This window comes from Vulpes vulpes, chromosome 1, assembly GCF_048418805.1.
Source record: "Vulpes vulpes isolate BD-2025 chromosome 1, VulVul3, whole genome shotgun sequence".
NCBI classification, from domain to species: Eukaryota; Metazoa; Chordata; class Mammalia; order Carnivora; family Canidae; genus Vulpes; species Vulpes vulpes.
Window position 1 is genome coordinate 114,405,718 of NC_132780.1, and position 63,027 is coordinate 114,468,744.

General features: G+C 37.8%; 1 protein-coding gene across 3 annotated transcripts; it reads right to left on the reverse strand.

The window, feature by feature from the left end:
- Positions 1-20,800: 20,800 nt before the first annotated feature.
- BTLA (B and T lymphocyte associated) lies at positions 20,801-52,447 on the reverse strand. 3 transcript variants are annotated; one of them, XM_072723000.1, is made up of 6 exons: positions 49,036-52,447; positions 33,634-33,948; positions 27,626-27,661; positions 26,313-26,453; positions 25,585-25,631; positions 20,801-23,181 (listed from the first exon to the last, which is right to left on the reverse strand). In XM_072723000.1, exons 1-6 carry the CDS (start codon positions 49,121-49,123, stop codon positions 22,906-22,908), a joined length of 903 nt encoding a protein of 300 aa, XP_072579101.1. In that variant the 5' UTR covers positions 49,124-52,447; the 3' UTR covers positions 20,801-22,905. The 3 variants fall into 3 exon arrangements, with proteins under 3 accessions (XP_072579101.1, XP_072579106.1, XP_072579110.1); XM_072723005.1 differs by having other exon boundaries at positions 25,585-25,628; positions 49,036-49,360; XM_072723009.1 differs by lacking the exon at positions 26,313-26,453 and having other exon boundaries at positions 49,036-49,360.
- Between the last annotated feature and the right edge of the window lie 10,580 nt (positions 52,448-63,027).

A 63,027-nucleotide genomic window follows, 5' to 3' on the forward strand; every position in this document is an offset into this window, starting at 1 on the left:
GCCTTTAATTTTTTTTTCTAAATTTCTACAGGAAATTCTAAATCTGAGTTCCTCATAGAGGGATAATATTCCTTATGTTCAGTCATTTGGCCTCATTTGCCTGACCGTATAGCAAGGCCACTGGCTGCAACCACAGAGTTCCTAAGTATCTAAACCATTACGAGAGGACAGAAGCTTTATTCCACTTTCAGTGTTGACAACCCTCAACTCTGCCCATTGTGCAGATCTGTGTTGCCTTCTTCCCTTAAGGTTAACCTTCTTTAGAGAGCTGCTGATTTCAATACAGCAACATGGTCCTCAACCCAAGAACTCCAGTCAGTGAACTGTGAACAAGGCCAGCAAACTTGGCCTTCCTTCAGCTGGGATAAAAATCACAAGATTCAGAAAGCAATGGGGCCAGGGAGTCCTTGGAGGCCTCTATCATTGTCCCTACCGGTAATAAATCAGTTTGCTCCTATATGTGCTGGACACCCCTGAACATCCCCCTTTGGCATGCTCTTGAGTGTACCACCTCCATTTTATGAAAGAATCTTCTGTGCTTATTTTTCCTTACCAGACAGTCTCTTTGGCATCACCCAAGACATGGTGTGTATCACTGACCTCAAATTATTTGATGCTTTTCTGTGGAAAGGGAAGTTTTGACCTAAGCCAAGTAACAAGCTGGCAATTATTCTTTTAAATGGGCAGTTTTTGACTATAAAACTTGAGAGGTATCCATTAAGTAACATATTTTATTTCTGCCAAAAGTTTCAATCCTGCATATATCGTGGTTGTAGTTATTTCCAGTATCATCTGAACAACTGGTTCCTGAGAACAGAATAAGACTATCTGTGCCACTGCTTTTTGTAATTTTTTAGAACATTTGTTTCTGTTCAAAAACTCATTGAAATTCAAATTTCTTTCGGTGAATTATGTCCAACAAGATTTCTAAGAAAAGAATATTACTTTTCTCCAAATCCTAGTAGCCAGTCCTGCTTACCTGTGATATACTTGTTTATTGGCTGGGTGTCCGAGAGATGACTCACTTCTAACAGTTTGAGGAATGTTGCTAGTTGCTCCAGACAACATAATTCCCAGATTGGGCTGGGCCTTTGATTTTCACAGCAGTTATCAGCCATGATTTCCTTATCATAAGGGTTCTTGTAGCCCAAAAGTTTCTTGAGAATCCTCTAAGGGGGTGATTCTCATGATGTCAGGAGTGTGGTGCTTTCACCTTGCTCTTAATAGTGATCAGATCTAATATCATCTCATTAAACTATGACAGTATGTCAGAAAATTCAAATATTTTAGTGTCAAAATAGTAAATGCATATGGTTTCATTCTGTGGGAATGCCAATGTGCTTAGCTGGACCCAGAGATGGAGATTGAAAAGAAGTCAAGACCTAAAATGGCATACTAAACCCCATTAGCCTTTCTACATAGTCTTTACCATATCAGATATTGCTAAAACTATCAGTAAAACCAGTTTCTTTTCATCCTCACAGTCTACTATTAATCTCCAGGGTCCATCTGTCTTACATACCAGAGCCAAATAGGACTATTAAGGGAGCTAGTAGGAATCAAATCTCCCACTTCAATTATTTTCATCACAGAAGTGATCTCTTGAGCTTTCTGGAATTCTGCATTTCTTAATGTTTATTAGAAAAGAGGGCTAAGATGATTCCAAAAGTTTCCATGTGGCCTGACCAATTAAAATTGGGCAAAGGTTGAGGGCACCAGGTTCCATTCATGTATGAGATTATTCCAGATATATAATCAGGTTAAGGTAATGACCACCAAATAACTTTCCAAAGTGCAACATTCCCCCTGTCTTTGTTCCATTCATCTCTGGTGTCTTCCTGACCTCCCAGTTTTACTTTCAGGCCTTTTGGTGTACTTTTTTTGTCTCCTGTGTTTATCAGGGGATTTGTCCTACCAATCTTCTTTCTTGGGAGTTCACTGCTTAATCATTTCCTTACCAAGCAGCAATCATTAGCTGCTCTGTCTTCTCAGCTTGCATCTTTATAAGACAAACAAAATACATAACCACTATTTTATGAAGTTAACTGGATTGGGGTAGATGTTCTTAGAACAGAGCCTAAGAACGGGATTTGTATAAACAAGTTTTGCTGAGAGAGTGATCCTCAAAATGAACCTCTTAAGAGACAGTGTAAGCAAAAGAGGGAAGTGGAGAGAGATAATCAGGGTGTGACCTCAGGTATAAAATAGCCTGGACTGGATTCCCCAGGGGTGGGGGTGCACTGGAGCATGAACTACACTACAGAGTTGTTTCCCTTTGAGATAAGGGGTTGGTCTAGTATATCTAGTATCAACTAGTCATTCATTGTCTGTAGACTGTGGTGCAGGAGTTGGTAATCTCCCAGAGAGGTGACTACCATCATCCAAGGGCAATTTTCCAAGGAAAATTTGGTATGGGGCTGTTAATCCACACTTACAACAGCTTGGGGGATGTGTGTAACTGCTGGTATAGCAGGTGGGAAGAGGTTGCAATGCCATCAATATACATGCCCTATTCTATCGATTTCTCAAACACATAATTGACTTGAGAACTCTCCTTTTTTTTTTTTTTAAAGATTCTATTTATTTATTCATGAGAGACACACAGAGAGAGGCAGAGACATAGGCAGAGGGAGAAGCAGACTCCCTCATCAGGGAACCTGATGTGGGACTCAATCCCAGGACCCCAGGATCATGACCTGAGCCAAAGGCAGATGCTCAACCACTGAGCCACCCAGGTGCCCCATGACTTGAGTACTCTAAAAATGTATTAGAGAAGAAACAGAAAATAATTTAGAAATGATGTTGATGAAACCACACATGCACACATAATATGAAGGAAGTTGATGGTATATTTTGTGAAATGAAGTAGACTACACTCGGGGTCCCCTCAGACTGGTGGATGCACACAGATTTAATAAGCACAAGCATATTGATAAGTATGGGAGCTCACCAGTTAGAGTAGAACTTTCAAAATTCTGGTGGCAGAAAAGTTATCAAACATACACAATTTGAGCTTTTTTAGCACCCATTCCTTTTGAAAAATCATTACCTGTGCCCAATCAGGTGATTTTTATAAATCTTTTTTGAGTATGGTTGTCTCACAATGTTACATTAGTTTCAAACATACAACATAGTGCTTCAACTTCTTTATACATTATGCTATGCTCACCACAAGAGGTGATTTTGGAAAAAAAATCCGGAGCCAGCGTTTCTTTATTTCTATATAAAGATGAGAAAATTGATCTCCAATGTATACATTTGTCATCTATTTTTTAAAATATTTTATTTATTTATTCAGGAGAGACACATAGAGAGAGAGGCAGAGAAACAGGCCAAGGAAGAAGCAGGCTCCCCGCAAGGAGCCTGATGTGGAACTCGATTCCAGGACCCAGGGATCACACCCTGGGCCAAAGGCAGACACCCAACCACTGACTACCCAGGCATCCCTACATTTGTTATCTATTACAAGCTCCCCATCACTATACCTCTAGTACTCTTGCACTAATTTTTCTCCACCCTGCTCTTCCTCTCTTGGACTCTAAGTTCCTTACAAGAGCATGTGTCTTACCTATTTTTGTACTTAATCCCCAGTGGAAAGTCACTATACTTTTGCCACATAAATGAAGAGATAAATGGAGTACTGAGCTTCTGTGGGTCCACAATTCCATTGGAATAAGTCATTATTACCGTGGGGATGTGTGTAGGATTCTAAGGTACTTTTAGGTTTTCAGGGAATGATTGCTTCTCTTCCAGTAACTATCAATCAGAATTTAGGGAGGCAGTTTCACTTTTCAAGTTTGTTTGGTTCACCCTGTTTTCACTTAGGATAAGCAGGCCAAAGTTGAATTCTCATTATGGCTTGATTCTCAGACACAAAGGGTAAAGGGTACAGCTAGGAAATAAGTGGTCAATGAGATTTTCCAGTGTAAGCAAATTCTTTGGAAAAATAATATCTAATTTCCTCTTTGAAGAAGTGAGAAGTGAAAGTACATCTACATATGGGACTTTGACAGAATAGTTTTTAGAGTTATTGACACTGCATTATAGTTGGACAGAACCTGAAAAAAATCAGGAATTTAAATCTTTTAGTTTCAGAAATTAAGCAGCAATACTGAGTGTTTTCCTTATTAGCAAGAAACCAAGTTTTTTCCTGGGGTGCAGCAGAACTTTATTAAAATGCCAAGGGATTTCTTTCTGGAAATTTACCTGAATTAGGGCTTTTCACAGAAACAGCACCAATAGGAGATATAGATATGTGTGCATATATATTTCTCTTATTGGTTCTATTATTTATATCTATCTATCTATATCTGTATATGTATATACACATTTATGTGTGTATATATATGTGTGTGTATATATATATATATATATATAGAGAGAGAGAGAGAGAGAGAGAGAGAGAGAGGGAGGGAGAGGGAGAGAGATTGATTTTAAGGAATGAACTTACATGTAAAGGCTGGCAAGTCCAAAATCTACAGGATGAGCTGACAGGCTGAAGACCTAGGGAAGAGTTGATGTTTGTAGCTCTTGTCCAAAGGCCATCTGGTAGTGGAATCCTTCTTTAGGAAAGGTCAGTCTTTTTCTGTCAAGGCCTTCAACTCATTGGATGAGGTCCACCCTCAGATTATGAAGAGCAGTGTTTTAGCTCAAAGTCTACTGATTTAAATATGGATCTAATCTAGAAAATACCCTCACAGAAACTTCTAAAACAATATTTGACAATGGCCTAGACAAATTGTCACATTAAATTAATCATCATATTGTCCCAGTCCTTTATAAACCTGTCAAGTGTTCTGCTCCTTTTCTTCTCTCATGTTTCATAGTAAATTTCTCCTATTCTGAGCCTTGTGCATTTATCCACCAGGTCACCATTTAATTCCTATTCTTAAGTTTTTCTGGTTTAGTGTATTTCACACATCAATCACATCTTCCCCTGAATTAGTTGGAAAGTAAAATGCTCTGTGCTTTTGCTGGCTCTATCACTAAAGTATAACTATTTGGGGAATTATATTTTTAAAAAGCTGAGGTTAATGTCATAGTAATGAAAAGCAACAATGAACAAATAGTCATCAACTCATCTGACATTGCAAATGTATGATTCGTAGGATAAAGCTCACAGCACAGGTTACTGCACACCATTAATCAAGAGAACTAGTCAGAAAAAAATTTCACATAAAATTTCAATGTTTTTCCCATCCCAAGAGTTTATTTTGAGCAGACAGCTTTGGCTCAGAGATTTGGAGTTATTTTAAAGGATATAAAGAAAATAAATGACTTAGGAAAATGAATGTTTCTATTTACAGTAAATAGTCCACCCAAACCAGACAAATAATGAACTGCGAACATGCTCAGAGAGTTCTCTTGCTTCACAACTTTGGTTATTCTTCCCTTTGACCTGAACTTCCACCTGCCAAATTCCAACTCCCTCCGTCAAGGCATAAAAAAAAAAAAAAAGAAGAAAGAAGGAAAGAAGGAAAGGAAAGGAAAGGAAAGGAAAGGAAAGGAAAGGAAAGGAAAGGAAAAAAAAAGAAAGAAAAAGAAAGAAAGAAAGAAAGAAAGAAAGAAAGAAAGAAAGAAAGAAGAAAGAAAAAGAAAGAAAAAGAAAGAAAGAAAGAAAGAAAGAAAGAAAGAAAAAGAAAGAAAGAAGAAAGAAAGAAAAGAAAGAAGAAAGAAGAAAGAAAGAAAGAAAGAAAGAAAGAAAGAAAGAAAGAAAGAGAAAGAAAGGAAGAAGAAAAAGTATATATTACATTTTCTTTATCCCTTCATCTTTTATGGACACACAGATTGTTTTCAATTCTTGGCTACCTGAATAATACTGTAGGAATGCAGATATCTCTTCCAGACACTGATTCTGTTGGAATGAGATCACTAGCAAGGAAGTGGTGTCACTACCAAATCTACATGCTGATGATCACTGTGAGCCTCCTCCATGTCTCTACTTCTAGACCCCAGGGTGTCTATCCCTGCCAATTCCTCCAGTGCTCCCCATGAGGCAAGACGGAAGTGGATCTGCCAGTGGGCCCTCCGGGACCCAGGGGAAGTTGGCTACCTGCCTTGGGCTCTCTTCTCCACGTTGAAGAAGAGGGACGCCTCTGGGTGTGGCACTGTGCCTGCCTTGTGAAGAGGCAGTGGGTGAAACGTGCTCCATTTGACCCTTTTGATATGGCTTTTTAGGTTCTTATTCCTCAAGAGGAGGCTCGGAATCACCTCCAGGTTCTGAGATTTTCACAAAAGTATTCTTGTCTGTGGATAGTTGCTATTTGCTTGTGTGTGTGTGTGTGTGTGTGTGTAGGGGAACAGCGCCAAGAACCTCCCATTCTGCCGTCTTTGCTGATATCACTCAGAATCTCATTACTGTTTTCTAAGAACATTACCTAGGCCGAATCCTGTAAGATGTATTATATTAAGTCCATCCCTGGAAGAGAATCCATGTTTCATCAGGCTAAAATTTTACATGGACCATGCGAGTCAATTAAGGAGAGGTTAGCAATCTAGAATAGGGACAACTTAAGATTTTGGTCACTGTTTCCTCTTAAATTACTATTTTAGTCACTATTCACTCTGGAAAAATGACCATAGTTTCTGATATTTTTGGCTATGATCAAAGTCGAGGAACTATCTCGTATTTTTATTAAATGTTATTTTTGGTTTTAGGGTTATCTTCAAACCTCTGCTTATGGTATCCTGTGTTAATTAGGAATGATAAACCTGGATGAGATATGATAATACGTTTGGGGAATTTGCTTCATGTTAAGAGCTATGTGTGTGTGTACATGTGTGACATCTGTACTGTTTAGGTAGGTTCCTTTTGTGGCCACTGAAGAGTTTCTGAAAGATTCATGGTTAAAGCATAGCTAATTTGGAGAACTCTGTGTTTTAAGTTCAATTTTAGAAATTTCTTATTTGAATAATTCAATCATTATGAGAGGTTAAAACTGTATTGTAGCATGATTTAGAGAATTTAGAAAATTGGATAGTTCTCCACAGTAAAGAAAACTTCCTTTGGTGATTATGCTATTTGGCCTTTATTATGTGTATGATTGTTAATTATCAGTATTTTCAGGGCAAGTGGTTTGTCAGCATTTGGTAGTTTTGAATTACTATAAATATTAAATAACTATTGAGAATCCAAGAGATCAGAATTGAGAAAAGACAGGAAGTACTACATTTATAATTACATAAACTGGATGAAACAATTTCTCATGATCAATTTTTACCTATTTTGAGATGCACAAATATGAAAATTAGTGTATAATCATTGAAAGATATCCAAGTAGGTAAGAGAATCTATGGGACTCTGAATGTAAAACAAAGAATGTTCATAGTGAGGGGCATTTAAGTAATCTCACATGCGTGTGGACTGGCCAATGTTAGAATAATATTGTGAATAAGAACACTGAAAAAATGCTTCTGTTATGTGACTGAATTTATAATGTAATGAGTGATTCTCATAAAAGTAGCATTGGAAATTGTGAATGACCATAGAAAATAAAGAAAATATTTTGAGTGCTATAAATAGATATGGCAATTAAAGCGAGTAATTTTGTACAGTTTAATTTGTGTTTGTGGCTTCCAGATTAGATATTTGGAATAGAAGTGTGCAAGGAATAGTGTTCTTATTAACATTAAATTTCCAATTAATAATGATGACGTGGTAAGTAACTCATCTGAAAGCCTTATTTTTTATGGGATAACTTGTTCATAATTTAGGTTTTGAATAATGAATCCTGAATATATGAATAGCTTACCCATGAAGAATGCTTTAATGCAGTTATGTAGAAATGCTAGATGTGAGCGGTTCTTATTGTACCATCACTAATCCTAAATGCCTGGAAGTTGAGAAAGTCACAATTTTTATACCAATTTGTGATAAAGCAATACAGCAGGAAAATGTATTGCTATGGGAGTAAGCATGAAGAAGAATTTAATATTAAAAGGTTTATGGCTATGTTGGTTATAATTAGAAATATCTGTAATATAAATAGAATTGAGATAAAAGTATTTTATTTTAAAAATTCTAATAGACTAACTGGGTTATCAATATTGACAAGGGTTGAAGATAAAGCTGTCATAATCTATGGGAAGTGTAGACTTATTTCAAATTATTTTTATTTTTTTAAAATTTATTTATTTATTTATTTATTCATTCATTCATTCATTCATTCATTCTTGAGAGACACACACACACACACAGAGAGAGAGAGAGAGAGAGAGAGAGGCAGAGACACAGGCAGAGGGAGAAGCAGGCTCCATGCAGGGAGCCCTATGTGGGGCTCCATCCCAGACCCTGGGATCATACCCCGAGCTGAAGACAGACGTTTAACCACTGAGCCACACAGGCATCCCAATGGCAAGAATTAATTAATGTCTTTTCATTATTCATAAATTGTAAATATATTGGTTGATATTCTTAGTATTAGTAAACTTGACCTATTAATTAAACTTTATCATATGATTCTGTTGGCTGGCCCAGAATTTACCACCATAGTTTCCCATGGGAATGTGGTTGAGCAAGGTGTAATAAACCACTTCAAAGAGGGCATGAGGCCCCGACCATCTGACCTTCTGTAAACCCAAGGGTATTTTTAAAGGTTGATGGGCATTGAAAACTCGTAATACTAATAAAAGAACCAAGACCAAGTTTCTATGTTTATGGGTATAAAATAATATTTTCAGCACTTAGATTCAGATAAAACTATATGACTCATTTTTTTAAATTATGGAAAACCCTTCTTATGAGGGCTGTCAGGAGTTTAAGTGCTATGGCAACACCTACAGAATGAAAAACAGTCTATATACATTTTTAAATGCTTCTGAAAAAAAGATCCAAACTACTGAAATAGAAAAAAAAATTAATGATGAAATTTAAATACTTGTCATAGTATTTATATTACTTATTATATAGTATTTATAGTACTCATAGTATTTATATTACTTATTGCATAGTATTATATTACTTTTTTCTCGTTCTTCTTCCCCAGTATTATATTACTTATATAACTCCCTAAGATAATCAAGTGTTAGCAAGTAATTATCATATTTGGGATGTAAATTTTAATATTGAAGTATCAGTTTTATTATGCCTTTTGTTTTTAGTTTGTGAAATTTACAAACATAAATTTATATTTAAGGTATATTAGTATTTCAATTTGTAGTTATCTACATGCTTATTATACATATATGAGCATGTGTATATTTATGAGGGTGTATGTGTATTACATGTGTATTTGAGTGGATATGTGTGTTACATGTGTACATGTAGGTGTAACATTCAGCGAACTTACATCCAAGATTATCACTACGTGTGTATTTGCTGGTATATGTGTATTGTGTATGAACATGAATAATAGTATGTGTGCGTATGTATTATCAGATAATATTTGTATGTAAAATTCTTGTGTCCATTAGGCATTAATTAATTAAGTAACATCTTACGGAAAATACTGCTGATAACAAATATTTGAAGTCTCACTACAGATGTTTACCTATTGACAGCCCTTGCCCACCCTAATTTTAAACATATGGGGTGAAAGCCACTACAGTTAAGGGTGTGGGCTGACTGTCATTAGTTCCTGATTATGTCATAGTTAAGAGAAAATGGGAGATTTTAAATAGGAAGTTTCTGAAGAAAAAACCAGATGCCGCTTTCCATTATAGAACTGTGGAGAAGGGTCTTATGTAAATGAGTTGCTGGTTTCTTAATGCTTGGTTAGTAAAGAATTACATTGGAGATCGTACGCATAATGATAAGGACTTCATAATGGTATATGATATGTACAATTAAAGGTTTAATCTTATGTAGTTAAAAAATTTAACTACTAGAATTTAGAAACTGTTTTTATTTTATTCTATTTTTAAAGATTTTATTTATTTATTTACTTACTTATTTATTTATTTTAGAGCAAGAAGGAGAGAGAGCATGTGTACTCAAGGGATTGAGGGGCAGAGGACAGGTAGAGGGGAAAAATATCCCAAGCAGACTCCTGGCTCAGCACAGAGCCTGTCATGGGGCTTGATCTCACAACCCTGAGATCATGATCTGAGCCGATCCAAAATCAAGGGTCTGATGCTTAACCAACTGAGCCACCCAGGTGCCTCGAGAAACCATTTTAAATAGCAAAGAAAAGCAGAAACAAAATTATAGATGAAATCAAAATTACAAAATAAGAAATGATTGTTGTAAAATGTCAACTCTCCTAATCTCTGAATGTAATTTAATAAACTAATAAAAATAATAGTAGGTTTGGGGGTAGTGGTGATATTTTTGTTTTTTTAATTTTTTGTGTGTTATTTTTAGAGTCAATCAAAATTTGTTGAAGTACATACTAAGTTACTTTTACGGATTTCTTATGACTCATAGCCTAGATGAATGGTCTTTATTATTTCAAATACCTTCATGTCATATTTTAATTATGGTTTAAGTATCAGTGGACTCATTAATTCAATCAACATATAACACATATTATTTAATTCTAGCAGAGCCAATGAAAAGGAAACATTCACAAGAATTATATTTAAATTATCTACATTCAAAAACACTATTTTAGGAAATATAATTCTATCAGAATTCAATAAGAGCAGCTGTAGAATCAATCAAGTAACTGCAGTTATATTTTAAAAAAGATAAATCAAACTTTTAAAAAGAGACAACTTGCAAATGTCCTGCTGTGATTTGGGGTGCTTGGGGTTGGCTGCTTTGAAAGCTGAATCAGATCCACCTGTGACTCCAGATCCCTGAGGCCTCACAGCCTAATCCTCCTATTCCTCTAGGTCCCAAATACCCAGGGCACCTTCTGATGCTCTAGGACCTGTGGCTCAGGATTGTAAAACAGCAGAGCCAAAACAGCCACGTGGGAAAAGGTAGACTTTAAATCACTTCTGTTATTTTTATTTTCACTAAGACCATTTTCTTAGTCTGTTGAGCTTTTCATCAATCAATAGAGCTGTCAAAGAGAAACTTTCTTTTTTTTATTTCAATATTTTATTTATTTATTCATGAGAGGCAGAGAGAGAGAGAGAGAAGCAGAGACACAGGCAGAGGGAGAAGCAGGCTCCATGCAGGGAGCCCGATGTGGGACTCGATCCCAGGATTCCAGGATCACACCCTGGGCCAAAGGCAGGTGGTAAACCGCTGAGCCACCCAGGTATCCCAAAGAAAAACTTTCTAAAGCTCTTTCTCTCATGGGAGATAATCTAGTTTTGATTTAAAAAGAAGTGGACTTTTCTAATTCTTTCTCAGGGATATATGTTTAGCAAACAGCCTTGGAAGAGAGATCATGTCTGCCCCCAGAGCAAAGGGATCAGGTTACTCAAGTTTGGAGTTCCCGCTGATTGCACAGGCATCCATCTGGGCACATCCTCATCATCTTTTGGGCTTGGGGGGGCTAGGGGAACTCACACAAATATGCTGATGCTTGTGTTGTTGCTGTGCCATGAATGAGAACACCTTTTTCTCTGGTCCAGGTATCTCCTGTCTTCCCACAGCACCCATGAAACTATAGCAGATTTAACCTGTCAGCTTGCAAGTAAGGTAAAATCTTAGACCTTTTACAGTTCTTGACATTAAACTAAAATGTATATATACTGTGTGATTCTATTTGTATCAAGTTTAAAAGCATTAAAACTGGCTACCCCCTCTCCATATATGAACAACTGGTATATGGTGTAAGAGGTAGGGATGGTTCCCTTGGGGAGCAGGGGTATTGCTTGGAGGAAACATTAGGGGAGCTTCTGATGTGCTGGCCATGTTCTGTCTCTCAGTCTGAAAGGGTACTGATTACAAAACTTATTCATTCAAACTCAACAATCTTTGTACTTACTTATTTTTGCCTTTTCCCCTCTTCTATGAATGTTTTACTTCTATAAAGGTTTAACTTAAAATTTAAAAAAAGAGCAGAGGTAGTGACCAGGATTGCCACACCAATGAATTAAAAAACATGTAGAACTAATTATCCACAACTCAAAGAAAAGGGAAAACACACCAAATATTATTAGCCAAAAGATAAGGAAAACAGAGGAGAGATCCAAGAAGAAAAACATGCTTTTAGTTGAGATTTCAGAAGTAGAGGAGAGTCAAAGATACACACTTGGATATATGGCTATTTGAATTTCAGAATTTCAAGGATAGAGAAAAATTTCTGCAATTTTCTAGTCAGGAAAAAGAAAAAAAAAACAAACAAGTTACCTGAAAGGGAAAAAGAATTGTATTTTCAACAGACTGTTCCCATAATACTCAATGTCAGAAGCAAATGAGACAGTAGCTGGACCATTTTGAAAAAAAAAAAAAAATTACCCAAGAAGGCCAAGTTACCATCCATCCATGTGACAAGAGAAATAGACTCTCAGATGTGGGAGGATTCAAAAACTGTATCACTAACTTACCTTCCCAATATATATATATATATATATATATATATGAATATTCCAGCTGCCCAAGAAATGAATCTAAATTGATGTCCAAGAACCAGGAAGACGTAGTGCAGAGGTGAAAACAACCACTGAAAGAACACTGAAGAGTTCTAACAAGTTTCTAAATTGCTCGGAGATGGTTACATGGCACACAGGCCCTGCAGATGGCCCACCAGCGGCATGCCCCTGCTGTGGTTCTGCCCCCTGTGAGTGAGAAATCTCTGGAGATTGGGAAGCAATCTTTGCAGTTGTTGGAGTTGTGAGCCAGGAATAGACTACAGAGCCCCTTGGCCCTCCCCCTGCCTCACTCCTTCTAGCTTACCTGCCTACCCCCTCATCATGTGTAGACAACTGGTATAAAGCAACCCCAAGACGTTTCCATCAGGCGAAACCAAGACCAATTTCTGAAGCTCGTCCTTTAAGTTCAGGTATTAGGTTTGTCTGAGGTCCCGTCCTTCACATAATCCCTCTGCCATATTTAGCCAGGAGATCTAGGCGAAGCCGTTCCCTTCCCCGCATGTGTCCCAGCAGGTACAATAAAGGTACAGATGGCTGGCAGTTTATATCCACGAAGCCACCCGCTTTGACCATCCCCAGCTGAACATTCCAATGGGTATTGATGGGAAGAGGCCCAGGAGAAGGCTCTGGCCAGGCTCCTAGAGCAGCCTGCATCAAACACGTCCATCAGGTGGATTTGACTTCCTATCCACGCTTACAAAGCCTCACTCTTTGAACTGATAATTTCACTTCTCCATTGAAATGGTTTACCAAAAGAGAGAAGCATCTGTCACTTCCTGTTGTTGAATCTGTACATTTAAATGGGGATAAGAGTTTTATCTTTTATGAAACATCCTTGTTTGTTTTAGTGTAGTCAAGCTGCTATAACAAAATGCCATTAACTGGCTTGTAAACAATGAACATTGATTTCTCCCAGCTCTGAAGGCCGGAGGTCCAAGATCAGGGTCACAGCATGGTTGGGGCAGGGCTGTCTTCAGGTTGCAGACTGCACATTGTATCCTCATATGGTGGAAGGGAGGTAGGTCTCTCCGAGGTCTCTCTTATAAGGCACTGCTCTCATTCAGGAGGGCTCCCTCCTCACCCTAGTCATCGTCCAAAAGCCCCAGGGATTGATATCATTAGCTTTGCGGTTCAAGGTTTTATTTTTTTATTTTTTAAAAATATTTTATTTATTCATGAGAGACACACAAAGAGAGACAGAGACACAGGCAGAGGGAGAAGCAGGCTCCCTGTGGGGACACCGACATGGGACTCATCCCAGGATCATGCCCTGAGCCTAAGGTAGGCGCTCAAACTGAGCCACCCAGATGCCCCTAAACTGAGATTTAAATTGCAGATCTGTCTACTGCTGCCCTAAATCTCTCAGTTTTTGTTTCATGTATTTTGAAGCTCTACTATGAAATTCATACACATTTAGAATTGTCCTTCTTACTTGAGACTCTTCCATTACTCTGAAGCGTCCTTTATCTCTGACAAACTCCTTGTCTTGAGTTGTACATTCTTTTTTTTTCTATTTCTGAACATCTGCTTTATTTTTTTAATAATAAATTTATTTTTTATTGGTGTTCAATTTGCCAACATACAGAGTAACACCCAGTGCTCGTACGTTCAGTGATAACGCAGCCTTTACAGCTTTATTGGGATGGATGTTTGTGTGATATCTCTCTCTACCCTTTTACTTTTAACCTATGTAGTTTTACTTAAAGTGCATTTCATAGAAACTCACGACCTGAGCTGAAGGCAAATGCTCAACCACTGAGCCACCTCTGTGTTCCCCTGCTTTTATTTTTTTTCAATTTGAAAGTTTCTAACTAATTGGAATTGGGTTTAAGTTTACTATCTTAATGCTTGTATTTACTTAAGTTTATTTAGTTTTTATTTATTTATTTATTTATTTATTTATTTATTTATTTTTTATTTATTTATTAAGTTTCTTTATTAAGTTTACTATCTTAATGCTTATATTTACTTGTCCTATATGTTTTCTGTCCATTTTTCCTTCTTTCTTGACTTCTATTAAGTATTTAATATTCTATTTTTATCTCCTTTGTTGGCTCCTTAGCTTGAGTTATTTATTAAAAATGTAGAGATTGGGACGCCTGGGTGGCTCAGGGTGTGAGCCCGGAGTCCTGGAATTGAGTCCCACGTCAGGCTCCCTGCATGGAGCCTGCTTCTCTCTGCCTGTGTCTCTGCCTCTCTCTCTCTCTTTCTCTCTCTCTGTCTCTTATGAATAAACAAATAAAATCTTTAGAAAAAAATAAAAAATAAATGTAGTGATTGCTCTAGAGATTTTAATTTGCATCACTAACTTATCACCCTGTATTTTAATACTTCCATTTACCACTTACTCATTCTTTGGACTATTACTGGCCTATATTTTACTTCTACATATTCTATAAAATTCACATTACATTATTATTTTTCTTTAAACAGTCAACTATCTTTTAAAGAAATTAGAAATAGGATTTCAAATGTGTCCTATGTTTCTTCACATGTTTCTCATGTTGCTTTGTTTCAGTAGTCAGATTTGAAATAGTTTTTAATAGAAAAAAATCGATTTTATGCTTATATTTCTAGCTCAAAACTTAGATTTCAGGATTCTGAACATCTTTAATTTAAATGTTGTTGTACAGCAAAACTTTTTCTTCTAAATATACTAACATAATTATATATTTGCTTTATTCTGTGTTTTCCACATATTTAATTTTTTAACATTTATGTATGTATGTATGTATGTGTGTGTGTGTATTTGAAGTAGGCTCCCTGCCCAATGTGGAGCCCAATACAGGACTTGAACTCACGATCTTGAGATTAGGATCTGAGCTGAGATCAAGTGTCAGATGCCTAACCAACTGAGCCATCAGGGTGCCCCCACATATTTATTTTTAAAACAAGAAAATCAGTGTAGCTGTGAATAATACCAAATGCAGATTAAAATATCTATATGGTTCTTTTTGTTCTTATAATCTCTGCAGGGACGTATAGTTGAAATACTGATCAAGTCACGTATCATAATTATTTTATATGCAAGGTTATCAATCTGATGCATAAGCTTGATTCAGTCTGTTTTCAATTTGGGGGCATTTTTTTCTTTATGTATTGTTATTAACTATGCAACTAATTTTCATGATCCAGAGTTAAAATCAAAACCCTGTATCAACCTACATTCACTGAAAGTCTCATTTCTATTCTTGACTATTCCACACTATTCTTTTCCCCCACCAAGCAGTACCCATAAAAATTAAATTAACAAATGATAAATTAATTAATTTTTGTTTTCATTTTCAAACTAACATGTATATATATTTATATGTATATGTCTGTGTATATATATATATATATATATGCATGTGTATGTGTGTAGATATGTTACATCTTCTGCTAATAGCATTTTTGAGGTTTCTGAAGTGATGTAAGACCCTGGAGATACTTGCAATGCAGAATAGGGCAGTACCTTTTTTACGACAAAACCTAACAGTTTGAATCCAGAGGTTGTTCTAGCCTCCTGGAGAATCATAAACCACACGGTTAGCATATTTTTAAAAGAGTTGCCAGCTAAAAGTGATGAAAACTAAGATATTTTGTGATACGTGGGTTTTAGCAAATGGGACACCTTCTGATTTTCCCAAGGCCACCAAGGTGCTTTTATAACTCAGGAGTAATGAGACTTACCTTAACCGAAATTTTGGTCCAATGATTTTCTCCTGAGCGTCTGGGCCCTTTTTTTCTTGGTTTCATCACCGTTGTCTACTTGTTTTTTTCAACACATTGATGCTTCTCAAGGGGAGGGGAGATGGAGCCGTGATGAGAAATGTCAGGTCTGCCCAAGCCCCATATCTGTCCCCATCACTGTTGCCGGCAACCTCCAGATTCTCTAATTCCTCAGTTTCACACAAATCTGTATACTTGTTTTTTTTATCTTCAGTTTTGAGCCCACCCCAGGGACCAGGCCTGAGTAAGACCAAAGTTCGAGACTCCTACATTCAAATGCAATTGGCACAGATCCAACTCCATTCTGGCTGCTGGGCCCTGTGCTGGTCTTCTACCCCAGGCCTAATCTCTGGTCACTGTTATTTGGATTACTGACATCCTCATTATGGCCTGTCCATTTTTGTATCTTCCTTTACATTCTTACTCTGGTGACCATTTTATGATTTGTCCTTGACATCAGCATCTGTGCAATACTCTCCAATGTAGTTTGAAATCCTTGCCTGATACAATTCCTTTCTTCTCTCAATAGCCCAGAATTGCTAACTGGCATCACCAGGTTACACAATGTTATGCAGTGATTACAGGGTTTAATCCAACAGTTCTGGGTCAGCTTCAGCAGATAGATCTAAGGCATCATAGAATGAGTCTAGAACACCGCAAATCCTTCTTTAAGCTCAAGTTGATGCTGCAGTAAGAAAACATAGGTTCTGGAATTAGATTGCTAGGTTGCAATCCAGATTGTACCACTTATTGGCCCTATAAACATGGACAAGTTATTTGACCACTAGGTGCCTGTTTCCTGATCAGAGGAATGAGTATGACAACTACCTACTCCATAAGGTGATCATGTCAATTGAGCAAGTCATACATTTAAAAGGCTTAGAACATTGCTTGACACATAGACAAGCACTCAATAAATAGTAAATAGATATCTGTTAGGATAAATAGTATTATTGTCAAAAGATCATCAAGAATCAAAAGAGGTGAAATATTGTCTAGCGATTACTAATGCTTGGTTATGGACCATAGAAAGCCCTGGAGCACAAGACTCAATTTAATATAGCAGTTGACCTATAGGCTATAGCTCCACTATGGATCCAACTCTCCTAGGATTACTTCCTTGGAAGAGATTCATGGTAATATTATTTAATTTGCACTTATTACCTTGAGATATACACTACATATTAATATCACTCAAATAAAACTTGAGATCCTGCCTTGTCCAATCTCTACATAGAGTATCACTCAAAGAAAACACAAACTCCCAGCAGTTTGAAAAACAATTCAACCTGTGGTTGTCCAGTTTGGAGTTATTATCACTTTTAGACATTTTAAGGGTAGCTTGAGAAGGCTGGAGGTTTCTAACCTGATAAAATTCTGGCCCATCCCGACCCTCCTTTTTTTAACCTCAAATAAAATTATTTCTCAATTGTCAAACTTTGATTAAGACTTGAGTAAGTTTATAATGATACTGTCTAAAATAAAAGTGAAGTGTATGACCATATCAGCATGTTAGTTACATACATTTTGGACAACCAAGAAGTATAGAGAAAATAGTTGCAAGTGAGCTCTCACAGTACATAAAATGTTTTGTATAATATAGAGGAAAGCACTTGTAACTACATATATATTATTTAGATGACAATTACAGCTAAAATTTGGCTCATATCCTGTCACTTCTTCTAGTAACTTAATACCCAGCAGGCACTTATCAAAATTAGGGAAAAAAAAAGAATCATTCTTTTGTTTGCCTCATATTTTACTTTAACTTGTGAAATAGGGTCTTCCACTGATCTACTCCCTTGCAGACTTCTTCTTATGGAAAGAGGAGAGATGAATAGAACCTCTCACTCTTCTTACCAAGTTAACTTTGGGAGGGAACCCTTGCATTAAAGGCTAAGGAGGCTGTCATCACAACCCTGGCTCTCATTCATTTACAACTCGGAAGGCTTGAGACAGACACATCTCCCACATGGCTGTTTGGGTGTTTCTTTTTAAATCTAACTCTTCCTATATATATATAAGTCCAAAGCCAAGCAAGATTTGAGTGGAGGAACTGGTATGAAACTTATGCTGTCATTGGACCCAAGCCATGCTCACCAATGTACCATTATCATTAATACTAACCTTTCTCTCAATCTGACTTCTGTATGTTTCAATTGGTCAAAGACCGGTAGTGACAGGGGACTGAGAACACCTCAACTATCAGATTACTTTTTGTTGTTGTTCAGTTTCTACTTCTTCGTCTATAGAAGCGTGCTATAAGCAGTGATGAGCAGTAATGGAATCTTTCTCAACTATGTCACTTCAGAACCTAACAAACTAGTAGGTGCTTAGTATGTGGTCATAGATTGTTTGCAGATAAAGCGATTCCCATGGAACGTTTACCCCGACTAACTTCAGAATGGGGCCTGATTTTTAAAGATTAATCCCCAGAACTTGCTTTTGAACCTGTCACTTGATTTCTAACACAGGATTTTCAGTTCCTGTGTTCTCAAATTCAGGGCAAATATTCTATAAAGTAGTAATGTTTTCTTTCTCACCTGCCATTTTTACTTTCTGGGCTGGGTGGTGAGGCTCTTCCTGTTCCTGCCTAAAATAGAACTTTCCAAATGAGTCTGTCATGAACATAACTTGGCTTCCTGCCACACCTGACTCCTGATGGGGAAATAACACCAATCATAACACAAATCATCTGAGCATTCTTGTGAAAAAAATACAATTTATTATTTAGTAGATAAAAACTGAAATTCTGCATTTCTTTCTTTTTAAAAAAATTTTATTTATTTATTTATTTATTTATTCATTCATGAGAGACCCAGAGACACAGGCAGAGGGAGAAGGAAGCTCCCTGCAGGGAGCCTGATGTGGGACTCATCCCCAGATGGGGGATCACACCCTGAGCTGAAGGCAGATGCTCGACCGCTGTGCCACCCAGGCATCCCTGAAATTCTGCATTTCTGACAGCTCCCAGGGGGTTCCCGTACTGCCAATTTGAAGGCCATCCTTTGAGTAGCAAGGGATTAGATGACCCACTCCACAAATAATATCATCCACCCTTTAAACATTATTTAATTCTACTTTGTGCCAAGGACTGGGATAAGAAACTAAAAAGAAATATAACCTAATCTTGACTTGTGAGAAGCCCAGAGTCTAACATGGCAGCAAACATAACAAATAACTGCTATACATGATATGTTTTTTAGGAGAATGTAAAGACAAGCCACAAACGTGGGACAAAATAGTTGCAAAAACCGTATTTGATAAAAGATTGCTATCCAAATTAGACAACTCTTAAAACTCAACAGTAAGCAGACAAGCAACTCAATTTTAAAAATGGGTGAAAGCTCTGAATAGATACCTCACCAAGAAGATACATGGATGGCAAGTAAGAATATAAAAAGATGATCAACTTCATATGTTAATAGGAAATTACAAACTAAGACAAAGAGATATTTCTCCACACCTATTTAAATGAACAAAATCTGGTACACTGACGATAACAAATGCTGACGAGGATGCAGAGCAACAGGAACTCTCACTCTTTGCTAATGGGACTGCAGTATGTTGCAGCCACTTTGGAAAGCATTTTGACAGTTTCTCACTAAAGGAAACATACTCTTACCATATGATCCAGCAATCATGTTCCTTAGTATTTGCTCAAATGAGTTGAAAACTGATGTTTATGCAAAAACCTGAACAGGGACGACTAGAGCAGCTTTATTCATAATCGCCAACTTTTAGAAACAACCAAGATGTCCTTCAGTAGATGATTGGGCAAATAAACTGTGTTACATCGAGACAATGAGATGTTATTCAGTGCTAAAAAGAAATGAGCTAGCAAGACATAAATAGACATGGACGAACCTTCAATGCATAGTATTAAATGAGAGAAGTCAAAGGCTACATAGGATTCCAAATATATGACATTCTGGAAAAGGCAAAACATTGGACACAGTGAAAAGGTGAGAGGATTCCAGGAGTTTGGGGGGAGGGAAGGATGGATGGATAGAGCACAGAAGAGTTTTAGGGAGGTGAAACTATTCTGTACATTATTATAATAAGGGACACATGTCACCATACATTTGTCAAAACCCATAGAATTAAAATAGCAAGAGTAAGCCCTAATGTAAACTATGGGCTTCAGTTGATAATGATGTGTCAACGTTGATTCCTTGATTGTAACAGATACACCATGTCCCACTCTGGTACAGGATGTTGGTGGTGGAGGAGGCTGTGCATGCATAGGGGCAGGGAACGCATGGGGATTCTTTGTACTTTCCACTCACCTTTACTGAGCCTAAAACTGCTAAAATACACACACATAGAGAGACAGACAGACAGGATCCAGCCAGAGAATTAATTCTGGAGCCTAGAAAGTCTTGATTGGTAGGCAAAAGTAATCAAATCAACCACATATGCCAAACTAGCCTCTATACTGGGAAACCTGCATTAAATGACTAGGGTGTCTTCCCGGGGTGAAGATTGTAGAGCCATATTCTGGATATGGAAAAGAATATGGGGATTCAGAGTCAGAATTTCTTAGCGCTCGGAGTTGGTCATCTGCAGTTCATCAAGTTCTTGAGGCTGTTTTTAAGCACCATAAGGCTTGACAATCACTTTTCCACATGCATTTTTTAGTACAAAAACCAACACTAAATTGATTCCAAATAAGTTTTAATAACTATTGTTAATGAAATAAGCTATGTGAATAATACCGAAATATATTTATTTGAGAAGTACAGATATAATTCTGACACCTTTTATTAAGAAGCAATAGAAACATAAAAGATTTGGAATTGTGGCAGCATGGTACAAATGTAAGAATAAATCATTTGTAGAGATGAAATCGTTACCAACATTATCTTTACTATAAGACATGCTAAGAATATCCTAAAAAATAGACAGAAATATTTTGTTGCTTAAATTTAAGAAAATTATGAAAGAACTCTTTAGCTGTGTGTTTATCTGATCAGGGCAGCTAAATGTATCCTCCCATACTTCCTGTTTCTATATTTAAGAATACCACAAACAGTTATTCTAATATATCTTTTTATGTAGCTGCCTATAAAATGCAGCTTGGCTGAAAGAGCCCCCCTAGAGCAAGTTGCTCAAAATTCCAGGGACAGCACTATCATACTGGATAGATAACAGTGACTCTAAACCAATGCCCATAATCCCAATCTAAGGGGCAAAATCTTAATGCCACTATTGTTACGGAAGAGAAGCCCCACCACAAAAATCTCAGTTTTATCTTTACGGCATGAGAAATTTTATGAGGTATCATACTCTTATCCCCATCATTTCAAACATTATTTTCATATATTTTCTTTAATGACCCATTTGCTCTAGTATCTTGAACTTTTTAGGAAACCAATATGGAAAAATGTCCATTTTGTCAGTTTCTCTTCTTACCATTTCTGTAAGTCACCTAGTCTTCTTTCTAATACACGCACACACGCACACACACACACACACACACAAACCACATTCATTTGTGCAGAAGTTCACATATTTGTTACAATGGATCCCAACCTTTGCTGCCCACTTTGTACGAGGTCTACTGCCTTATGTAGTAGCAGCACCTGAGAATCCTAATAGCCTCAAGTTGTTGAATAAAGTTGTAGGCTATTTATGAAATAATTAGACTCAAGTACTCTGGAAATTCAGAAAATTTAAAACCACCTCTTCTTGCTGTACTCAAGTGGCTGCAACTACAATATTTTAAAACGAATTGTTTGAAGCTATACCACTTCGCTATGTATGATTTTCCCTGACTCTTTAGTAAGAAGAGCAGCAAGATACAGATGTGCTTAATGAAAGTTTGGTGACCTGTACTGGCCAACTAAATATTCCAGACTTTTCTCTATTCCATTAATTGTGCTATCAGGTCAACCATGAAGCTGTCTAAGCTATCTATCTGCACTTGCCTGACGATACTTACTTTAACTGATTTTTATGTTTATTTAGACACCCACAAGTATATTAACTCAGCAGCATTACATCACATTTATATACATTAGTCCAAGTGACCCAAACACTGAGTCACAACCTTGTTTATAAATGCACCACACATTAATTACTCCATTAATACCTATGTTTGCTTAGCAGTGTAACAGGGTAGATAAAACCATTTGTCTGTCAGGGAAGGGGAACATCTACTCTACATTAGTTGGTGTATTTCACATCTTTATTGCACAATTTGCTCTTTCCATTCTTTTCTTATATCAAGTCTGAAGTGATTTCTTCTTTACATTTAAGAAACCCCAGTATGAGATTGACAGGAATTTTCTCATGATGGAAGAAGGACCAGAAACATACTATTATTACTTTGTTGATGGTTAGTTAGTCAAATTGGGACATTCTTTGTCAAGAGAGTGTAGTGAGCTGATCCAGATGACACAAATCTCTCTTGCCTACATGTGTCTCTTATCCTCAAAAAAATATATTAACTTTGTACATTGGGTAAGATGTAGCTAAGTTTAAATGTTCTACTACCCTGCTACTCATAATATCACTCAGTTTTGGAGGGAAGGGTTTTTGTGTTGTTGTTCAAGGCTGTAATATAAAAAAGTTCCCTCAGAACTTCCGAGAGAAACTTTGGTCATTTGTCCTATGGACCCTTAAGACCTAAGCACCAACATGAGCCTTCTTAAAGTGAAACTTCTCAGGTCGAAGAATATTATTTGACATTCTGTTGGGCTCAGATAATGGTGTCGAAATGCTGATCGTTCAGTGATCACTGGTTGGAGATCAGGGTTGAATTTAACTCCTCACACATATGGCTGCATATTCTGTAGGTGCTTCTTTCACATTCCTTGCTTCTCTTGCGTTTATTCCAATGACAGAATGGTTGAGAGAGGCATAAACAACGCTCTGTTTGTTTTCCTCCAGACATGGGTTAGAATAAACTTCAGTCTCTTGCTGGACCCTAAGCCAAGGGTCATTATCATAAGTACTAGTCCCTGATGGCAGTGTTTGGGGATTTTGCGTGGTTCCCGCTTCAGTTTGCTCATTTCTAAAGAGCTGGGGAACATCAACCTATAAGAGAAAAAAAGATTGTTTTAACTACCACCTAAGGATGCAATAGTGCATACAATCAACAAACTATGAGTACATGCTAAATTGAACCAATGCATCAGCAGAAATAATTTACTCTTCCTCATATTCACTGCTGACACGAACTAGCAGATTCTTGCTTGCTAAAAGATGAAAGGTTTAAGGCCACTATGTTCCTCCCGAGTAGTTATTTTATGCTTTATTATTAGTCACTTTTGAAGTCACAGAACAGTTCCAGCTATTCAAGAACCCTGCCTGATAAAAATGAAGAAACCCATTTTATTTATTTATTTATTTATTTATTTATTTATTTATCTATTGAAGAGACCCATTTTAATGCTAAAAGTTGTTACTTCAATTTTTAAATCCCAGTTCTGTCAGTCAATTTATGTTCTTGAAGTTTGGCCTAACTCCTTGGAGGCATCGAGTTCACAGTCTTTGACAGTCTACATGCCTTGTCAGGCAACTTTGTTGTCCTTCTTTTATATGTGAAGTAGTACCTCTCCTGCCGCTCCTTGGCAAAATTCCTCCATATATGCATGTATGGTCCTATCCTGAGAAGCTGAGCATTAGCTGCTGAGTATCCTGCTTCCTTCACTTTCTGGGCAGTAAGGTAGCTGCCCAGAAAATAACACTAAGGCTGGATGATTGGACAAAGTTTTACCGTATCCAGTCTCTTGACTCAGCTGAAAAATGCCCAAATCTTTAGTCTCAGAGACCTACATGACATCACCTTATTTTCTTTAATGCTGACCAACTCAAATGGGACCAGAGCTCTGAATTCCTGTGAAAGACACGGACTTCTTAAAATAAGATTCCTGAATAATTACACACACAGAGAATACCTCTTGAATTCAACTTCAGATCATAAATAATTTGTTCAGCCTACACAGGAAGAAATATGACTACATTTTAACCAACCTGGGCTTAACTTCAACAAGAAACTATTTAGATTATCATTTAAAATGGTTTCATGGATCTCAGTTCTGACTGCAACAGAATGTAATTCATTGTTTCTCACTACAGGAAGAAAAAAAACAACATTTAAGAAAATTTTCCTGCTTGGGGCACCTGGGTGGCTCAGTGGCTGAGCATTTGCTTTTGGCTCAGGTCATGATTCTGGGGTCCTGGGATCAAGTCCTGCATCGGGCTCCCCGCAGGGAGCCTGCTTCTCCCTCTGTCCCTGTCTCTGCCTCTCTCTGTGTCTCTCATGAATAAACAAATTTTTTAAAGAAAATTTTCCTACTTGAAGAAACAGAACTGTAGCCCCCAACAAAATGTTGCCTACTGCTTCTTACTAAAAACTTAATAGGAGTTTACAAAGTTGAATGTATTTGGTTTGATTTAAAAGTGGGCAACCTGATGGGGAAGTCTGTCATTTAATATAGTATGTATAATTATTGGCTATATCTGCCTTTGACATTTCTGGAACTTTTGAGAAATTTACTACATCTTCATCTCTACCCTTACACTCTGAAACATGCACACACACACACACACACACACACACACACACAGGTTCCTTTGCAGTGCCTAATATATGATTATTTGTTTTCAACTGAAGACATTCCATAAAATGTTTTCAGAAATATATTGCCTCATTTTGTTTGTTTTGAGTTCCAATACTTACACAACATTGAACCCAAAAGAAAAAGCCTAAGTTTATATTCCAAGAACTTGTGGGAAAACTTGATCCTGCCTCCAAAATGCCCTTTGCTTTGTCTGGGAAGTCTCCTCCTTGATGAGCCCACATTCATTACAAGAGAGTTTTGCATAATAACTATACATATGGTCATGCTTCTTTATCTGCTTGTGATCTATGAAGAAATCACACATCACTTTATGAGATAATATACAGTTCATTCTTTCATTAACTCTCAACTCTCTCCCAGAAAGACTTTAAGGTATTTTTTCAAGAATATACGAGCAGTCTGAAGTTACGTAACAGCTCAAGAAGAGAGGCAAAGTTTTATATCCAGTCTCTGACTTTTCTCCTTCAGTTCTACACTGCCACTCATGTTCTTCCCAAAGACCACTTATTATGAGTTTTGTTAATCCTGAAGAATCTTTACAATACAAAGAATTTTAACAATCCAAGCTCCACTAAAAAGAAAATTCAACAGGGCCCTGTTCAGCCTTCCTCTGATTACACCAGCTAAGATGTTGAAACATTTTAAACATGAACTGTTTAAAGGTGGCCATGATGGAGGTAAATGTAAAATAAACACATTTTATAAAGTTAAGTCAATATATAGAGAGCATTTGGACAGCTATGCTGGGTGCAGGGTAAAGTGTTCCACAGCCTTATTAAATTTGAAATAATATATTAAGGTTAACATGGTATAACCTAGATTGCATTTGTTTTAGTAGACATATAGAACATACCACATTAATTTCCCTTCCTGCTGTATCAGAAGGCTTCTTTTGTTCTGCTGGAATTCAAAAACAAAAAATAAGAAACCAAGAAGAGTAAAGAACAACACAAAATTCTTCCCCAATTGCCTGTAAGTTAAGGTTGTGGTAAGAATATAGGTTCTAGAATCAGACTGCTAGGTTGGAGTTCAGTGTCTAGAGCATAGGTGGGATGCTTCCCCACCCATGTCCCCCCTTTTGCATGCCAGTGGCGGTATCTTTTGGGGACATTTGGTCTTCATTGAGACAAGGCATGATGGCATGATGTGGTGTGGCTATGAAAAAGGGGATGAGACTAACTCAAATCAGACAAATTGACCTGAGATATTAGGTCTTTTTCAATACCCTTAAAGTTTAGAATAGTTTCTTGTTTCATAAATTTAAGATTCACCTAAGTAAAAAAAAAAAAAAAAAAAAAAAAAAAGATTCACCTAAGTAGAATGGGTAAGTCCGCCCTCCTAATCACAACCCCTGCCTGGAGCACTGTGCTGTGATGATGATGCTTCACCGTGACTGGGAGCGACCTGAATTAACCCATCTGTCTTTTTGGTAGAAGGATGAGTTGTCCCCGAGGATATTATCCATGGTTCCTCACAGGATATCAGGAAAGAAAACAACAGGAGCCAACTAAAAATTAATCAACCCTAATAAGTGAACCCCAAATGTTTGGCACATAGCAGCAGGTAGAAAATAAAACCCACCTTGGTGCCTTCTAAGGCAGCAGAATAGGTAGAAACAGGTAATGAGAAGAGGCAATGCCCCCAAAGGAAGCAAACTATAAAGCATCCAATGTTTGTTCCCCATCACTTCTGTGGAAGGTGGTCCTGAGGCACTGGTTGTATCTGAAATGTGAGTCAATGCTAAAGACAGTTAAGAAATTGGAGATATAATAGGATCAGTAATCCCTTCTGCATCATCACAACTTAAATGAAGGAGATATTTCCAGCTTCTCTTTCTCTTCTGGAAGCTTTCCCCAAGAACCCTGGGCCTCACTGTCATCACTCACATCTTGCCTTATTGATGAGCATATATATGTGGGTGGCTGTGGGTTATAATTCATCTTTTGTAAGAATTTTTTATTCTACGAGGGTTAATCCCCTCTAAAAATACCCATAAACTGCTCTCAGAAAGCACTTCACAAGCTCTTTCATTGACATTGTCTTATTTAACTGTCATATTCACCACTAAAGGAAAGTAAGGAAGACTTTATTTTTATCCAGTTTCATGCCTTGATAAAAGTATTATTGTTCCAAGATCGCCCAAGGTCAGAGAGTTAGTGAGTTGCAGTTGGGACTCAAGCCAACATGTTTCTGATACTAAATTCTAGTTGCCTTCACACAATGGCTTTTTGTGGTCTCATAACTCTTTGGGATCTCCAAATTCTAAGTACTTTTCTTATCCCAAGATATCTTTGTTATTGCCAAATGTGCTTTGCTGGACATAGAGCTGGTGCTCATTGCTATGATCAATGTTAACCTCCACCAAGGTTCTGTTTGTCCGTGGTAGGTTGCAATTCATTGATGAGTCATGAAACAACTTAATAGGTCACAAAAAAAAAAAATTAGAAACATGAATCACAGCAGAATAGAAAAAATATAATACATTACACATCATTAATTTTGTATATATGCTGACTTTTTACACAGGATATTTTTATTTCTCATTATATTAACATCATTTTCTATTTACTTCCACATGTGTTTGGTTTGAGGTAAAGGTGGTCAGGAGCTACTGAGGGTAGGAAAACAGTGGTTAGATAATTCAGAGTGGTAACAAATGCTGTATTGTTCATGCTGCAGCTGCTGCTTGGATTTGGACAGCAGCCAAGTCATTACCGAGATGACCAACACAGCTGTCTGGGGGAAGGGTATAGATAGAAATAAGGAGGAAGGTTCCCACATAGATAACCTAATGCAAACAAATACACTCAATTACGAAAATGCAACTTCTATTATTTCTCTGACCACCAAATAATCTAGTGTTCTTAATTTTGTTGGACTATTTTGCTACTTACTTAGTAGAGGGTGTTCTGAATTATTTCGAGTCCATTCTGAAATAGAAAATCCAGATAAAGAATTGAAATTGTTATGAAAATAATACTTGGGATCCCTGGGTGGCACTTTATGGACACAAAGTAAATCTCTGGGTTTATTTTGAAGCCTGATGAAAGACTAAATACAACACAATCTTTGTCTGTCTGCTTTGATTCCTGCTTCCCAATTATTTAAGTATAAGGATAGGATACAGCCTCTATGACACATTCTGACACTTGAAAAAAAAAAACAAGATGTTCATTCAACAAGTGCTTAATGGGGCATAGAAGGCCACAAGGAAAGGGTGTGTCTGATGACATGCTGAGTATCATTCTGAAACAGATTGTGCCTCCCACTTCCTGCCCACTCAGACCATCCCCACTTTTCTGCTGGGAGGATGACCATCTGCCCTTGTGAAGGTCCTAATCAGGGACTGACCAAGGGCATATTGGAGAGGATGGAGTTGCAGGCCAATGTGCATTCCCAGGACTGCTTCCCAGCTCTGTCAACTTTTTTCCTGGAGCTTTGCTCTGCAAAGCATTTTTCTTCATTCTGGGAGAATATTGCTTTCCCGGTAGCATCAAGTCTCGACTCTGCCAAAGCCCTGTTCTTAACTTATTCTCTTCTTTTCTTTTTTAAAACATGGACCAGTTCTTAACTTGAATATAAAAAGAAAAAGAGAGTCAGATACAAAAGCAGGAAAATTTCCAATAGCCCCTAAGAAAGATATTTCAAGAGGAGAAAATGGAAATTTTTTAAAGTCATATCTCCACATTGTTTTTATGAAAAGCATCATCCTTGACAAGCTCTTAATCATAGGGAACAAACTGAATGTTGCTGGAGGGGACAGGTTGGAGGGATGGGGTAATTGGGTGGTGGACATAAAGGAAGGCACGCCATGGGATGAGCACTGTGTGTTATATAAGACTGACGAATCACTGACCTCTCCCTCTGAAGCTAATGATACATTATATGTTAAGTAATTGAATTTTTTTTACTTATTTTTTTAAAGATTTTATTTATTTATTTCACAGAGAGAAAAAGAGAGGAAGCACAAGCAAGGGGAGCAGTGGAGGAAGAAGAAGCAGGCTCCCCACTGAGCAGGGACACAACACGGGGCTCAATCCCAGGACTCTGAGATCATGACCTGAGCTGAAGGCAGACATTTAACTGACTGAGCCACCCAGGTGCCCCAAGTAATTGAATTTAAATAATAAAAAAAAAACACAGTTTCTGCCTCCCAGGACACTATAATTCTTCATGGTATAAAGAACATTTCCAACGGAAAAAAAAAAAAACATTTCCATACATTACTATAGTACAAGAAAATGTCTGATAAATGAAAGGCACAGACCTTAAATGGCATGAAATTTGCCAGAAAAGAAAGATCACTTCTCCTAAGATGAACTCTGGAAGGCTTCATTAAGAACTTGGGAAATGAGCTGGGCTCGACAGAAAAGTAGAATTGGGGGAGGTGGAGGCAGATGAGTGGTGATAGCAGCATAGGAAGGAACATGGCGAAGACATGTGATGGCAGGGAGAGCTATTGGGCTGGAGCAAAGGCTCGAAGTGGAGTCCAGAAACACTCCAGAAAGGCAGGTGGCAATGGACTGTGGAAGGCCTTGAGTGCTCATTAAGTGTGAGCCCAACATTAGAAGCCCTGAGGATGCTCTGCCAAAGACTCAATAGAGGAGTGGCATCATGGAAGCCATTCATTAGGCAAATTAAGTATATTAGGAAGATATTTGGCTGAGTTGAACCAACAGAGAAAACACTAAAGACACAGAGTCTATATGGCTGATTGGAATATTTGGAAGGAAGATAATGAAGGGTTGAGACACTCATGAAGCTGTAGGAAGGAGGCAATCCCAGACTGCAGGTTGCTGACAGATAAGATTCGAAGGCCAAAGCAAGTCTTTGGGAATCTCCTCAGGTCAGGAGCATTCATTCACAAAGTGATAGGAAATTTAGGAGAGTACAAAGTCAGGAGAATAGAAATCTCCAAAGGGAAACTTCAAAGGCCCTTCAGGTCTCACCATTCTCTCTTTCTCTCTCATCTCCAGCGTGATCCTAACAAGTGTATCCCCGCCAAGGAACCGAGTTCCAGGGAGAAGCTGCCTCTCTTCCCTTTGGCCCCCATCTCCCCAAGAGGGACAGATTGTTGATCCTAATTTCAGCCCCAACTTGATTCCTAGAACAGGCACCTTCATGTGCCACTATCTGTAGTGACTGGAATGACCCCACTATGGGACAGAGGAGACACAGTAATACCCCTGAGACAGTTCCATGTCAGAAGCCATTATTGGCTTGCCCCTGACACTGGCTAAATTCCTCCCTCTTGTACAGAAGGGGATTGGTTCCCATGAAGGAAAACAGAATTACACAAGAAGGCTGTTTTACCAAGGAATGTGAACTCAATGCCACTGCATTTAATTTAATTAATTAATTATTTTTTAAAATTAAGGATTTTATCCATTTATTTGAGAGAAAGAGACAGAGATAGCAACCGAGATACCATAAGCACGGGGAGCACCAGAGAGAATGGGAGAAGCAGGCTCCCTGCTGAGCAGGAAGCTTGATGTGGGACTTGATCCCAGAACTCTGATATCATGACCTGGGCCAAAGGCAGATGCTCAACCAGCTTAGCCACCCAGGGAACCTCCATTTAATTTTATTATACATTATATAAATAATCTAATAGTGTTCAATTGCTGTATATTTCATAATATAATTAATATCTTAGGAGTAATGTTTTGCAAGTTTTGCTTTGTTTTCATCATTTATTTTTCCAGTTAAAAAAGTAATATTTCTTTAAAAATTCAATACCTCAGTATGTAAATTGCTCTATCAAGAGCAATTTTCTCCAGAAAGCATTCTGGAGGAAGAAGCAGGCTGTCTGCAGGGCGCCCAATGTGAGACTTGATCCCAGGATCCTGGGAGCATGTCCTGAGCCAAAGGCTCAACCAATGAGCCACCCAGGCATCCTAACGGTTTTAAATTTTTATGAAGTACAATTTACTTATTTATGTATCTATGCTTTTGATGTTGTATGAAAAAAATGACAAATCCAAGATCATGAAGATCTACTTCCATGTTTTCCTTAAGGAAACATAGTATTAAAATTTTATACAGCTTTTATTGTTTTAGTTCTTATTAAATATCTGATCCATTTTTACTTATTTTTGTATATTATATGAAGTAGAGTTCCAAATTCATTCTTTTGTATATGGGTATCCAATTGTCTCAACACCATTTATGGAAGAAACTATCCTTTTCCCATTGAATGGGTCCAGTAGCTAAAACTATAACTCATATGATGAGTTAATGGGATGAGTAAGTTTAGGATCATCTTTTTCATCTATGCAAAATTTAAAAAAAAAAAGGTTGTTGGGATTTTGATGGGAATTGTATTGTTAAAAGTCAATTGGCCATTTCATTGTGGTTTTAATTTGTATTTCCCTGATGATGAGTAATATTGAGCATTTTTTCATGTGTCTGTTAGCCATTTGCATGACTTTTTTGGAGAATGTCTATTCATGTCTTCTGCCCATTTCTTAACTGGATTATTTATTTTGTAGGTGTTGAGTTTGATAAGTTCTTTATAGATTTTGGATATTAGCCCTTCATTGGATATGTCATTTGCAAATATCTTCTCCTATTCCATAGATTGCCTTTTAGTGTCATTGGTTGTTTCCTTTGCTGTGCAGAAGATTTTTATCTTGATCAATCACCTCACACCTGTCAGAATGGCTAAAATTAAAAACTCAGGAAACAACAGATATTGGCAAGGATGCAGAGAAAGGGGACCTTTTCTTGCTGTGTTGGTGGGAATGCAAACTGGTGCAGCCACTCTGAAAGACAGTATGGAGGTTCCTCAAAAAATAAAAAACAGAACTACTCTACATCCCAGCAATGACACTACTATGTATTTTTCCAAAAGATACAAAAATACTGATTCAAAGTGTTTCATGCACCGCAATGTTTATAACACTGCTATCAACAATAGCCAAATTATGGAAAGAGCCCAAATGTCCACCAACTGATGAATGGATAAAGAAGATGGGGTGTGTATATAGAATATTCCATTCATATATATAATATTCTAGTATATATAATGGAATATTACTCAGCCATCAAAAAGAACGAAACCTTGGCATTTGCAACAAACATGGATAGAACTAGAGAGTATTATGCTAAGTGAAATAAGTCAGCCAGAGAAAGACAAATACCATATTATTTCACTCATGTGGAATTTAAGAAACAAAACAGATGAACATAGGGGAAAGGAGGAAAAATAGATAAAAATAGAGAAGGAGGCAAACCATTAGAGACTCTTAACTGTAGAGATTGAGATGAGGGTTGTTGGAGGGGAGATAGGTGGGGGGATAGGTTAAACGGGTGATGGGCATTAAGGAAGGCACTTATTATGATGAGAACTAGGTATTACATGTAAGTGATAAATCACTAAATTCTACTCCTGAAACTAATAGTATACTGTATGGTAACTAAATTGAATTTAAATAAAATCTTGGAAGAAAAAAAATGTAAATTGGCTAAAGATGTATGGATTTATTCTGGACTCTTAATTCTATTCTATTGATCTGTATACCTATACTTATGGCAGTACCATGCTCTTTTGATTATTGTAGTTGAGTAGTAAATTTTTAAACAAACAAGCGCAAGTCCTCCAACTTTGTTCTTCTTTTCCAAGATTTTTTTTTTTTTTTTTTTTTTTTTTTTTTTTGCTATTTAGGTCATTGCAACTGTATGTAAAGTTTAGGATCATCTTTTTCATCTATGCAAAATTAAAAAAAAAAGGTTGTTGGGATTTTGATGGGAATTGTATTGAACCTGTAGATCGCTTTGGAAGATATTGCCATCTTAACAATTTTAAGTCTTTCAAAGTGAACATGGCGTGTTTTTCCATTTATTTACATCTTTAATTTCTTTCAGGCATGTTTTGTTCAGTATACAAATCTTAAGCCTCCCAGGTAAATTTATTTGTAAGTATTTTATTCTTTTGGATGCTACTATAAACAGAATTGTTTTTTTTTTAATTTCCTTTTCAGATTGTTCATTGCTAGTGTTTAGAAATACCACTGATTTTTTTAGCTGCTCATACAACCTTGATGAGTTAATCTATTAACTCTAGTAGCTATGTGGATTTTAAAGGATTTTCTATATATAAAATCAGGACATTTGTGAATAGAGATAGTTTCACTCCTTCCTTTCCAATTCGGATGCCTTTTATTTCTTTTTTTCTTGCCTAAGTCTTCTGGCTAGAATTTCTAATTCAATGTTGAATAGAAGTGGCAAAAGCAGACATCTTCATTGGTATGATGTGGGATTTTCATATCAAACGTGTTCATTTATTTTCCTCTACTCTGTTTCCTGTCCATGTTTTATTCAGTTTGGTTTTGCTCAACTTAACCTCAACCTGATGTTTGAGCCTATTGAGGGCCTCTGGGAGGCACTGGGGAGGCAGCTAAAACTATAAACATCCTCAAAACTCATCAGGGAGTCAGGCTTATTTGTGCACAGTTTGTTCTCTATGCAACCTATGAATCACTAACAAATGTATAATTGAACACCACAGATATGACTTCAAGGATTTATTATCAATAAAAGTGAAGGACTGGTAAGTGGAAGAAAAAAGAAAAGAGGACAAAGAATAGAGAACTGTCTACTACTATTGGTATTTACTTGGTAATTTTTTCTATTTTTCGGTGATCTACTTTTGGATTTATAGAATAAGTGTTATACTCCCTAAAAGCATAATAGCGTTTATTATATTTTTTCTCTATTTTCTTCTACCTCACCCACCCCAAAATTGCACACACACTTGCTCACAAAGATCACAATCTGAGGAGTGTGGCAGCCCCCTGATTTACATGACTTCAGTATCTAACATAATTGTTTGAGAATCTGGGTGCTCCTTTTTCTTAAAACAGGCAAAAAAAAAAAAATGAGATAATCTTGTAGAACTCACCTGTCACATTAATGGTTACTGAATTGCTTTCCACATGTCCAGATGGAAAATCTGCAGAACAGCGGTATGACCCAGTGTCGCTAGGCAGCAGGGGATTAAAATGCAGAATAAACACTGAAATATTCCCCTTTTCATTCCAATTCTGACGTTTATAGTCAAGAGGATGACAGGATTTTTCTTCAAGCTTGCACCAGCTCACGTTAGGTCTGTTAGTACAGTATTCCACAGGGCAATTCAGAGCAAATGAATTCCCTGCTGAGACAGTGTATACGGAATATCTCTTTACATACAGTTGTTCATTACATGCTTTTTCCCCTGAAAGATAAAAACAAAATTAAAATCAAATAGGCTCTAGAAAGACCAGATATTTGCCACCAAACAGTTTCTGCCAAAGACTTCTCAAATACGATTTTATAATTTTCCTGGATAACATTTTTCAGTGTATTAACCCTTACTAGCAGAGTGTCTGGTACATAGTAGGCACACAATGAGTATTTGTTGAAAAAAAAATTTGTCAATTTCCAAAATATTACTGATCGTTTTTGTTGCTATGAAATGTTTTATTATTTTGTGGCTATTCCAATAGTAGCAAAAAATAAAAGCAATTTTCAGTCAATAATTTATTATATTCCAACATTAGGGAACCCCGGGTGGCTCAGCAGTTTAACGCCACCTTCAGCCCAGGGCGTGATCCTGGAGACCTGGAATCGAGTCCCATGTCAGGCTTCCTGCATGGAGCCTGCTTCTCCCTCTGCCTATGTCTCTGCCTCTCCTTCTGTGTGCGTGTGTGTGTGTGTCTCTCATGAATAAATAAATAAAATCTTTAAAAAATAATGATAATAATTTATTATATTCCAGGGGCTGTTAAACCATACTAAGTATTTGAACTCATTTAATCTGCACAACAAAATATATATATTATTATTATTATGAAACCTATATTACAGATGTAGGAAAACATTTGCCTAAAGTTATATGCTAATAGCTTAATAGCATTCAAACTAATACTAGAATCCATTACTCTGTAATTCACTAACCATTACTCTGTTACTGTTTCTTGAGTAGTAATCACATTTTCTATTACTAGTTCTGATATATTCCAAAAAGTGGGAGAGAGGAACTTTTGTAGACAATTATTTCCTTATTATACTTGAAATTAGAAATTTTCTTTACTTGTTTCTCAAAGGCCTTAGCGCTGTCTTGCAATTTTTTCCATGACTTTTTCTATGTAGAACACATGCAACTCAAGATAATTGTTGGATGATAGGATGTTCTGACATAACCCGAATGTTTTGTCTTCTGAAAGGGCAGGAGGAACAGTGATGCACCTCTTTTGGAAGTTCTGCCTTTTGGCCTAACATAATGGAAGTTGTCTCCCTCTGTTTTGGTGGAGAGAGCTTTTTCCTGGAAATGAATTTTCTGTTATCTTCTATGAACCTTCTGTTAGTAATTGTCAATTGCATAAAAAATCTGCAGCCAAGAAAAAAGAATTTTTAAAACTATATTTTTGAATAAGTTCTGTTTCTTTTAACTTACCATGAAAGTATTTACTTGGAACCTCAATATTTAGGATGTAACTGGGAACCAAGATACATGAAGAAGTGTTCACTAAACAGCAAAATAGGTACTGCAGGAATCCAAACTCATCTCACTCTATACATAATCCTTACAATTCCATTATCACTGCCTAATTAGCTTAAGAGCATAATTGTTATATGATACAGAGTCACAATTATACTGAGAAGATTGAATCAACAACAAATTTTGAATTAGGCTTAATATATCCCTTTTTTTTTTTTTTTGAAACCGAGAAGAGTTCAATCTATTTTACAAAGAATTTCATCAGAAACGGTCACTTCAAAAAACATTTTGGCCTCCAAAGGGTCAAACCTCAATTACTTTAAATGTAAATGTATGTGGAAGTATTCATTCTCTGTTAATTGTTGGATTATATTGTCCCTTTGGAGACAAATGCACGTGAGCAAGAGAAATAGCACCAATTTATGACAACTGTTTAATTTTTTTTTTTGCATCAGTTGCATCATGAGTGTATATAAATCATAGAATATTCTACTACTGAACGGACTCCCAGTGCTGGTAAAACAAAATAACTACAATAAGCCAGATTCCTTTATGAATGTTATAGTGGCTCATACCTTTTTATTTTTCCATTAAAGTTAAGGTCTTGAGAGTGTTTTCTCTTTAAGTTCCTTTTCCTACATCCTCATGTTTCTTTTTTTCTTGGCTTTGTCTTTCCCTGTTCTGAACTACTTTCTCAGCAATATATCCAATACATCCCCTTCATAAATTTCTTACACTCACCTTCAATGGTTCCTCTAAACAAATGTACCATCTCATGTAAGCATAATTGAGATGATAGCCTAAATTCTCTTTTAAGGACAAAGCAGGCTAAGGATGAATTAGGTGGAGGGAAGCTTTTGGCCCTGCCTTTCACATGCTGCTTTACTTAGTTTAATGTTCCACTTTATTTCTACACCCTTACCCTCATAAATAGTCTCATTTTTAGCTATTTCTTAACCTCCAAAAAAGCCTCTCACTATATGATTTCTGCTCACATCTCATCAACTTCTGTTCAGAAACTTCACTGAGTTTCCAGGAACCAGATAGAGAACTGCAAAGAACTTTCAGAAACTTGTGAGTATTTCTATATTTATAAATGCATTGAAACTTCAAACAAGTTTACTTTAAGACTTATGTTTCTGTCACTTCCAAAAATTCAAAATAAAAATGAAAGCAAGCTAAAAGCCAAGTTATAAGGATGAAGTTTTCAAAAACTTGAAGAGAAAGGGTGATTTACCAAAAGGAAGTGCCTAACAATATAACACCTGGATGTGGTTAGACTTACAACAAGAAAGTGAAGAGACCAGAAACAGAAAAGCCAAGTGAAATTCAAATTTCCAGAACTCCATTCCTCCCCCTAAAGTTAATAGACTACCTCAGCCTCCTAACTTCCCTTTTCATGTACTTGGATAAGTCAGTCAGAGTTTATGGGGCCTAGAAATTGGTGCCAACATGGTGGAAAACAATGAGATAGTTATAGGCAAAGACCTTCCCGCCCTCAAGGAGCTCAGCATTTAAATGAGACAAGAATTAACTAACATAGTCACTTTCCCAGAATAAACTTACTATTTACCACTCTTTTTCTCTTCAAATTTATCTGAGCTGAAAGCAGGGTTCAGAGGGACCCTGTATGTCAGTTGTTAGGGGGTATAGAAATAAGTAAGACATGACGTCTTCCTTCAAAAGGCTTGCCTTCTAATGGGAGATAAAGACGCTTGACAGATGGGAGAATGAAATGACACTATAACGTGGTGCAAACTGCTTGGGTGGGTAGAGGGCTAACCTCAGCTGGGACTATTGGGACAAGGCTTAATGGAAAAGCTCTACTTGAGCTGAACCTAAGTGAATGCATAACACTTTGATAGAGTAGTGAATGGGACAGGGGACGTATTTTCAGACTAAGGACATGGAAGGGCAAAGGCAGAGAAGCCAGGAATCTCATGGCAGATTCAGGGAATTGACACACACTTGGATCATGGGTTGCTCATGTAGTGACATAGAGACCAGAGATTGTTTCAGAATAAATGCAGTAAGCATTAGGTGGGCCATGTTTAAATTTCACTTATTCACCATGAGAAAATACAGAGCCTGATTCTTTTGGGAAATTTATAAAAGTCATATAAATAGCTAAAAACTAGAATATTCATTCGAACATGGTTGCTCAAATACTAACACGTCATGTGATGTTGAGATAGCCACCCAGTCTCACTGGTCTTCAATCTCTGTAAAACAGGATGAAAATAGAAAAATTCTTACCCACCTTCCCCCCCTATATAAACACACCCACAACTTCACCTCTAGCAGTGTGTGACTGACATGATAAAACCAGCTCTAAGTCTGTGTCGCCTTTCCATTTAGCCATCAGTCTGTCACCCAGTGCTAGTAGCACGAGTGAACATTCCTTCTAGTCCCAGCCCATGTGGCTATGTGCATGGGGGAGCACACAGAACTGGGGTGGAGAGGAGAGTCAGCTGATGGTCCTGACCACATCACCAACTCCCAATGGCATTATGGAAACATCGCTGTGGTTCCTGCATATTCTTATCAGCAGGGTGAGGATCACTGGCTGTCTCATTGTCTGGCACAGAGATTTTTCTTGAATGGAGGAATGACTAGATGAATGAAGGCTTGCCAACAGGCATTAAAACTCATCAAGAGTACTCGCTCTTTGTACAAAGAGGGTATTAACATTTCGCATCCCCCTGAGACTCGAACGGATATTTGTAGTGCAGGAATGCTACACAGAGCTAAATGGCACAATTCTACTTCCTCGTGGGGCAGGAATGTTGACACCTGGCTGCTTGTCCTGAATTATGTATGGCTATTTTATGGCATTCAAGAAATCAAAAGCTGCCTTGAGGGGTTTGTCTTGTTAAAGGAACATGTTCTAAAGAGAGGTGAGGATCACAGTTGCTTTTGGATGGATGTATCAGCCAACATTAGTTGTTCGTGCTGTTGTTCTCAAACATTCATAGCTTATGGTGGGGAATTTTCAATGTTAAAAGTAATTCAAATAAACATACACAGTAGAAGGATGAAACCTCTACTATCCTCAGGCTTTCCTCTGATGAAGTACCCTATCCCTTTTTAAGTCACTCGAAGTTTTGGAAGACTCACATTTTAAAGTTCCTTATGAAAATCATGACTGTTTATTACAGCACGCATATTCCATGACAAGGGCCTATCTAGCATATTTGAGGCTCCGAGTGCACCATTTCTAGCAATCGCCTCCTCTCTATGGAAAAATGTTTTCAGAGATTATTAGTTGTAACAATAAAATGGCCAGAAAAGAAACATAGACAGTGAATATTTCCTTTCATGGAACTTCATATATAAAACCATGCATGTTAAAAAATATTTTTAAAACTTTAGAATCAAAAAAGGGAAAAGGCACACAATTATTTAATTGATAGTTTTGTAACTACTTAAACAGTGTGAACTTTGATCCTTTAGTTAGTCATATATTGTAGTCTATATAAATAATTTTCCAGTAACTAGTAAATGAATTTATGAAAACTGAAATTCTACAAAAGATACAATTTAGGCAATTACTGAATTGTACCATGAATGTGAAGTTTTATTTTGATTCATTTAATTTTATTTTTTTATTTTTATTTTTTTAATTTTTTTTAAATTTTTTTAATTATTTATTTATGATAGTCATACAGAGAGAGAGACAGAGACATAGGCCGAGAGAGAAGCAGGCTCCATGCACCAGGAGCCTGACGTGGGATTCGATCCCGGGTCTCCAGGATCGCGCCCTGGGCCAAAGGCAGGCGCCAAACCGCTGGGCCACCCAGGGATCCCGATTCATTTAATTTTAAAATAACACTTTAAATAGTAGAAAACATTTCAGTCATATGGAACTTATTCAATAAAACATGAAGTTTTAAAACTTCAAAACTGAAGTTCATACCTGAAAACAAATTACACCGCACAGTCTGTACTGCTTCACTTTTAGATTTTAAACAAATAAATATTCAAAGTGGTTGCATAGAATGAAAGCGATGAAACAGTTCCCATTCTGTTTCTTTGGCTGCATAGTCACTGCGGTGTTATTTATTTAAAATCTATGTTGAAATGAAAGAATATGTAGAGGCACAGGTATCAGAGACCCAAACCGCTTGGAGCAAGCTCAGGTGATTTAATTTATTTATATTATAAACATTATAAATTTACCCATGAAACAAATACATGAATCTGTGTGTCCAGAGCCAACTCTGTAACTGGGAAGTTCTCTGAGTTAGCTTTCATGTAGAATGCAATGTTTATCAAAAGGGAAGTACTAAAATGTGTTAATTTGGAACTTAACATACGTATCATTAAAATCTAGCAGTAACTATAGCAATTATTTAGAATTTAGACCAAAGATATTTTTAGGAGGAGGAGTATTTTATTGCTGCTATTGCTCAGAATTGCTGGTACGAGGTGATAATTAAAAGTAGCTTTATTTGTTTTTAAATTCTGTACAGATAATGTCCCAGGGATGGGGCCTTCACTGTATGTCTACTTAGTAAGGTGACAGTTTCTAATGCAAAGGGAATGCAAAAAGAGACCTCTATCGCTCTTTAATTTTCCCTTCAGACTTTTTTTTTTTAAACAAGATACAATCCCTCAGAGCTTTCCAATTTCTTTTTTTTTTTTTTTAATTTTTTATTTATTTATGATAGTCACAGAGAGAGAGAGAGAGAGAGAGAGGCAGAGACACAGGCGGAGGGAGAAGCAGGCTCCATGCACCGGGAGCCCGATGTGGGATTCGATCCCGGGTCTCCAGGATCGCGCCCCGGGCCAAAGGCAGGCGCCAAACCGCTGCGCCACCCAGGGATCCCGAGCTTTCCAATTTCTTAGAGGGAAAGAGCCCTCTGGCTAGGTCAATCTGGAAAGGCTTCAAGAAAGAGGATGAATCCCCTCCAGTCCCAAACCCACCCTGGGGCAAATCTGCTCCACCTTCTATTATCACAATACCATCACCTACCTATGACAGGGCCAGAACACCGGAGCCCTCTTGGTTTCTCCCTTCATTCCTTTCCCTTTCCATCAGTCATCAAGTTGAACTGATTCAGTATCCAAGATATCTTTCAAATTTGTTCCCATGACACTGGCTTAATTTGGGTCTTATTTTGATTCATGTGGATTATTGTCACAGTCCACCAACTAGTCTCCTACATTCCAAGCTTGGCCTTGTCCCGCCCCCCTCCCGCAACCCCAGTTATTTGCCACATCACTGGCACAGTTTGCATTCTCAAAATGGAAATCCAGTCTCAGGATTTTGTGCCTAAAACCCTTCAGAGATTCTTCAAAGCCTGCAGGAAATGTCCAGAATTCATCAAATGAAATTTAGCCCCTGCTTCCTTTGGCAAACTCACCCCTCCCCACCCTCCAGTAACCCAAGTCCGCTGGACATCCCCCCCACTCCATGAATGTCCCACGCTGTTCTGCATGACGTGTGGCATTCTTTTATAATTAAATATGTGCTTATGCATCTGTCTTCCTATCATATTCACAGCTTTCTTGATGGGATAGGATAGTACTTGTCTCTGCAGGAACTTAGTATGAAAGGAAGAAGGCCTGATGTAGCCTGAGACTTCAAAGAGAGCTCAGGACGAAAATAATTTCCTATTCACAACTCTGACTAATAATGTTCTCTATGCACTAAGGGAGCAGAGTACACACCTCTGAGCTCTCACCAAGGTGGTCTACAGGGCACTGAAGTGAAGAATGTACGCATCTCAACATACCCCAGAGTGGTTAAGTTATAACCACTAAAGAAAAACCAGACCTTATAAGTATATAGTGTGGGAAGGCCTGATTTATGTCCACTCAGGTGTGATATTCAAAATATTTAACAAATGCTACTCTGTGATCATCCAGATGCCTGGATCAGCCAATCAGAAAGGTATGCCAGCCGCAAACAACTCCAATGGCCCATATCTTCCAGTTGAGCAAGTGTGCCTGCAGGTGTAAATACCATCAGGAGTCAGGGAGGGTAGATAATTTTTAAAACCTATTAGCTCTTAAAAAAAAAAAAAGCTTCATGAATATGAATCATATGTGAAGTACAATTATTTCTTATTTTTAAAGACCAGGCACCTGAGGAAAATCTCAACTGAGATTCACTCTTGCTCCATTGAAAAATTCTTACACGTGAATGGAAAGTTCACAATGGTTACATTTACTGAAAGAAATGAATGACTGTAATGAATGCAGACTGCCTTAATTTGAAGTAAGACAGAGTTAAACATAAAAGTGTCAATAAATAATTTTTGAAAACTACAGTGATCATGAAAGATATTAATACATAAATAATTTTCTGTGGCACGAAGTAGGATTTTTTAGATTCTGTCAGAGGAGAATGTGAGAGACCAATACGCAAAGAACCCAAAAACTTCAGATACATGGTGAGGAGGCTACAGAAGGAGAGGAGTCTTCAGACTAAGAAGGAAAACAAGCCCTCAGAGGATGCCAGTGGTACAATCTGTCTTACTGTGGAGGGCCAGGATGGTGGACAGCAGGGGAGATCTGATGACCACGAGGGAAGGAAAGCAAATATCTATTGCCTTGAAAATTGGTTTTGGTTCAAGGGCCCCCTGATGCAATGGATTGCACAAAGTCAAAGCCGATTCACACACAGCGATAGCAGCCATGTAATCACACATCCAAGATTCTGGAAGGACATCTACCTGGACACATTAAGGAATCACATGCACAGCATCAGGAAGCCCATGTGGCACACTGCTCATCATAAGCTAGCTGGCGTAGACTCAGAAAATCAGAAATGTGGTGACATGAGATGAAGGTGGTGGACATACAGACGCCACTAATCTAATGTATGATGTAATGTGGATTAAACTTACTACTTTAACTCTCTGGTAAACAAACCTATTACGTAAGTTAGATATCCCCAGAAGTGCTAGGAATACCTGGGAAACTTGATATATGTATGCAATGTTACAACAGAGCTTCTATTGTAAAGACTGACGGTTGGTAATCTAAGCCCAATCCTGTGTCACAGTCTCAGGGGTACAATGAAAACTGACCGAGTCTCAGTCCCCACCATGAGATGAAAGATACGTATGTCTACCTGACAAACAACATGCCGTGTAATATAGATCAAAGACATAGAATTAATATGAAATAATAGTTCAGGTTTTTCATCTTCTCTGTGGTTATTGTCTGATAATTGGTCTTTAGACAGGGTTAGGCATCTCTTCCTTGTCTAAACACACATGTGCAAGCCTGCACATATACAGAGAGAAAGAGAAAGATGCTCATGCACATAAAGTTCCTTTAGCAGAAATGGAACTGGAAAAGATTAAAGAATTAACTTCACAACAGGAATGAGCATACTATAAATCTGAATTCATTCCATTTGCTTAAAATACAAAGGACAAGAAATGGGAAATTTGAGAGGATTTTCACAATCATCTCTACTACCATTTCCTCCTTAAAAATCTCGTTATGCTCGTATGTGAAAACGTCCTTTAAGTTTGCTTTCATGTGGTATTTATTTAGCACACTTTGAGGCAATTTCTTCTAGGGCTAGAATTTCTCATTCTGTGATATGACTATCTGGGGGAAAATTTCTAGACTATCTTTTCAATCTAGTTTAATTGAGCAATGTAAGACTTTAAGCCATGTATCTCTTGGTTTTACACAAGTTTGGGATAAGTCTAAAATTGTATTGTCTTGAAATAGTCATTTTAGTATTTGCCATAGCTTTGTCTAACAGTTAGCAAAGCTTACACAGTACCTGTGCCACTTGCTCTCCTTGAGATATTAGAAGACAGGACCCACAGAGAGCGTTAGTGGTCATCAGGTCAGGCAGGCAGCACAGGGATAGTATAAGTCACATTTGGGAGATCACCTCCAGAATCACCGCTTTACATTCATTGTCACTTGCTCACAAGCACACAGCACCTCACATTATCAAAGTGCTGCAGAACCTACCCACCCCGGATCCTCCTGATGGGAGGAAGATAGGGACGTAACTAGTATTTTTGAGTTCTTATTATGTGCTTTTCACTTTTAGGTACCATACATATGTTGTTTCATTTGACCCTTAAAATCTTATTCAGTACTTACAATTATTATCTTAATTTTTAAGTTGGAGAAACCAAGTATTAGAGAAGCTAAGCCACTTGCCAAAGACAACCAGCTAATAGGACGTCAAAGTCAGTACCGAGACTTGAGCCCAGGCCTGGCTAACTCCAAAGCAATAGCTCTTATCTGTCAGAGCAGTTGTGGAAGTAAGTGAGAACACATAGAAAGAGTTCTTAGCTCTACGTTTGGTTTGGAATAAACAAAAAAAGATACAGGTATTATTATTATTTATTAAGATGAATTTAGGGAAGTGACACAGCAGTTGAGAAAAGCCTGCAGGTGGTAGAAACAGAAGAGAAACTAGGAGGTCCACCTCAAGTGCTTCTGCTCTGAGTAGTTATTCCCAAGTGGGTCAAGAATCAGCAGTGATGCATGATGACTGGTATATACATTGGCCAACAAATATAATAGACTTCAAAAAGGCAGTATATCCCATAGAGAAATGTCCGTCTGTATGAGAGATGAAATCCTACAGAATTATACTAACTGGGAGCGCCTGGATGGTTCAGTCAGTTAAGCATCTGACTCTCGATTTTGGCTCAGGTCATGATCTCAAGATCTCATGAGATTAAGTCCCATGTCTTAAGTATGGAGCCTGCTTAAGATTCTCTTTCTCTCTCTGCCCCTTCACCCCTCTAAAAAAAATAAATAAAAATAAAAGTATTATACTAATCAGCAAGGCCGGCCTTGGTCAAAGGTGGGAAGTAAAAGTCCCTCGTGTTTGGATACTTTTTCAAGCTTTCTCTCAGTACTTCTCACTTCTTGCTATCAAGTGAAAGATGTCTGTTTGTGGTTCTACCCTATTGGTCATTGACTTTGTCTCTCCAGCCAAAGAATTCACATATGTTCCATTTCTGGGCAGAGTCCTGCCCACCCTATCAATAAGAATGAATATCTAGTAGAGAATTTGTTGACCAATTCTGCAATTCTCTCTGTGGCGTAGTAAACGTTTTTAGCCAGTTTAATTAGCCCTAAGGTACAATGACTCATTTTGACAATGTAGACAATATTTCCAGAGGACTTTGAGTGCCTGCTACTGGGGGTGAGGGGCTGTTCTTCAGAAATGCTAGGCCCCTCACCTTGATCGCATTGTGTTCTGGAAGAAAAGTAGTTCAGAAAAAGAAAAAGTACAGCATACCTTAGAAACCGTGGCCAGTAGCATCAAAGAGAGCCATTGTCACTGTACCAGAAATCAGTATAAGGGGATCTCTGGGTGGCGCAGCGGTTTGGCGCCTGCCTTTGGCCCAGGGCGCGATCCTGGACACCCGGGATCGAATCCCACATCAGGCTCCCGGTGCATGGAGCCTGCTTCTCCCTCTGCCTATGTCTCTGCCTCTCTCTCTCTCTCTGTATGACTATCATAAAAAAAATAAAAAATAAAAAAAAAGAAATCAGTATAAGTATTTTTAATATTACCTTTAGTGATAATGTGGTTACCTGTGATGCTCAGGGTAAGCATGGGTTATGTGTTACCTCAAAGACACAGGGAAAGTCCACTTCTACTTCCTACTACACTCTACCACAGAGATCCCAGTGAGATTCACTGGCTTTTTCAGAGCCTTAGAAGGTACTTAACAATATCCATGTAAGCAGAAACTGTCAATTGTCCTCCAATAATTAATTCTCCTCTTTTAATATGGTAGAAGGAAATTAAAATAGGGCCACAGCCTCCCAGCTAGAACCCAAGCACCCTGGCCTGCCTTATAGCCACTTTTGGACAATGAGCTGCCACTGACATATGTGAGTTCCAGGTTGTGTTCACAAGATAAATATGGCTAACAGGAAGGAGAAAAGGAGAAGTTAGCTCCACCAGCTAAACCTGAGGTTTCCTTATGACTAGCCTAGATGGGCCCTCTGACACTCTCTCAAACTCTGTTCAAAGTGAACCCCAAATTAGACAAACTCAGATTCTGAGCATTCAAGAACGATGGTCCTGAATGTGCCACAAGCAGACACCTGCACACAGTAATTTCTTCTGTAGAGATGAGCATGTAAATCAGAGGCCATGACCATGAAAGGGTAGGTGGGTAATATTGAGTTTATTTTGAGGTAAGGGAATGGAGAATATTAGAAAAGTGAAGCAAGGTGCATATGATAGAATGGGTTGCAGAGGCAATGTAACTGAAGTCACATGATGGCCAAAGCCTTGCTATTATTTCTTGGTAGTTGCTGATGATTGTAGACAATAATATCAAGAGTTATTTATAGACAACTTTTCTCAACCCCAAATGAGAGATGGTCTCCCAATCCTACTTGAAGGGAACTATCAAGCTAATTAAATTTTGGACTAAAAGAAAAAAAAATTATTAGCTGAAGTAACACAGCACTTAATGATGCATCAAGTAAATCACAGGAAATCCTCAAGATATAAAGGTTAGAATTAATGTATTCTAAATGTCTTATAGAGTTAGTTCACTTAATATAACAGCCCTATAAGATCAGCGTCAATATTGCCCTAGTTGGTTAGATGGGGAAACAGAACCAGAGAGATTACAGTCACAGTAAATGGCAGAGATGAGACAGTAATCCAGGCGGTCTGGCTCTAGAGTCCCTGGTCCTAACCACTCTGCACTACCTTTCCAAGAAACACAGCAAAAAAAAAATGATTTAATTTGATTGTGAATGCCTGTAAACATTTTTCCTTCAACAATTCAGAACTCTTCAGTAAAGACGAAATTCACAAATACTAAAAATTAGATAGGAAAGCCCCAGTGAAGCAAGATAAATGGTATCTGACTTCAAGATTGCAATAGAGGAAATTTTGATAGCATGAGAAAGGAAGCAACAATTAATTAAAGAGCTCCTTGGAGTTAGAAAAGTCTATTCAAGGCTCTTCTCAGCACAGTGGGTAAACTTTTTATGCTTTAATCCAGGAAGTCCTTTAGCTGCAGAATGTTTTCCTAGAATTTATATAAAAGGTACTCATATTTTATGGAAGGCGTTTTTGTAATAACAATACAGGCATTTAGCAGAAGACGGAACTCTACCTCTAGCATACCAGGTACACATTTCAGTAGGAACAAAGAGAGCCATAGAAATAAGCCTGATAAAGACTCTGTGTTACAAAACAGGAACCTCAAAAAATGGTAGGTAAGTGCAGAGCATTTTCTGTCCTGTTTTTGCTCTGATCCAAGGATATGGCCAGTTCTTGGTGAAGTGACAATCTGAATGGGATGTGGGGTATGGGACCATGGACCAAATGGACTTAATCACAATGAAGGAGAAAGGACACAGACAAGAGCCGAGGGGAGACTCAGATCTAACTATCGCGTTCTTGATGGAGCCAAACTCTAAGTGTCTACTGGTACTAGACCAGATTAGGATTTTTTTTTTTTTTGTAACAATAAGCAGTGGTCAGTCAAAGATTTCCTACCGCCTTCATTTCAGATCATATTAATGCCAAGTAGTATGCAGACATTAATTGCAATACTCCTGCCGGCTTGAAGATGGAATCCTTGGTTGATCCTCAACTGAACAAGTGGTCCAAAGCCTTGCAGCTGGAGCTGCTCCTGGTGATGCATTTCCACTTGCAGCTTAGGTCTTCCCAGTATAGTCTGCCCTTCTGCCCATGAAGGGAAGGTACTGACACCTTTATTACTTTCATCAGGGCAGGAATCAAAATTATAGCCAGATACCAAGGGGCAGAGCTCCTTCAGTTGTTTCAAGAAACACAAAAAGCAAGCAAACATAATTTTATTATAAAGGATGACCTTAAGCAAGAAATTTGTAGAGAATATAACATATTTTCCAACTTTACGATAGATGTTGCCTCATTCCTGGGAAGAGGCACACAGATCTCATATTGCTTTTAAGTGAAGTAGGAAAAAAAATCTACAAGGATTAAAGAAAAACTAAATTATAAATTAAAAAATGAAAAATTCAAGCATTTTGAACTGCACCAATGTAATGAATTCAGTAATTAAGCAAATCACAGGAAATCCCCAAGATAAATAGGTTAAAATTAATGTGGTTTTAAGGAATGGAGCCATCAGCTATCTGGAAGAACAAATCTCACCAAACATTTATCTCAACCTATATCTTAAATTTAATATAAGTAATGCTTCAATCTGCTTTATAATATGCCTGGTTGGCACTTTGTCTGAGGCTTTCCATTTCATTTCCCAAATAATTTTATTCTCTATTGTTGGGGTCAACTGTATTGTGTATTTTATTTATTCATATTTTAGTTTTAAAAACTCAACTATTTTAAATGATAGTATTAACACTTATTTCCCATGTAACTGAATTTTGTGGGGGCTGTTGGTAGAAATAATAATTAGCAAAAACACTACTGACATTTATTAGCTTTTATTATATGCACTTGTTATATCAGGCACTTCACCCATATTATTGCACTTAGAGTCTTCACAATAGGCCCATATTTTAGGTACAACTATTATCTCTATCTTACAAATGAGGAAACCAAGGATGAGAGAGAGTAAGAAACTTGACCGAGGTCACACAGTAAGTGGCAGAGTCAGTAAATGAACCCAGTCCTAACCTTCCAGTCTGGTTTTAGAAACACATTGAGAGGCAATAGACGTTGTACCCCACTCCCAGTGTGCTATAGCTCTGAAAATTCTTTTCCTCCACTTCACAGAGGATAGTTTATGTGCTCTTCAAATTGGTATGAGTTCTATTTAATATTTGACTCCAGTTATAAGCTGTGTGTTTTTTGGTGTCTGATGGAAAATGAAAAACCCCACCAGTCATCTAAGCATCTCATCAACGTAGTACCAAATTACTTGCACACACAGAAATGCTTAGGTGACTGGGGATTTTTATTCTGAACCTGGTTGTGTGCCATCCTAGCATCATGAAGACACATTCCAAATCACACAGTTCCAGAACTTAGAATGACATTCTACAGGATTTCGATCACCATATTTTCCGATTTAAAAACCACAGCACATACACACTGATTAGAGTATGTGTGTTTGTGGGGACAACAAGGCTGAATGTTAGAATTCAGACCTGAGAAAATCAGAAATTTCTGCTAGCTATTTACTCTTTCCAATAGATGGGCCCCTGTGTCGATGTAAGGGAGTAAATGGACTCACCAGAAGAAAGACATTGCTTTTTTGCCTACATAAAATCTTTGCAGAGGTGGCCACGCATCATCTATGCAGACCTCAAGCTGTTTTCTGTGCCACATGACACCTAAGTAGGAACCATTTCCTTTCAGTCTGATAGAAACAATGACAGAATGCTCGGATCCTAGATCTCTAAGCTCTTTTCTCGTTCAGTATTCTCTAGGCACACACCCCACTGAGGAATAGCACAATTCTATTTAGTGACATTATTCAAGAGTAACCACAGAGTCCGGTGTAATCCCAGGTATCTAACACCCACCCTGTTGAACACTCTCCTTGCTTCCATCTCAAAAAGACAAGCTAATCAGTCATCATCAGGATGGCATTCAGAGCATTTCTGCTCCAGGTAGTGATACATTGGTACCTTATGTATAATGTCCGCCCAATTCTCTTTCCTTACTGTCAGAATATGTTATTAAGAAGATCAGCCAAGCCATGACTTGAAAATCATGTTCTTATCTGGTTGATGTTCTAGAATGTGCTCAGTGAGAGAATCTTACCATATGGTTTTATCTACCACTATCCACTTGACATGAAAGAACACATCCTACTAACATTGCAAGCAAAAACATGTCCTCCAACACCCCCTGGGAAATAAAACAAGAGACTATCTACGTAAGGGCCTTACCGTTGATACTCCAGATGGCCAGATGTGGGATTAGGACAAACATCCAAAAGAGTTTCCCAATTCCAAGCATGCCAGGTGACGTCTTCATTTCTTGTGCATATCAGGGATGGAATATCTTCACATGTAGAAGACTTCCCTTCCTCCTTTAAATTCTTCAGGATTGAACCACATTACCTACCTCAGTGACATCTGTGAAATAAATAGAGAAGAGCACGGAGGAGGTAGGAAGAGCCTGAATGGCTTGTGAAACAAAGTGAACAGATAGACGTGTACTCTATTCTGTGGTTTTGCTTCTTGTCAAATCGGCTGTTCACTTTCAAGCACTGTAATGTGCAAAGCGGCTCAGTCCTTAACTTCTCCTTCCGCTTTACCACATTTTTTTTGCCCCACATTGAGGTTTTTCTTAGTCAAAGTTCAGTGACATGAAAAATCACACTCTAAAGCAATCTATATTGCTGCAATCTTTAGGTTGAGATTTTAGTCAAATTAAGGGCAGGGAACTCATGGCCAAAAGTACCTATTGTAAATATACCTTTTCCCCCCTTTTAATAGCTTGAGATTATGAAACTTCTTTTATGTGAAAGCGTTTAGATTTTTCTTCCTAAACATCGTGTCATGGCAAGATGAGAATGCTTATTGTCATTATACCAGTGATTTATCTCAGGTTATGGAGAATATGAGTGACAGGAAGCACTTCCTCAACAGATGAGGGAAGGACAAGTGTCTTTAATCTGTAGATAGATATCAATGGAACAAGATCATAGGTAATATTAGCTACATGTTCTCTCTAAATAATAAAGTTCCGAGCTAAATGACATCTTGAATATCAATTAAAGGAAACTTTCATTTTCAACATTCTTCATGTGGTTATTGTCTGGAGGAAGAGAAGAGAAACAATATAAGGAAGAAATGGAAAAGTTCAAGATCAGCTACCTCAGGGTCAAGATGAGACTGTTTTCTCCAAGGCCACTTATAATAATTAGTTGTGCTTCTAATTATAGGAGCTAATTAAATTCACCCATATGAGATTCCACAAATGAAAAATCTAGATTTGTGACATCTGTGGTCATTGACAGAAGCTGATTTTGTAAGTCTTTCTCCCAGAGGCTGGTGACTTTCTTCCAAGGCCAAACTTCAATGGCTTTTAAGTACATAAGTTTAAAAAAGTTATCATTGTATTTATTGATTCAAACAGACATTGTGTGGTGGTTAGGGGCACCAAGATGAATGATTTTAAAAAGCTCAGTGAACCAGTACTGTAATCTCCTCATATCTGTCATTAGTGTTGGAACTGAAATATGTGTGTATTTCAGCCACTACAGTTTAACATAGAGCTACTATACCCATCCTAGAACATCCATTACTTACTGAATAAACATCCTGTCAAATATTTATCCAGGATTTACATAACTTTCTTTCTCGTGCTCAAGGTGGAATGCAAACTTCCTGTGGCAGCTGAGGCAAGACTCATTATCCCTTTAAAATGGTCCCAGAAGTCAACAGTCATACCACAGGCAAGGATCTCAGGATATTGTCCCAAACCAGAGACAAGTCATATATACTTTATTTATCTCAGCATAAAATCTTTTTGATGTACTATTCTAAAGATTTTTTTTTTCATATAAAAAAGCCCCTGCTAATGAAATAAAATTTGGAAAAAACCTTATGTCACATCTAGTGTATTTTTTAAGATACCTATTTTGTTCCTTTTTTCAGCATGACTGGCTCTTTATCCTTCCATAAATGGAGTCCTGAGAGGCCTACTGTAGATAGAACCCTCCCTCAGAATCTGACTCCTGTCTTCATTCTAATAAAAAAAAAAAAAATTGAAAGAAGTCTGGCTCCAAAGTTTGTTAGCTTAACTACAAGTTAATTGTGGCTTTAAATTTCTACCTCATTTAGTAATTACATTTCTATCCTGACCCTTGTCCCATTATAATCATGTACTGTTCGATTAAAAAATTATACTTTTTATGTAAATGTGCAAATTTAAAGGATTTACTACATTTTCAAAAGTGATTGAAATGATTTTATTATCTTTTATTCTTATTTTTTAATAAATGACTTTTCCTTTAAAAAAAAAAAGATGTTTGTAAATTTATTTGAGGAAGAGAGTGAGAGACACACAAACCCAAGCAAGGAGAGGTGCAGAGAGAGGGAGAACCAGACTTTCCATTGGGCAGGGAGCCCAACACAGTGCTCTATCCCAGGCCCCTGGGATCATGACCTGAGTGGAAGGCAGATGCTTAAGCGACTGAGCCACACAGGCACCCACTTAAGAATAATTTTAAAAACATGAATCTGTCTCTAATTTTATTGTGAAAGACAAAAAGCAAAGAAGAATTTGGATTCTTAACATTCATTTCTAAACATCTTAGGAGCTACATACAGAGCAAATTATTCAGTTAACTTACGTTTCAGTTGCTTTCATGAATCATGAAGCAACTATACTTTCTCCAATATTTTTACTTCAAGGGGTCAGAGAAATATAAACACAAAACAGATGCAGGACCTTAAAGAGGGCTTACCACTGACATTAGACAACATCAACCCAGAGGGATGAATCTTGGCTTTAATATTTTTAGCACCCCAAAAACATTGCAAAGCTTCTGCCACAAATGTAGTCCAGCATTTAAAACCCTTTCCGATCATCTCTTTGGTGTCCTTTCCTCACAATCGCAATAGCAATGATTTCCAAATATGCTCATACTTTAGAATCAGTCTGGACACCTTTTACACTGGATGGGATTGCCGGATCCCAACTACGTCCATTGAATTAGAATCTCACAGGATTGAGAGCACATATCTCTATTTTAAAGAAATCTCCCAAAGTGATTCTGATAGCTGATTTGAATGGATGTTTGGAAACCAAGCATGAATTGATGGGAGACATGGATTTTGAGCCACCAAAGACTTGGTATCAAATCTTTACTGTTTAATAGCTGTGGAATCTTTAATAAATTCCTGGGTTCTTAGAGCCTGTAGTAGACACAGAGACGTACCACTTGGATACCCCTTCAAGGATAGATTTGCTCTTGGCTATGGAGAATGTAGTCGGCAAATAGCTTCTAGGTGTAAACTTCTTTAGCGACTGTCCAGTTGAGACTCACCTTGTCCAAGGTCATACTTTTCAATGACAGCCTGCATCCAGTGATGGAGCAAGGAAAATGTATAAAATGCTGGCCATTTGGGTCTCCCTTGGGAAGCTGATGGACAATAGTTGACCCAAAGCTCCTGGTTGTCAGCCAAGGTTATGTCAGGCCTATATCACAGTTTGACTTCTTCCTCTTGCTCAATCTTGCTTCTGCCCTCCTTACTTTCACAGGTGCTGATTGCTAATCTATCTTAATGTCTGCTTAGAACCAAATCTGTTCCACATCTCAATTTCCTGTTCTGTAGAACACTGATGATATTAACATCTACTTGTTATGTTGGTGAAATGAGATAATGTATGCAAAGTGATCAGTAAATTGTATCTATAATTATTCCTGAACCAAAGATGGGCTTTAATTTGGACAAGATGGATACCAGGATGCCCTATGTTAATAAGCCAAAAAATAATGGTGGAGCCATTTGAATATGTTCATTTGCTAATGTGAGTTATTGCTGCATGGAGATTGAGACTCTGAATAAATGTCGTAACAAAGCTTTGATTAGCAAAGAAATGTAGCAGATTAAAGATGGTCTGAATTCCCCCCGAATTTACAAGGATGGATCAACCATGCAGGAAAGCCTCAGAAGTAAAGGGCAGAAAGAATTAGAAGTCTAAGGGCAGGGGATGTAAAGACAGGCCCTTTTGGGAAAACGCTCTAAGCATCCAAAAGACTGGAAGGGGACAAAGCAATGGTACTGTCACAGCAAGACTAGAGGAGGGTTGGACAGGTAACCAAGGCAAGGGCCACTCATTGAAACTAGAATACAGAAAGGTTCAGTCATTCCTCACACCCCAAGATAGGCAAAAAGGCCAACATGATATTGAGCCTTTCCCCTTTGCTCCTTAAGAGTATCCGTTTGATGATAGGATTGGTCCTGCACTGTGAGGTTGATAGGGTTGACCCAAAACACCATATAAAATACCCTTAGCTGCAGAACTTAAAAGACCGAAGATGTTTTGGGGGAAAAAAGAAAATAAAAGGTATGTACTGAGAAGGTCCAAGAATGCACTTCTCCTTTTTCTTCCCTCCTGGCAGACTTGGATGTGTTCTGGTCCTATCATTTACTAGATGTGTGACTTCAAACAAGCTATTTAACTCTGAATCTATTACCTCTTTGAATAACAACTACCTGAAAGGTTGTTATGAGTATTCAATAAGGGATTTAAATAGTATTATATATTTTAAGTTAGCATGCATGAAACCACCTACCACAGTGCCTGGCACAGAGCTAGGATCCTGACAAATGCATTTTCCTTTCTTTATCTCACTCAGACAGAAAAATATGGTGTTCCTATGTCTTGTTTATTGGTATCTTTGTAGACTGGACAGAGAGAGAAAGTTGACTTCTCTTATATTCTATGCACCTGTGTGTAATATATTTGTATGTGCTTATAGTGCTTATTCGTACTATATTTTTGTGCTATTGTGTGTGCTTATCTCATCGCTTCCTCATGAAACCAACTTGTGGATGCATCATGGCTTTGCAAATTGTTTTATCTTTAACTTTTGTGGATGTGTATATGCTTTGATGTGCCTGCAGCTTCAGATCTCAGCAAAATACTAGAGTCTGAAACCATTAACTAGTTCTTCCAGGAGGAATTTGGGGTACTATCTGGAAAAGAAAGGTGGCACACCTTATAGATTTCCAACTATAAGTAGTGTAATGGGCCAGGAGCCCCAGGTTCTGCATGCCAAAATCCATTACCCCATCTGTGCCATGGAGCCATCCTTTTCAGCCAGTGACTGAAGACAATGGATATTCCAGGGCAGGTCCACTGCTGAGAAGCAGGACTCCTCTAATCACAGACTTCGGCTTAAGGACTTCCTTATAGCCTTGGCAAACCTTCCTTAGGGTGCACAGTAGTCTAGGAAGCTTCCACCAATCACTAGGGATCAAACTTGCTTTGTGGTCTTCTCCCTACCCCATTTTTCTCTCATAACTCCCTATTTTTTCTCACAGGCATCTCTCCTAATCCTTATATTTTCTATCCTGTTTTGAAGCCTGCATTTGGAGAACTTGGTCTAATACATTAATTTTGCATAGGTTATGACAATATGGAATATACAGCTTCCTATTTTGCTTCCCTTTATCCCTTGTTCAGCGTGTAGTGTTCTTCATAGGTGAGGGGATCTATTCTATAAAAGGTGGGAAGGCATGAAATCTAGTTAGTAAAAATAGCAGGATTAATTTAGTCAGTTTGGGAGAAACTGTAAAGATCAGCTAAATCGACGGAGGAAATAGCAAAAACACAGTCATAGAAAAGAGACAAAAATGTGGAAAATTCACCTTATTTAACTCTAACAGTGAAAGTAAGAGCATTGTGGGAATTGGACCAAAAACAGTGAAAAGCTTTTTTGCACTGCACATACTCACATTTGTCTTAGTGGTAGAGTCTTCCCTTCATTTATATGGCTTTTTGAGGGGAAAAAGCCATGCAAATGAAGTAAACAGTAATTTGAAGCAAAACACAATGGAGTTAGCTTTATTTTGAAGTAAGTTCTAAGAAATAAATTCAGGAGAAGTTTGCCCTGAAATGAAACACACACACACACACACACACACACACACACACACACACACACATAATATTCTGTATGGTACCAGTCAGACCACATGGGGGCTACAGAGCTGGAACAGCTTTCTGGAAGCCCCACTGTGTCAGTCATTTTAGTTGCTCAATAATTAGAAGATCCAAAATGAGAGGTCTCAAGAAAGGGTCTCAGAAAGTCAAGGAAGAAGCAGGGAGTACTTGTGGGCTCAGGGCAGCAACTAGTTGCTATTTACCAACTGGTCCAGAAGTGCAGTATTCATATTTTAACATCTGGTAGCGCTGTGCCAACAGTAACTGACTACCTTTTGGTTGTTTATCCCTTTAATATTGATTAGTACATGTTGATAAGCCCAAATAACTGTATAGGTGACCCTTGAACAACATGGGGCTTAGGGGTTTTGACCCCCCCACACAGTCAAAAATCTGAATGTAACTTTTGACTCTCCCAAGACTTATTAATAGCAAGTCAGGAGAGACCACTTTTCTTTTTCTTTTTGTTTTTTTTTTTTCCACTTTAAAAAAAAAAGATTTTATTTATTTATTCATGAGAGATACACAGAGAGAGGTAGAGACCATAGGCAGAGGGAGTAGCAGCCTCCCCACAGGGAGCCTGATGCAGGACTCGATCCCAGGACCCCGGGATCATGACCTGAGCCAAAGGCAGATGCCCAACCACTGAGCCACCCAGGTGGCCTAGACCACTTTTTATTGCAATATACAACCTACTAGAGAGAAAGAGAGAGAGAGGAACTGCTCACACAGAGATGATTAGCCTCACAGGGAATTCTAAGTGGATACTCTCAACACTTCGGCTCACTGCAATAGCAACAGGAGGTGGTTAGGAAATTATTACCTGCACTATAGTATATTTTATTCAGTTATGATTTGATACTATGTCTTTACGTTTGTTTACATTTCTCTCAGCTGTGCATGGTGCCATGTCCAGCCTGTTAAGTATTTGTGAGTATTGATATATTTTAACTTTGTTTATATATTTATGCATACTTAATAGTAGTAAATAATAAACTAGACTAGTAGCTAATGCCTTTTTCTTGTTCTTTTTGTTTTGTTTTGTTTTTTTGTTTTTTTGTTTTTGTTTTTGTTTTTTTATTTTTTTTTTGTTTTTTTGTTTTTTTTTTAATAGTTCTAGGCTACGGAGTTCATCTGAAAATTTTTTCAAATTGTCACAAATCTCCAAAGCATTTTCCAATATATTTATTGAAAAAAAAACAAAACCTCCACATGTAAGTGGACTTGCTCAACTCAAGCCCATGCTGTTCAAGGGTCAAATATAATTCTAAATTGTCCAACATAATCATTTGAAAGGAAACTCAGAAAGCCCAGGGAGGCATGTTCTCTTGATCCTTATGTGCATTATTAGCTGTCTTCTTGGCTGCCTGGCAGGATTGCTCTCCTGACCTTGCCATAGGCATGTCCAAGTGATTTAGAAGAAAATACATTCCAAGAACATATATTTAAATGGCTGCATAATATGCCATCTTATAATTATAGGACTTATAGGACTCTTATATACTCTTATAATTATAGGACTTATAATTATAGGACTATTTACCCATATTCCTATGATAGGACATTTAGGTTTTTCCAATTTTTCTCATAAAGATGAACACGTTTGCTCTGCTGCATCTTGGATGATATCCCTAAAGAGTAATTACTGGAATGAAGATATAAACATTTTTAGTACTTTTTATATTTAGTGCAACACAACTTCAAAGACCAATGTACCTTCCTAGAGACAAGTTATGAGATTATCCAGATCTGTTTAACTGCACCCTTACCATTAGAAATGTCTTGCTATGATCATCATAGTTTTAAAAGTATGACATTTGCTTTATTCTGTGTTTTATGTTTAATGAGGATGAACAGATGTTGGTATGTTTTAACTCATTTGTGAGTTGCCACTCATGTGCAGTTAACTGCTTACCAAGATACTGGAGTCAGTGGCTTTCTTACTATTTTTTTTTAAATTTAATAATGTATATATTGGGCAGCCCAGGTGACTCAGTGGTTTAGTGCTGCCTTCAGCCCAGGGCCTGATCCTGGAGACCCAGGATCAAGTCTCACATCAGACTTACTACGCGGAGCCTGCTTCTCCTTCTGCCTCTGTCTCTGTCTCTGTCTCTCTCTCTGTCTCTCATGAATAGATAAATAAAATCTTTTTAAAAAATGTATATATTGACAATGTTAAACTCTTGTCACCAAACTCTTGTCACTATTTTCAGCAAATAGTCTGTTTTTGCCTTTTAACATTTTAATAGTGGCTTTTGATTTATAGAATTTGCATTTTAAAAAGTAACTGTATCTAACAATTTCTGTTCCCTTTAAATTAGAAAAAATATTTCTTGGATGATTTCTAAGTCAAGATGTCTAGTTGAATGTGGTAGGTTGAATAACAGCCGCCCAACTGTGTTCACATTCTAAAACCTGGAAGCCTGGACCCTCTGCTACCTTATATGATGAAAGTTACTTTGCAGATTTGATTAAGTATCTCTAGGTGGAGAGATTATCCTGGGTTATCCCCATGAGCCTGATGTAATCAGAACGATCCTTATAAGATATATGAGTCAGAGATGGAGGAGAAGGCAATGTGTTGACAGGAGCAGAGATTGAGAAGATGGGACCACAAGCCAAGAAATGTCAGCCTCTAGAAGCTGGAAGAGACCAGTAAAAGATTCTCCCCCTGGAGCCATCAGAATCAGCTTTACTGGACATTTTGATTTTAACCTTGGGAGACTTATTTTGGACTTCTGATCTCTGGAACTGTAAGAGAATAAATCTGTGTTCTTTTATTAAGCCACCGAGTTTGTGGTTATTTGTTACAGTGGCAATAGGTAAGTAATGAGTGATGTCATTTTTCTCTCCATCACGCAAATTCCCAGGAAATATCAAAATGTTTACTGTCTAGAAAATATTCTACGTGAATACAAGAAGAAATTTGCATCACTATAGAACCTTCATGGAATTTCTTTTAGAAATAGTGTTATGTGGCTGAATTGTAAGAAACTATGATGTTTTCGGGCCTAATTATCTCCTATGAATCTCAGTATATCCAGTAACTATGGAGAACCCCAGGCAGCACATCCCTCTTTTTCTCTTGGAAGACCAATAACAGATCAAGAGGATATTTTAGGATTATATCACTTGAATTCTGTATCAGTTTGAATTAAGTTCAGCATATATAGTGGGGAATCCAAAATTGTGATAGCTTAAATAAAATACAAGATTGTTTGGTTCACATGCAAAAGAGGCTTGGAGGTAAGCAGGATGGGGCTAACATCTTGGCATCTTACTCATTAGTAACTATATCTCCTTCTGTCTTTTTGCTTCATTTCTTAACTCTGACATCTGTCTTCTGGGTCCATTGTCCAAGATGGATTGTCTCAGCTCCAGTCATCATATTTGATTTGTAGGCTTAAAGTGGGAGGCAGAAAGTCAAAAGAGGCAACCTGTGGGGATGAGTGAGACTCTTTCTGGAAATCTGATGCCAAACTTTCACCTACAACACACTAACCCTGACTTAAGCATATGACTGCATCTTCCTGCAAGGAAGACTTACAAATAAAACCTATCTGGGCAGGAAAAAATGCCCAACTAAATTTCTAGGTTCCATTACTGAGAAAGACAGGCTGAAGTTGTCTGTACCACATCCACCACTTTGGCCACCTAAATAATCATGAAAAACACACTCCTCTCTCCCAAAGGGACAGGGCCAATATTCTACCTTGCTACCTTGTCCGAGCCAAAATATGGAAGACACATATTCTCCCCATCAGATTTGTATGTAGCTTCTCATGGTTCCATGACTTATGACCTAAAAGGCAAGTTATATGTGTCCAACATTCTTATGACAGTGTTTTTAAAAATTTTCATATGCAATTTTTGATTGTTGAGTGAAGAGTTACTTGTAATAATAAAACATAAAGGAGCCCCACTTTTAGAACTAGTCTTCCAAAATAAGAAAGAATATAGTATTCATAGCTTAAATTACTATATGATGGTAATCAATTCTAATTGGATATTTGGTCCATTTTGATAAAAATAATGTTTCTGCATCTTTTTTCTAGGCCATGGTGCATCAGTGCTCCATAATATGTAGGAGACTACTTTAAGCCAAGGGCAAAAGTGTCAACGTGATTTCTTTTCAGTTTTTAGAAAAAAGACACACACACAGAAGAATTTATAAGGAAAATGAAGGCCAAGAGCGAAGGTGCCCTGTTACAACAGTGGCAGGTTCCTTGTTTAGTGCATCTGGTGCCCCAGCCTCTGCCCTCTGCAGTTTCTTCCTAGTCTCTGAAGATTAAGTTTCCTGGGAGGCAGATTTTGAGGCAGAGTTTAGGATACAGGAAATTTAGTACAGAGTGCTCTAGGGATCAGTGAGTACAGAGCCAGAGAAGAGAAAGGAGCCCCCAGGCTGTGATGCAGTCTCAGCAAAGTCTTCAGCCACTCAAGGGAGGTCTGACACTGATTCGGCCCCTGAATACGGTCAATTCACCCCCATATTGACCAATCACTGGATTTAAGCTGTCTCTAGAAAAGGTTCTTTGGTGAAATACTTCTCTTTAGCAAGTTCTAAGACAAGACTGACAGTTGAGGACTCTCAGCTAGGAACACTCTCAGCGGCTGGAGAAGTAAGCCCTTCAGTTCTGAAGGGAATCTGGAAGTGCATCATAGCCTCTGGTCCTTTTTCCATTTGAGTAGAAAGTACAGAAAGTTCCCACATACTCCCTTCCCCCACAAAAGTACAGCCTTCCCCACCATTAACATCCTGTACCAGAGCAGTACATTTGTCATAATAGATGAACCAACTCTGACACATCATTATCACCAAAGCCCATAATTAACACTAGGATTCATTCAATGTTGTACTTTTGATGGATTTTGACTCATGTATAATGATATTATAATATTGTAGAGACTAGTTTCATTGCCCTAAAAATCACTGTGATCTGACTATTTATCTCTGCCTCTCTCCTCTCTACCCCCTTGTAACGACTGTCATCATAGTTTTGCTTTTTCCATAACGTCATGTAGTTGGAATCATACAGTGTGTAGCCTTTCTGGATTGGCTTCTTTCACTTAATATAATCTGCATTTAAGATTCTTCTATGTTTTTCCATGACTTGATAGCTTATTTCTTTTTAATGCCAAATAATATTCCATTGCCTGGATGTACCCATTTGTTTATCCATTCACCTACTGAAGGGCATCTTGGCTACTTCCAAGTTTTCACAAGTATGAATTAAGCTGCTATAAACATCTATGTGCAGATTTTTGTGCGAACATAAGTTTTCAATTCCCTTGGGTAAAAGCCACAGGTGAATTTTTGTTTAATTCTGAAAATTCCAAATTATTTAAGGTTTATCTATTTAGATTGCAGGCCACAAGCTCATGGCCTTTCTTAGCCAAGTGCCATTTCCTTCCACCTCTACCCTGAGTTGATCTGTGTCTTGCAGGATTTTGCTGAAAGCAGCAGGAATCAGCACACTTATACTAATATTTTGATTTTTTCCTAACATTTTGGTTAATGTTACAGGTATAGCTAACATGGGTTCTACCACTCAAGGATTGTTCCACATATAACTTGGTTCACAAGTTTTCCAGCTACAAAATCTAAATCCTTAGAATCTTTTACCCTACTTCCTTTTTGTAGCCAAAGCTACAGTTTAGGTTGTGACACTCTCTGTGCACTATTCTGATAGAAATGACTGTATTTGACATATTAGAATTGTTTCTAGCTAGTTTGATAAAGAAAGGATTCATTTCAAATTTCTTGAAGCCAGAAAACTAACTTAGGTGCTACATAGTGAGAATACCAAAAACATATCTAGTTATCAAATAGAGTTGTTATGACAAAATCACACTGTTATCACTGTAGTCAGTGTCTGTGAAGCCAGAAAATAGATCTTCTCCATTACTCTTCTAGAAACAAAACAAAAAAACAAATACCCCCATGCTGGTGCTTCTCAGAAAAGTCACGTGGCCACTGCCTCATGATATTCACTTCCATGTTCCAGAATCCTAACTGTAAGAGGGTCTGGGGAATGTGGTCTTCAGCTTGCCTGCCTCCAGACTACTGGAAGGCAGGAAACAAAGGAGTTGGATTTATATAGAGAAATGTTTCTCACCAAGAAGTAATTTTGTCTCTTAGGGATATCTGACAATGTTTGGATACATTTTTGGTTGTCACAACTGGGGTGGGGGTAATAGTAGCATCTAGTGGGTAGAGGCTAGAGATGCTTCTCAACATCCTACAGTAGACAGGACAGAACTCACAACAAAGAATTATCCAGTCCCAAATGTCAATGGTGCCAAGGTTGAGAAACTCTGGTGCAGAATGAACCAATCTGCAGTACCTGCCTCAAACTTCCTCCTTAGATTCATATTCCCTGGGGGGCAGTGGAGGCCCTAGAAGTAATTTCCGGAGACTCAAATGCAGAGTCTATGCTAAGTGCTAAAGAACCACGCAATGATCATGTCCAAAAAAAAAAAAAAAAAAAAAAAAAAAGGTTTTGTCACAAAGGTAGAGTCTATGTTTTGTGACTACCTGAGTTTCAGGCTTCTACCCCACTTCCCAAATCTCTTGTATTACTGCATCTTGGAAATGATGAAAAAAAATTTTTTTTTAAATGATGAAAATTTATAGTAAATATAAAACTCTCCTCTCCTTTGATTCAAACCTGAAGTGCCTATTTCAGTCTTTCATCAAAGCCATTTCAAGTTGTTTTAGATTGGGCTCCCCCTGAAGCAAATCCCAATTTGAGGACTTAAGCACAAACAGTTGATTTGGGGGTGTTTTCAACACAGTAGGGGAGTGAAGAAGACAGGAAAGAAAAGTAAGCTTATATGTAGTTTGTTTTCTAGCAAGTTAACTGCTGTTAATAAGAGACTTAATCCTCAGTCTGGGAACCCTGAGAGTCAATATTGAACAGATGCCTCCTAGTCATCCCACTCAAGAACTGAGGGAACTGGGGCATTTAACCATTTTATTAGTTTCCTATTGCTCCTATAACAAACATTGTGGCTTAAAATAACATAAATGTATTATTTTACAGTTCTGAAGATCAGAAGTCTAAAATGGGTTGTAGCTACATCTGGAGGTTGTAGAGGAGAAACTTTCAACTTCTGGACACCAACTGCATCCCTTGGCTGGTATCCCTTTCCTTCATCTTTAAAGCCAGCAGCATAGCATCTTCAATTGCCCTCTGACTGTGACCTCCTTCTTTCAGTTTTAAGGACTCATGTCATAAGACTGGGACCACATGGTTAATCCAGGATAACCTTTCTAAAGACATGAACTTAGTCACACCTGAAGAGTAACTTGTGCCAGGTAAAGTAACATATTCGTAGATTTAGGGGATTAGAATGTGGACATCTTTGAGTGGGCCATTTTTCTACTATATACATCTGCTCTCATCAGTCATTAGTTGAAGACTGTTCCTAAGAGGAGCGTTGGCATTTCTAGCCTGCTGCTCAGGTAAAACGAGAAGGCTCTGATGACCAGGGAGAGCCTGTAAGCAAAGAAGTATAGGTGTCAGCCCTTGGAAATTCAGCAGTATTCACCAAAGCGGTGAGAGTGAGGGATATAGGCAGGCTCAGACACCATCTGCTGCAATTCTTCTTCGATATAAGTCAGTAATCAGAAAGCATGACCCTTTTATTAGTTTTTGTTTTGGTTTAAGAAGGAAAGAAAGTAAGGGAGGGATGGAGGAAAACAGGATAACAGGATAAAAACCATAGGACACCTATGTAATGTTTATATGTAAAAAAATATTCACATAAAGGTGGAGGAAAGACACAAAATTCAAAAGTAAGCCACCTTTAAAAAAAAAAAAACCAGATAACACTTTCCTACAGATCACAGAGAAGATAAACTACTAACAGGCATAAATCTACATGGTATCAGCTCTGTGCGAGAGGAATAAGAGGGATACGTATCTCTCAGATATGAGAATAAGAGAACCCCCAAATAGCTAACAGAACTAAATCATTAGAGCACATAGCAGGCCAAATGGAAAACAGCAGTGGAAACTGGGATGGCTGTGCCCACTCCATCAGCAGATAAACCCTAGGAGCCCATTAATAGAGGGCTGGGGAAGTCAAGACCCCATGAACTTTCAAAACAAAAGTCCCATATCCCTCCCACAACAGAGTCCTATGCTGAGTAGTAGCTATTAGGAATGACATCAGAGCAGAATAGGACAGAGATGATAAAGATGAAGAGAAAAAAAAATGTTTCTATGAAGGTGGGGAAGGGAAATAGAATT

What these genes read in the sequence shown, in the direction of transcription:
- BTLA (XM_072723000.1), bottom strand. Translation starts at nt 49,123, where the DNA reads ATGAAGACGTCACCTGGCATGCTTGGAATTGGGAAACTCTTTTGGATG. An exon ending in AGTAACCATTAATGTGACAG is followed by an intron (nt 27,662 to 33,633) that starts GTGAGTTCTACA and finishes TTTCTATTTCAG; the next exon opens with AATGGACTCGAAATAATTCA. An exon ending in TTCAGAACACCCTCTACTAA is followed by an intron (nt 26,454 to 27,625) that starts GTAAGTAGCAAA and finishes CTCACATTTCAG; the next exon opens with ATACAACCAGTGCCTCAGGA.